The 72,089-nt window shown below is 38.4% G+C and overlaps 3 protein-coding genes across 3 annotated transcripts; 2 read left to right on the top strand and 1 right to left on the bottom strand.

The window, feature by feature from the left end:
* Nucleotides 1-20,493: 20,493 nt before the first annotated feature.
* On the bottom strand, nt 20,494-42,781 carry LOC104215565 (cycloartenol Synthase-like). Its single transcript, XM_009765715.2, is given in 20 exon segments — nt 20,494-20,960; nt 22,048-22,131; nt 32,506-32,586; nt 33,555-33,732; nt 33,841-33,984; nt 34,082-34,128; nt 36,056-36,112; nt 36,297-36,395; nt 36,472-36,594; nt 36,689-36,811; nt 37,020-37,133; nt 39,338-39,422; nt 39,424-39,524; nt 39,842-40,008; nt 40,415-40,499; nt 40,614-40,808; nt 40,935-41,024; nt 41,233-41,418; nt 42,366-42,567; nt 42,666-42,781. Coding segments are annotated over 19 exon segments (2,271 nt in total). The 5' UTR covers nt 42,564-42,567; nt 42,666-42,781; the 3' UTR covers nt 20,494-20,846.
* Nucleotides 42,782-45,697: 2,916 nt separating this feature from the next.
* Nucleotides 45,698-46,775, top strand: LOC104217096 (uncharacterized). The gene is made up of 2 exons (XM_009767553.1): nt 45,698-46,070; nt 46,279-46,775. Exons 1-2 carry the CDS (start codon nt 45,698-45,700, stop codon nt 46,773-46,775), a joined length of 870 nt encoding a protein of 289 aa, XP_009765855.1.
* A 15,107-nt stretch (nt 46,776-61,882) lies between these two features.
* LOC138869213 (uncharacterized) lies at nt 61,883-62,824 on the top strand. Its single transcript, XM_070146814.1, has 2 exons — nt 61,883-62,368; nt 62,525-62,824. The coding sequence occupies exons 1-2, from the start codon at nt 61,883-61,885 to the stop codon at nt 62,822-62,824; spliced, it is 786 nt and encodes a 261-aa protein (XP_070002915.1).
* Nucleotides 62,825-72,089: the final 9,265 nt, after the last annotated feature.

The following is a 72,089-nucleotide window of genomic DNA, read 5'->3' as shown; positions in this document are numbered from 1 at the left end:
TTAAAGGCAAATTTCCATATTTTTCTTAAATTTCACATAAAAGCTTTCTGAAAATGTGCCCGAACTGTGCACGCAAATCGAGGAGGAAGAAAATAAGGTTTTCAAGGCCTCGGAACCCAGATTCTGATTTAAAACAAAAGATGACCCTTTGGGTCATCACAACTAGGGAGTGGGAATCCTATATTGGCATCAACTAAGGAGTGGTGACCCTATGTTGGCATCAAGTTATGTTGGCATCAACTAGGGAGTGGAGACTCTATGTTGGCATCAACTAGGGAATGGAGATCATATGTTGGAAAAACCGAAGCTAGGGATTGGAGACCCCATACTACCATAATTTTGAATTTTTTTTGTTTTCTTTCTTTTCATTTCAATTTTTTAATCATTTTTTATTTAAGAGAATGAGTAAAAATGCAGAAAAAAATTGGAAGAGACTTCCCTTTTGGATTGATTATTGCTGCAGAACTATTTTAGTCTTTGAATTACACATGTTCCTGTTTTTCAAACAAAGAACAATTTGTCAGTTTGTAACAGTGGTTGGTTTTGTGGCCTTGAGCTTTTCAGTCACTTGATCTCGGTTTGACTTCTTTGATAAAGATCACAACTGCAACTGCTTGTTCCCTGATAACCGATTTCATTTCTAGCCCTGGAGAAACTTGGCTTTTCCAGCACTTTACCATGATGGTTAATCATGTGGGACTTAACCTTTTCAACTTTTTTTTGCCTTTGTGGGAATTTGACCTTGATTTTCTTTTTTCAGGAGTTTCTGATTTAAGAGCATCGGCCATCATGGCTAGTCAAAGTCGACTTGATGCACCTGCCGAGGCTGGGTGCCTTCTTGAATATTGGCTCATGTCAAACAAAAGTCATGTAAACCAATCTTGTCATCCTTTCTTTGTCTTAGTTTCGGAACAGAATTACACCGAAAGGGATTCAAAGAAAAACAAGCAATGGAATGGACAAATAAATTTAAACGAGAGGTATCCCTTTTGGGGAAAAGAAAGAAAGACTTATCTAGAGCGCATGCGGACTTTAATGAACATGACATGCCTCTTGGACTGGATGCCTGATTTGTGTAAATCATCCAACTCTCAGAAATTCATCACAACTTATACCTCAAAATTGAGAAACCTTGCCAAGACTTTGTCGATGTTGATGGTTGGGAGGATCTCCTTTCCGATCAGTGGAACCCTTTGCTGGTTTTCACCAGTTAACCTCGCTCACTTCTCTTCTCATCGCTACCTTGTAGTGCTCTCCGTGAGTATTCACTAACAAGACTCTCTCATTTTCATTTCTCTACTTACAATCGCCTTACGGTGCCCGTGAGGGTTTTAATCCATAAGACTCTCTCATTTTATTTCTCTCATTTTGATTGTACCAGATCTATACCTGTTAATCGGGCTGGGCTGACCCGTTTTCAATCCGGGTTAGCCCGGTTCAGCCCGGTAATATAGCATATAGGGTGGCCATGGATGGGTTGGTAGGGGGATCGGGTTTTGGACGAACACGTTTAGCCTAACGGTGCACCGAACCCGCGTAGCCCGTGACCCGTCAACGGGTTATTAATGGGTTGCAGCCCGTTAGGAGCCCGGTTACCGTTGCCTATTTTTTTTTAAATTAATTGGACCGTTGCCAACAATCAAATTGAGAAATGACCATTGGGGAATGGCCAGAATTTGCAAAAATAGCCATTTCGCCCCCCTCCCCATTAAAAATATAGCCTCCCACCCCTAATAATTGAAAAATTACATTTTTTACCTTTTAAAATCTATAAATAGCCCCCCTTCTTCTTCTTCATTTTTTCTCACAATTCACTCTCCTACTACTCTAATTCTCTCTCAAGTCTCTCTTGATATTATAGTTCTTAAATTTTCAAATCTCAAATTCTCAATTATTTATTATTTCAAGTTTCATCAATTATTTAGTTTAGCCATTACAAAATTATTATTATCAAATATCAAGTATTCAAGTGAAGTGTGGTATCAAGTATTCAAGTATCAAGTATCAACTATCAAGTTTTGGTCTATCAATTGAAGTTTGATTTTTTATATCAAAAATTCAAAATTAGTGCGGCATCCGAAGTACACTCGTTCCATCTCTTTCTCTTATTTGGTGTACACTTATTTTATTACTTAGAATTATTAATTTGATTTACATAATGGATTTACTTAGAGCGGCAAAAAAAGCGCGCACTAGTAGAGGTGGTAGTAAGAAAACTTTCAAAAGAACAAGAGGTGGTATTGGTTCTTCTAGTAGCTTTACACATATTTCTGAAAGTTCACTTGAAAATTTAAATGTAGATTATGAGCGAATGCAAGAAATTTTTGGTGTAGATGATGATTTAGATGATATTCAATCACCCGCTAATTTTGAAACACCACCACCTACACCTGGTAATGTTAGTCAAACTCAAAATGTTAGGGGTGCAACAAGTAGGCCTCCTCTCCCTATTAAGAAGAATCGACGGTTAAGAAGTAAGGGTTAGATGTTTTTTGAAAGACTAAAAGATCAAACAAATTATGTAAAATGTAAAATTTGTAGTGAACATTATAAACATGAGCCCAGTAAAGGAGGGGAACGGGTCAACTTCATAGGCATATGGAAGAGAAACACCCCTTTGATTGGGGAGTAGATGAGTCATCTGGGCAACAAAAACTTAACCCGAGTACTGAGGGTTATTTGAGAAATACGATATTAAGAAAGATCGGGAAGAATTAGCTAAAATGATTGTTTTAGGTTGTTTACCTTTTAGTTTTGCTTCTTCACCGTATCTTGTTACTTATATTCAAAGAATTTATAACCCTATGTTTAAAGGTATTCCTAGAAGTACTTGTAGAGCAGATATCTTTAGGTTTTTTGGACAATATCAGACATATATACGTTATTTGTTCGCAAGTCTTCTGTAGAGTTTCTCTTACTTCTGATATTGGTCGTGCTGTAAATAGAAATGATTATTTGATTGTTACATGTCATGGGATAGATGATAATTTTTGTATGCAAAAACGTATTATTGCGTTTAAATATGATGAATATCAAAGTCATACTGGTGCATTTATAAATAATACTATCCATGAAGTTGCTATATTTTATAATCTTGCATAAAAAGTTTTGTGTATGTCATTTGATAATGCTTCTAACAACAATGCTGCTATTACAATATTAAAATTGCATCTACACCCACCACTTCCTGAAATATTTCATGTTAGATGTGCATGTCATATTTATAACTTGATTGTGAAGAGTTGCCTTGAATTATTTAGAGATGAAATTACTTTAGTTAGGAGAGTTTTTGGTGTAATTCAAGAAAATAATAGAAGTGCTAGATTAAATGTATTTAAGGAAAAATGTGTACACTATGGACTAAAACAAAGACTCATGCCTAAAGAAATAGTTACTAGGTGGAATAATACTTATTTGTTCTTAAGATGTTGTTATAAATATAGAATGCCTATAACTGAAGTTGCTAATTCTCGTTGTACCGATCCTAGGCGTTTGTTAACATCTAAAACTTGGGATGTCATTCATGATGTTGTGCAATTTTTACAAAAATTTTATGTGGCTACACTTGAGTTTTCTGGAGCTTATTATCCTACTATTGCAAATGTTTTAGTTCATATTACTGTAATTTCTCTTTTACTACATAATTTGAAGTAGAAAGAAGTATATGCTACTGTTGTTGAATCTATGCTAGATAAGTTTAAAACATATTTCTACCAAATTCCTTATATTTACCTAATTGGTGCTATTTTAAACCCTACTATCAAAATGATAAAGTGTCGCCAATTAATTGGAGCTTTATATACTTATATGGATATTGGACCAACTGAAACTCCTGATATTGACACTTGTATTTCTGAGCTATACACACATTTACAAACTTTATATAATTATTATGCTAATATTGTTGATGCTTCTTCGGTTGTAGATGCAAATATTCCTTCAACTAATCCTTCAACATCTGGAACAACTATAGATGATGATGATTGTGTTCAAGATTATCTTATTTGGTCTACACTAGGAGAGCATCAACAAACAAGTAGCAGGAATATTGACGAAGAGGAGGTCTAAGAAATTGGAGAAATAATGGTTTATGGTTCCGATTCAACTAATGCCGGAAACCTAGAACCTCATGTTGACATGGAAGAACTTACAAAAATGATGCAACATATGTGATGTACTATTTCTTATTTTTTATAGTTGTTGTAAATTTTTAATTTGCAAGTTCAAAAATCAAAAAATCAAAAAAGAACTTGCAAATTAATTTGAAGTATTAAGAATATAAAATGAAAGCCTTCGGAGTTTGTTCCTTACATATTGCCTATTGGTCTTATTAAATAATTTTTTGTAGCCACTTACTTTCTAATTTTAATTTTATAATTTTAAAATACAAATTTCAAATTTAAAACTTTAAACTTTAAACTTCAAAGTTTAATTCTAAGCCTTAAAAGTTTGCAAATACTTAAGTATCAATAACATTGAATAAGAAAAATAAAATTTAATTAAAAATATATATATATATATTAGCCCGGCCTGCCCGAACCCGAACGGGCCATAAAAAACCCGAAATTACCCCAGCCCGTTACCCCAGCCCGCCCGATAAATAGGTATAATCAGATCCAAGCGATTGTATCCTTCAATTCTTTAAACATTCTCGTCGATTGATCAGAAGGACTTGAAAAGGATTTGGGTAAAAAGAATTTGGACTGAACCTTTCAGGCAAAACCATTGTCTAAACATTATAACATCTGCCCCAGTTTCACTTTTTTGGGGAAATTTGGATTTTTGTTTTGGTGTGGCTGAACCCCAGAGAGAGGCTACTTACGTATCCTTTCGGAATCAAGTCGAACATAATTCAAGGAACTTTGTTTTTGATTTTCTTGTTTTTTCTCTTTTTCTTTTGTTTAGTTTTCTTTTTTCTTTTTTTTTCTTTTTTTACTTTTCATAACAACTTCCTGGTTCCAAAGAGGGTAATCAAAGAAAAAGGGAACTGGCTCAAAGAGTTTGCAAGGTTGGTAGTGTTTGAGTAGCGGGAAAGAAAGCCTTCGTCATCCCAATCAGAGAGCATTAAAATTGCGTAAAAAGTCAAATATAATACCCTTTGATCGCATCTGTATTGATAGTTGTTTCGGATCATTTCCTTCGATTTCTCCCAAATACAGCACTCCTTTTGGCAATAGTTTTCTTACAATGTACGGACCTTTCCAATTTGGAGCAAATTTTCCTTTTGCTTCCTCATGATGCGGGAGAATACGCCTCAGAATGAGTTGCCCCACTTCAAAATTTCTAGGCCGCACTTTCTTGTTGTAGGCACGGGCCATTCTTTGTTGGTACAACTGCCCGTGGAAGACTGCGGCCATCCGCTTTTCATCAATCATAGTTAATTGTTCCAACCGGATCTTGACTCATTCCTCATCCTTGATCTCAGCTTCAATAATGATTCGAAGAGAGGGAATTTCAACTTTTGCATGTATTATGGCTTCAGTGCTATAAACCAATAAATAGGGCGTGGCCCCAACTGATTCGCGCACAGTTGTGCGATATCCCAATAATGCAAAAGGCAGCTTTTCATGCCATTGTCTAGAACTTTGAATCATTTTCTTGAGGATCTTCTTGATATTCTTGTTTGCAGCCTCGACAACGCAATTAGCTTTGGGCTGATAAGGGGTAGAGTTACGATGCGTAATCTTAAATTGTTCGCATATCTCCCTCATCAAGTGGCTATTCAAATTTGTAGCATTGTCTATAATGATAATTTTAGGAATACCAAAACGACAAATAATGTTAGAATGCACAAAGTCCACCACTTCTTTCTTAGTAATAGATTTGAAAGTGACTACTTCAACCCACTTTGTGAAATAATCAATGTCAACCAAGATGAATCTATGCCCATTTGAAGCTTTTGGCTCGATTGGTCCAATGACATCCATACCCCAGGCAACGAACGTCCAAAGGTGCTGACATAGGATGCAATTCAGAAGGCGGTGCATGAATCAAGTCACCGAGTATCTGAGGTTGATGGCACTTGTAGACAAAACTAAAGCAATCATTTTCCATGGTCATCCAGTAATAACCTGCTCGAAGGATTTTCCTTGCAAGGACATATCCATTCATGTGGGGTCCACATACTCCCGAATGCACTTCGTTCATGATATTCCCAGCTTCTTGAGCATCTACACACCTCAAAAGATTCAAATCTTGAGTTCTTTTGCATAAGACCTCTCCACTCAAAAACAAACTGCTGACAAGCCTTCTAATGGTTCTCTTTTGGTCTCCACTGGCTTGCTCGGGATATTCCTTTGTTTTCAAAAAACTTTTGATGTCATGATACCATGGATGAACATCTGGTTCTATTTCAATTACATTACAATAACCATGTCTTTCTCGAATTTGAATTTCCAGCGGGTCAATATGGATATTGCCCGGATAAGGCAGTATTGAGGCCAAAATAGCTAGTGCATCAGCTAACTCATTGTGAAATCGAGGAATATACCTAAACTCAACAGACTTGAACCGTTTGCTAAGATCTTCCACATATTTCCTGTATGGAATAAAGTTGATGTCTCAGTTTCCCATTCACTTTGAGCTTGCCGGATAATCAAATCAGAATCTCCCATGATTAACAGTTCTTGCACATCCATGTCAACTACCATATTCATACCCATAATGCAGGCTTCATATTTAGTGGTGTTGTTTGTACAGAAGAACCGAAGTTGGGTTGTGGCTGGATAGTGCTGACGGGTGGGTGAAATCAAAATTGTCCCAATCCCGACACTTTTTGCATTTACAGCTCCATCAAAGAACATTTTCCAAGCATTGGTGTTCTCTGTAATTACTTCAACTGAATTTACTTCCTCGTCCAAAAAGTAAGTACTCAGGGGTTGGTATTCATCATCAACCGGGTTCTCGGCTAGGTGATCCGCCAAGGCTGAGCTTTCATCGCCGTGCGGGTGACATAGACAATGTCAAACTCAGTGAGCAGGATTTTCCATTTTGCTAACCTTCCCATGGGCATTGGTTTTGGAATATGTACTTTAGAGGATCCATTCTGGTTATGAGATATGTGGTGTAGGCCAACAGATAATGTCTAAGATTTTGGGCGACCCAAGTTAGGGCGCAACAAGTTCTTTCCAACAAAGTGTACTTGGCTTCATAACTAGTGAACTTCTTGCTCAAATAGTATATGGCTTGCTCTCTCTTCCCAATCACATCATGTTGTCCTAGGACACAGTCGAAAGAATTTTCCATAACTGTAAGGTACTAGAACAAAGGTCTCCCTAGCTCGGGTGGAACCAATACTGGCAAATTCGACAGATATTCTTTGATTTTGTCAAAAGTTTTTTGACACTCATCCGTCCATCTGATTGACGCATCTTTCTTCAACAGCTTGAATATGGGTTCATACGTGGTAGTCAGCTGAGGAATGAATCTGCTAATATAATTCAATCTTCCTAGCAGATTTATGACCTCATTTTTGGTTCTTGGAGGTGGCAAATCCCCAAAATAGACTTTATCTTTGTTGGATCTAACTCGATACCCCTCTGACTAACTATAAACCCCAAAAGATTCCCAGATGGAACTCCGAATGCACATTTAGCAGGATTCAATTTCAAGTCGTACTTGCGCAGATGCTCAAAGAACTTTCTCAAATCCCGTACATGGTCTTCTTGCGTTCTGGATTTAATGATCGCATCATCCACATACACCTCAATTTCCTGGTGCATTATGTCGTGGAAGATGGCAGTCATAGCTCTCATGTAAGTTGGCCCGACGTTCTTTAAACCAAACGTCATGACCCTGTAATAGTAAGTGCCCCAAGGTGTGGTGAAAACCGTCTTTTTTGCGTCTTCTTCATCCATCAGAACCTGGTGGCACCCAGCATAACAATCCACGAAAGACTGTATCTCGTGTTTGGCACAGTTGTCAACAAGAATCTGGAAGTTTGGCAATGGAAAGTTGTCCTTTGGGCTTGCTTTGTTCAAATACCGATAATCAATTTCGGGTTTTCCCATCTTTCTTCGGCACTGGGACCACATTAGCCAACCATTTGGTGTATCGGACTACTTGGATCACACCAGCTTTCAACTATTTGGTGACTTCTTCTTTGATCTTATCACTGATGTCCGTTTTAAACTATATCTGCTTTTGTTAGACAGGTGGATAACCGGGATAAGTTGGCAATTTATGTACTACCAAATCAACACTCAGTCCTGGCATATCATCATAAGACCATGCAAACACGGCTTTGAATTCGAACAAAAGTTGGATCAATGCATCTCCAGTTCTTTCATCGGTGTGAATGCTTATCATGGTTTCCCGGACCTCTTCTGGACTACCCAAATTGACTGGCTTGGTTTTATTTAAGTTTGGCTTAGGCTTATTCTCAAATTGTTCCAATTCTCGATTTATTTCCCTAAAAGCCTCATCTTTGTCATATTCCGGTTCTTGATTCATTATTTTACAGTTAGATAGTATTTTAGGATCTGGGCATACAGTCCGCAAGCATGTCATGTTATTTAAGTCCGCGTTATTAGAACTGAAAAGAAAAAGATAAGAAAAATAGCAAAATTAGAATAAAGGAAAAAGAAGACATCTATTGGCGATGAAATATTGATTTCATTTCATTGAATTAGAATATAGGAGGGTTTACATCGAAATCAAAAGACAAGAAAATAAAAACATTCGAATTACACCCTGAAATAACTTGTAATGTAGAAAAAGATGGCAAGACTGGACTACCGAGATTCCCCCCGACAGGAAATGGGGTAGTCTTCCAGTTCTGAAGCTTGGCATTTGGTCCCATGTACAGCACCTCAGTAGTGCTTGTGACTTCCCCCGGTTGGACTATGTGGGACTCATACAACATCTGTTTCATTACTTCACAAATATCCTCAATTTCCTCGGCCGTGAAGGCCTCTTCCTCTTCTTCTTCATACTTGGGTTTAACAAACGACTTGGAGAGATGAGTAATAGGCTGAGGTAGGGCCCACCCATTTTTCTTGCGCTCATCAGCCCATTTTACATCGACATTTATAGCTTGGAAACCTACGCCGAAGAACTTCTTACTGGCGGTCAAAGTGATGGGCTCTATGATGCCTTGTAGAGATACCCTGAGCCCTTTCCCGGGCGTGTACCCATGTTTAATTTTTTCACTAGCTATCATGACCGATGCATTTGATAAGCAAGGTTGAGGAAATAGGGCCCCTTCTTCACATTGGTCTGCTACCACAATTTCGAAGGCTTGATAGACAATGCGCTCACTTTCTTCTCTAGCTTTGAGACACGGGACTGATGGATCCCTATAAATGGACTGTTCATCCCCCTCGTGGACAACAATTTCTTAGTTTTCATGTTCGAACTTGACCATTTGGTGGAGAGTGGAGGGCACAGCCCCTGCAGCGTGAATCCATGGTCTTCCTAGGAGAAAGTTATACGAAGTATCCATATCCAGAACCTAGAAAGTCACTTCGAAATCCACAGGGTCAATGGTCAGAATCAAGTCAATTTCCCCTATTGTATCGTGCTTGACACCATCAAAAGCGCGCACACAGACATTGTTCAGTCTAATCCTTTCTGTCCCGATTTCCATCCTCTATACCGTTGAAAGAGGGCAAATGTCGACTTCGGACCCACCGTCTAGCATAACCCTCTTCACATTTGACAGTCAAGTGAAGGGCTTTGTTGTGGGAGGCTCCCTCTCTAGGCAAGTCATCGTGGCTGAAGGAAATCCAGTTGACTTCGAAAAATCACTCAGCCATTCTTTCCAATTGTTCGACTGAAGTTTCAATCGGGACATACGCCTCATTCAATGTTTTTAGAAACACCTTCTGATGTTCATTTGAGCTCATCAGCAAGGACAAAAGTGAAACCTGGGAAGGAGTCTTCTTGAGTTGATCAATTATGGCATATTTCGAAGTTTTCATTTTTCGGAAGAACTCTTCTGCCTCTTTAGCACTCACAGACTTCTTGGGTGGAAACCGTTTCTCCTTGTTTAGCTTTGATTTGTTCAGCTCTTCAAGGTTGTGGTATCTCCTAGATTGGTTCATTTTATTTACTTCTCCCATAAACTCTTTCCTCTTATAAGTAACCACTGTTTTGCTGTAATTCCAGGGGACTTCAGTGGGGTCTCTCATAGGGCTCTATGGTGTGCGGCTGATAACCACGGGCTTCGTCAGTCTTGGTGAAATTACCGGTCCCCGCGCCACATAGGTCCCTTTTGGTACACACAATTTTGGCACATTCAGCACGACTTTCTTTTGCGCAAATCTTTTGGGAGCGTTCAACATGAACTGCTCTTTCCTTGGGGCCCTGGGAACATAAAGAATTGCATCCTTAGTAGGTGTTGCCCCAGCTTTTGTTTCCATAGCTTTTTCTGCAACTTGAGGAGTTAGAGTGATTTTCTTCTTCTCATTTCTGGCCTGTTTCGCTGCTGCTTTAGGTCTTACCTCTGAATCAGCAATGGCAATGATGGCTTTCAAAGCCAGATCAAACTCTTTATTATAACAAATCATTCCAATGACCGGCCCATTGTTGTGAGCCGATAATGGGTTGTTAGTCACATTGGGGACTTCCTCGTCCCTCAGCACCACTCGCTTTTGTTCTATCAAATTCTCAACAACCATCTTGATAGTCCAACATTTCTCTGTATCATGTCCCTCTGCCCCTGAATGATACGCACACCTGGTGCCGGGTCAGTATGATGGAGATTCTGGATTTTGTCGGTTTAGAGGCACAGGTTGCAATAGACCCATTTGGACTAACTTCGGAAACAGGATAGAGTAAGACTCACCAATATGGGTGAAATCGCTTTTCCCGGTAGGCTCACGGGGGCATGTATTATGTTGGTAGTTGTTCTGTGGTGGACGGGGGTTATATGGAGCTTAATCAGGATGGTTATTTCTGGGAGGTGGAGCTTGATTTTGGTTGTAGTGCTGCTATGGCCGTGTGTAGGGTTGGCATTCATCACCGTATAAGGAGGCGGTGCCACGGCGTATGCTGCATCTTGGCGAGGGTAGTAGTGTTGCGGGGTTCTGGAAGGGGGGCAAGAATATTCACGAGATAGATGAGAGCTTCTCAAACTTGAAGACATCATGGCTCCTTCTTCCCTCTTCTTCCGATTTTCTAAACCTCCCGAGCTGTTCTGGATAGCTTGGTAAGTTGCTCTTTAAGCAGATTGACTTATGATGTAGACAGTTTCAAGCCATTTTCTACCATTTCTCCGATCTTTATGGCTTCGTCAAAAGGTTTGCCCATGGCAGACATCATGTTTTGGAAGTAATCGACCTCTTGGGCTTGCAAGAAAACATTTACCATTTATGCCTCATCCATTGGTCGTTTCACTCGAGCTGCTTGCTCACGCCACTTGATAGTGTATTCACGGAAACTTTCCATTGTTTTCTTAAAATTGGTCAAAATATCGTCATTATATTGAAATTTCCTGACGAAATCTCGGGCCAGGTCGTCCCATATATGCCAATGGGAGATGTCTTGGTCCATGTACCATTCTGACGCAATTCCTGTTAAGCTCTCCCCTAAATAGCCCATCAAAAGTTCTTCTTTTTCACCTGCCCCTCTCAACTGATTACAATATTTATTCAAAAGAGCGATCGGGTCTCCATGCCCATCGTATTTCTCGAATTTTGGCATTTTAAAGTCAACGAGTTAATGGACATGAGGAAACATGTACAAATCGGAGTAAGAAACACCACTCAGGCCTTGCATGTTCTTAAGACTTTGTTCAAGACTTTTCATTTTCCGAGCCATTTCTTCTTGCTCGGGGTTTCTTGCCATTCTTTCCTGTTCTACTAAGAGACTCGTATCGTGGGTGTTGAGGGTAGGAGTTTGGGGTGACATGAGCTATGTCTAACTGAAATTGTGATACTTGAAAAGTGAAGGCTGGTGGTTCGAAACATGGCCTAGGCACTATTGGTTGTGTTGTGGTATAGACTGGTGGTGCAGTGAATATTGTAGAAGATACTCCTGGAAATGGTGTCTGGGGACGAACCTCTGAAGGCATACCAGTGAAATTAGCTGACATAGTGGGGTACCCAAACGGGATGAATGGGTTGGTTATGGGAATAGGGACGTTGGAGGTTCCGCTTGCCTTGGGAAGCAGTTCGAGAAATCCGGGGATTGTACTGGGCATTTCTTTACCATTAGACCAAGCGTCCCACATCTCTAACATACAGCAATGCAACATTCTGTTTTCTTCAGCTGCTGGTGATTCTGACATTGGGAAAATCGATATCGGGCTATCCTCTGAAGGATTAATAATTGGTAGATGACCTTCGGAATCCATAGGGATACTACCTTTGGATCTTGTGAAGTAAGGATGGAAAGTCAGACTACCACAAAACCAACCACCTGAAACAGAACCTGTCTTAGTTGCCACATAACAAATCGGTTAGTTAAAGAAATTTAACGGATAGAGAATCGCATATTGGGGATGCAATACTCCTAAACAGTTAAACGTTTCTAAATATTTTGCAATGGTTGTGTGTTTCATCCCGTCTTTGCTATTTCTTTTCTCAAATTTCAAAAACCCTGATTCTTTTTCTTCCTCTTTTGCTATTTTTGCTCTTTTATTTCTTCACTATTTTCCTTCTTTTTTCATTCAATTTTTCCTTTGTCTTTCTCTCTCTATCTCTCTCTCTCTCTCTCTTTATTCTCTTTTTTTGGTTTATTTTCACTCAGATTGCCTACAGCTATAATCGAATCTGATGGGGATTGCCTACATATCACGGCGCCGCATGAATCAGATCATTACGTAGTTCGGGGAATAAATGCGAAATAAAAGAAAGAAAAATTTTGGTTTTTCAATATTTCATTAAATAATTTTTTTTTGGATTTTTCTATTACAAAGACTCTGACATAGAAACTTAAAAATAGAAAAACAAAACAAACTTGGAAAAGACTAACAGACTCGAAAAAGTGAAATACAAACTCAAAGCCAAAAGAAAATCAGGAATACATAAGAGCCTCCAATGCTACTCCGGGGGCCCGCGGGACATCAGTCGGTCTCGACGCGGACCTGCTTGCAATCTCTTCTTGGAGGTACTCTAAATTAGCTATCACCTGACGAACAAAGGTCATCACAGCAGCGAAGAACATGAACCCGGTCATATCTTCGCATTCATGGCACTTCATTACGATATAATCAGCAATTTCTTTAACCCTCATTCTAATGTCACCCTTTTCTTGGAGTAGGCATCCAATTTGCTGAGACCGAGCCTACAACACTTGCGTGGTTGTACGGTTTTGGTCTTGCAATTGTTGTATGTCTTCTCTCAATCGGGAAATCAATGTATAGCAATAATCTCTCTCTGTTTTGAAATCCTTTGCTTGCTGGACCATTTCATTCTCGAGATTAGTCAGTTTTTTCTTTAAGATTGTAACCCTTTCATTATACCTTTGCTTTAACTGTTGAGCAAACCTTGTCCGTTCTTCTACATTTTTTGCCAGCTTTTCCCGGGCTTTTGCCAATTCATCCTCGGCCTTTGCCAGATCAAACCCATAATCGTGCACTTTTTGCCTTAGATTGCTTATGAGTTTTTCATCTTTTTTGCTTCTTGCCGGGTTTTTCATCTTCTGAATCCGAGCTCGGAGGGCTTCATTTTCTCGGACCAACCTTTTCTTTTCTCCTTCATCCACAGAGGCCTGCAAACCACTATCAAATTTGATGTTTCTGATTGATCTTCTAGTTTGCTTATGGTAGTCCGGTAGTCATTCTCTTTGGCTAACAAAGCTCACTATTCTTGCTATGCGTCAACAAACTCTTGGATATGAGGCCTTTTAGTCGGCCTTTCAAATTCATCATTTGTTGCGACTACCAAGCAAGATAACCCGGTAAAACCTTGCCCCAGGACAAATCGCGTACTCGGGTGTTTGCCCTCAATTATTGGCATTCACTCCAAATTTGGCGAACCACTTCTTCAAGAAATTGAGCCTCAGAGCGGATTTCAACCACATGAGTACTAAGATACTCATCTTTGGGAACTATCTGGCATCTTCCAAGTTGTCTCAACACCCGGTACGGGGCATAAGGCTGAATGCTTCAGAGACCCATTAGTAGGAAGTAAGGACCAGTGACGGGCATGTAAACAATCTCTTCAAAGGGAAGCCAACCCAATGTCCACTCTATCTGATCCACAGTTATAGAACGAAGGCGGAATATCCAATCTTTGACCCCTTCTGGCATTCGAATACGGTCACTCGTGTATCAAACTCCTCGATGCAATTTTTCCCCGTAGACTCGTAGTTCATGTATTGGGGACGGTGACAAAAGTGTTCGATCATCCACATTTGCAATAACAGATTACAACCCTCAAAAAACCTAACTCCGGCCTTACAGGATGTGAGAGCTCGGAATATATCTGATACGATTATGGTTGCAAGGGTACTCTTGGCCTGGGTAGTCAAGACATGGACAACGCCAGCTACATGTAAATCAATGTGCATGTCCTCCCTTGGAAACACTAAGAGGCCTAATAATGCCACCATGTAGGCAAAACATCTATGTGTTTACCACTTTGATCGGTTACCTTTACTGCAGAGTCCACTTTCTGGGTCCTCAAATCCTCTTAAATGCCCATACTGCTGGTATAGAAAGTGAAAAATGAAAGCTCCACCTGCTAGATTTTTAATCTTGATCTGCCTGTTTATTTTCAGTAAGTCTAGAAACTTGTGTGGAGTAACGGTCCTTGGAGATATCAGGTACTTGTATCTTAAACCCTCTGTACTCCCGGCGTAACCCGCCATTTCTTCCAAGGTAGGTGTAAGCTCAAAATCTGAGAAGTGCAAAACATTGTGAGCATGGTCCCAGAATAACACTAACGCCTCTATCACATCACTTCTAGGTTTAATCTTCAATAATTTAGTGAGTGTCACCAGGTGTCAGTTGACCTTGTCTTGCCCTTGTTTTCCCAAATCCTCCACCACATGTGGAGTGCCAGTGGAATCTGATTCATAATCTTTATCGTTAAATTCTGAACTGTGATCATTCTGCACATTTTTAAATTAGAGTGACTGGGATAAAATATGTGAGTTTTGTTTGCAAAACTGATCAGAAAAGTTAATTTTTTTTGCAAAATTCAAATTAAAACAAATCATGGCTACTTTTGCAAAGACGACCCTTCAGCACTTCAGAAGGGAAGATTTTAGAGATGTGTTTGCTAAGTGGACAAATATTAGAAAAAGGACTATAGGTGGCTATTCTTGCAAAAAGGGCCTTTCGGTATCCCGCCGGGATATTTTCGGCTATTTGGACAAAAACGGCATCATCTAACTTTATTTATGACAAAAATGATGATATTTTCATATTTTTGGTTATTTTTGCAAAAATGGGGCTGGACCCGATGAGGGGTGCCTATGTATCCCACATCTGATGAGAATCAAACCTGCGTAGTTCGGTCAGTTTTGTCGCAACAGGAAAATATGACTTATTTTGAAATGACTTTTTCTCATCTTCTTTATTTTTTAAAATTTCTGCAGAGTTTCGGGATATTTTGAACACCGAAATTTTCAGAAACGGATGATTTTCTCTCTCCTACCTCAATCTTGGTTTTTCTTGATTTTCCTTCCCTATTCTAGAAGCCGATCAACATGCAAGCCGAAGCAAATAAATGCACAAGTAGCATGTAAAATGCATTAGGATAGTCTTTTTATTTTGGGTACACCTGTCCTAGACGGACCCAACCCTTGTGTTGAGTCCCCAAAGTCAAATGTACGTGATGAAAACAAGCGTTCCTACTAGGGATCCGGCATTAGGTTATGTTATTCTAGGTTTAAAACTTGGGTGTATTGTTCTAGACCTAGCTTAATCGAGCGGACAACTCGAGCCGGGGGGGCAACGTACCAGTAACCAAAAGGCCATCCAGCTTTGTAACTGATCCGATCCTCGTTCTAAATTAGGGTATGACACTAACAGGAAAGAAGTCACGCCAGCGTGCACTTCCCAGAATATTTAGAAGACTCAGAGAGAAGAAGGGTTGCGTAAAAGTTTTATATACATTTCACAAAATATCAAAGCGGTAAAAAGTGCCAATTAGCACATTAGGCCCAAACAAGTAATATCAAGTAATAAATAAAAGCCAAGTATAATAGTTATTCTAAGCTCGAATTCTTGAACCCTGAACCAGAGATTCTGGGTTCGTCTCCCCAGCAGAGTCGCCAGAGCTGTCACACCTCCTTTTTTCGAGGAGGATAGGGAGTTTTTTTCAATTAAATTGACATTAATCAAAATGGGATTATTTATTTATTTTCAGAGTCACCACTTGAAATAATTTATGGTGTTCCAAATCACCGGTCAATTTTAAAATCCCAAATCGAGGAAATTGACTATTATTTATGATCCGCGAACACAGAAGAGGGTAAGGAATTCTGTTAACCCGGGAGAAGGTGTTAGGCATTCCTGGGTTCCGCGGTTTTAGCACGATCGCTCAACTATTAATAATTGGCCTAATTATCTGATTAATTACATATTTAGAACCTATTGTGCATTTTTAACTTTCTACCTGCTTTTAATTATTTATGAAATTTATTTGAACAAGTCGCGATGTCGCGTACTCGTTTGTTTTGTACACATTGCGAATCGCGTCACGGGAACTGTACCCACGATCTACAATAAGTTTAATTTTATTATTATTTGAAGTTATGGTCGGGTAACATGAAATGCGCACCCGAATTGGAGATTACGTATCATAACTACGCAACGGGAGTCGTACCCATAGTTGCAATAATTTATTATTAATCGCGCCTAAAGCAAGCTACGATGTTTGTGATTTGTTTACTATTCTAATTCAAAATCATGTAATATGGTAACGAACTGTTGGAGCTAAGAACTTAGTTCTTTTTATACGACCTAAGCTTTTGATTACCAGGGATTCGAAACCAAAACTTTGAGATGATTTTCATTCGTTGGCTATTTGGAAATTTGCGTGACACCCATGTACTTGAATTACAAGGAGATGAATCAAAACATGAGACCATTAAAAAACATATCAATACAGATTTCTATAAGTTTAATGTCAAAAATAGGATAGCTCATTCTATTATTATCCCATGCCATAGTGGGTGAGCCGGTCAGTTATGGGTACTAACGTTATTGGGTTGTATTCATTGATAGACTGGAATAGACCTCTATTTGACTAAGGTCGAGGTCCAAACTCATAAATCAGTAACTGTGGAAAACAAAGTAATCCTTCCACAAAGTTCAACACGCGACTAAACTACACAAAGGCAGGGAGAATTATTTTCCTGCTTAACCACCACAACCAAGGCATTTCGAAGGATTCAATAAATTTATATCATATTGCTAAATGACAACATTCATAGATTGAAATTCATACTCCTGAACAATAGCTATCAAGCTACTTGAATGTACGCAACTGTATTTCACTAGTAATGAAACAAATTATTACATTTTTGTACTAGAAAACTATACCAAACTAGAATTAAGCCATTATACAAATGACTATTTTCAAGTGATGAAACTTTTAAAAATCAGGCCAAGCACTGGTCAGATTTCTAAACTCGTCACTAATCCTTTTGGCGTGTTACTTCTTAAACCACAGACCTTCAGGGAATTTCAGAACTTCATGCGTAAGAAATCCATCAATAGCGGCTCAAACCTTGACAATCAAAGGTTAAGAAAACTGAATTGGTTTCATGCTTGTTTCTTATTATTACTCAAATTTCATTAAGGTTTAAGATATTCATCACATCAGATACTTTAAACCAAACTCAAACTTGCATTCAAACATGAAAAAAAAAAGCATTCAGTATACATGAAATGAGCAAACAACTGAAATTTCAGAGCAATATGATATTCAAATAACAACTACATTATTTGAGGCTATCAGCACACACCTTAACAGCAGCAAAGAAAGAGAAGAAGAAAATAAGTCTCTGAAAAAACTAGGAAGAAGCAGCAGCAAGAAGAATAGCAGTAGCAACGGAGCAACAACAAAACAAGAGGAGATTGAGCTAAATCAACCTCTTAATAGCAGAAATAGTAAACCAGCAAGAACAGAGAACTATTTTTTGTTTTTAAATACACTTTGAGACTCAAGAAAAGGAAAGAAATTAGTGTGAGATGGAGAAATATTTGCCCAAAATTCCTTTTGTAAGGATCTGTATTCAGAGATGCCTTTTAGAGTGAGTATGCTGATGATAATGTGTGTGAAATGAGGGAGTGTGTGTCCTTTATATAGAGTGTAGGAGTGAGTGTCTATGACGGGAATATTCTAGCCTAAAATTAAGGAGTGTCAGTTGTAGAAAAGGATAAAAAGCGTCTTTTTTTAATAGATTTTCGTGCAGCAGTCTGTTTTATCCAATTTCAGCATATTTTTTTAAAAAAAAAAACTAAAAATGGCAACTGTCCAATACTAGAAGCTTCTGATATTTTTATCTGAAATTCCCCCATTTTTACTTCTCAAATGACCCCTTTAAGTTCTGCTTAATACAAATAGCCACACCAATTTTGACCTAATTCCTGATTTTCAATGCCCTAAGTTTCCAATGTTCCTTTAGACCCCTCCCCCCTCAAGTTTCAATTAAGGCAAAAAGAAAAACAAATAAACCTACTAATATGAAATCCGTCCAGAATAGAAAACCAAACAAAAATGATAAACAAAAAGATATTAATCCTAAAATCATGCAATTAACCCACATAATCCTAATTTTAATGAACTTAATCAAATAAATAACCAAGCTTATTCAAAATTAACACCTAATTAATAATGCAACACTAAAAATAAAAACGGAGGGAATAAAAGAAGCGATATACTGATTTTTGCTGAGAAATGAGTCGACGAACGAAGCGAATTGACGAATGATGAAGGCGACGAAGCTTGGCCGGTCAGTGTTGACTTGGCCGGAATCGGGCGAGTTTCGAAATGATCTAAAACCAATATTAACCAATTGTTCTTGTTAAGAACAATTGACCAATGTAAGTCTTTAGTCAAAACGGGCGAATTTGCTCACAAAAATCAAAAAAGCGAAAAATTTGGGTTTTAGGGTTTCTGAGATTTGAAATTGGTGAATATGGGTGGGGATTTTGGGGAAATTAATGGTAGGATGACGTTTAGGAGAATATGGGGAGTATAGGGTGTAATTTTGGGCGGGTTTGGAGCAGTGCCGCCGCCGTGGGCGATTTCCGACGAGCAGCAGACGGTGGTGAGAAAGGGGTGAGAGAGGGACGAGTTATGTGGGGGGGTTTTTTTTGGGGGGGGGGGAGGGGTTCTGGTCTCAGGCAATTATATTAGAAGAAGTTGGTGAGTTTAGGGCCATTAGATTAGGAATATCAAGGGCTGAGATTTTCGTTATAAAAACGACATCGTTTTGATTATTTAGGGGATTGGACCGGAATGAGGAAGTTGGGCTAGGGCGAACTTGGGCATTTTTGGGTCATTGAAGCTTTGGCCCAGTGACAACATATTTCTTTAATTCCTCTTCTTTGTATTTTCTTCTTTCTTCTTTTTTTCTAATTTATTTTAAATTCTAAACTAATTAATTAAAACCCTAGATTAGGTCCTAAATCAAATCTAAATTGTGAAATAAATCTAATTAACTATTTCTAACATTCGAACAATTCATTAACTTTAAAACTAAAGGAACTTACTAATTTAAAACTAGAAACTAAAAATATGAAAATGAACAATATTTTTTGTGATTTTTGTTTTAATAGTGCAATTAATTAACAAATTAATCCTAAAAATGCACACACAAAACCTAAAATGCAATGCATGAAATTCTGAACATTTTAATGGTATTTTTCATGATTTTTTTTTTTTTGAAAATAAATGTGCAACTAAATGCAAACAACAATTAACAAGAAATTCTTAAGAATTCTATAAAACTAAAAAAGAAATAATAGAAATCGATTTTTGGGAAAATTTAGGAGTAATTTGTATTAGGCAAAAATTACATGCTCACAAGAAGCATTACTATTGGTTTAACCCGAAAAAATTAGAGGTCCTATTGCGCAAACATATTGAGCAAGGTGATAATCAACCTTTAAGACCGTAACGATCAAACTCGTTTCAGTTTCTAGTTTCTACGTTACATGTGTATTTGACAAGAAACAATGTACATAGACGATCAAAGTGGAATGATTAATTCAGATTTTCAATTCAAGCCTCTATAAGACGTAAGTTACTACGATAATACTTCGATAAGTTAGTAGTACTCTTGCTTTAAAACCTTGGCTTATTTATCTAGCAGTTCGTATTATCTCTTGACCATAATTTATGAATTCAGTTATCATGGGCACTGATGTAAATTACAAATTAATAAACTGTAAGTTTAGATTATATATATATATATACCCTGACTTCTAAACATGGCTTGATCTGTATACATAGACTAAACTTCTTAATTACACTGAGTTTGAGTTTATCATAAACACAAATTGCGTGGAAACAGAAACAGAGAAGGGCCAACACTTCAAAGCATAATTTGAAGTTTAAGTTTTAGTGGGGTGCAGAACAAGAAACAGAATGGAAGAATCAACCCCTTAAACAATTTCCTCTAATATGTATAACTGATGCAATAAACAAATAAAAATAATGGTTATAGAAACAAATATTTAAAACTAAAACCAAAAGAATAAACAGAAGATTTCCTGTTGTCGATTCAAGGCCACGAGGCCTGTTTCTGATCAATAAGAAATGCCCACTGCTTGTTCAATTTCACAGATTGCTCATAGCTAAAGCAACTCTCAACAAGAAAACTCATACAAAAGCTGTGAAATGGCTCACTGACAACTTCAGGGCATGTATTGAGGGCAGGATGAGAAGTAAGATAGATAATCACTAAAACTGGGACTTCCATAGTTCATCTAGAAATGCCACTCATTGAGCTTTAAGTACCTGAGATTGGTATTCTCCTAGAGCCCAAATTGGGAAGCTGTTCCTATATGCCGAATATGAAATCATGCAATTCTTGTTGAAGACCCCGATTATCTCCTGGGAAATTTAAGATTTGGCAAACATATACAAGTTAAAGCACATAATTTGTTTTGGCACGATTCTTGAAGAGAAGATAGTAAATAAGATGTCATTACAACTAAAATGGGTGAGATATTTTCTTGATTCATCGCATGTATTACCCCAACCAAGACTACACTTGTACATGCAAGGTGGAAAATCTTATGATTATAGTTCGATGCACGGTGAAAGAACTGATTTTTGCTATATTTAAGATTCGTGCATGCCCTTCTAGAGGAAGTTGTTAGTTCGTAAATACAAATAGAAGATTTTATCCAATCAGTTTCTGGTGCTCCAGTAAACTTAAATTTATAGTGACTGAGATTAATTCAGGCATTATATTTGAAGTCTAATAAGTCAACAATTAGGCTTATTGGCTGAAGGCATATCTTTGAGATTAACTAGGAACACAATGAAAGAATGAAATAAAGTACTCCCTCTGCCCCATAAAATGGCACTTTCTGCTCCTCGAGATTCAAACTACGTGAACTTTGACCAATATTTAAAATGTATTTATTTTATCAAATTAACATAAGAAGAATTGCAATTTATAGTACTTCTTATATAGTTTTTGAATATTCAGGTTTTACTTTTTAAAGTTTTTGAGTTGATCCAGTCCAGTTTAGCTTCAAAGATTAGTCAAATTGACTCTCGAAAAGCGAAAAGTTCCACATAAACTGGAAAAATCACAACAACCATCTAAACTTGTGAATCATCTGCAACTCCCATTATTTATTCGAGGAGGAACACTTCTATCAGGATTCAAAGGCTACAGGAAAAATATAAAAAGGATCAACCTTTCCAATACTTCACCCCTTTTGAAAGTCAAGCTGTCACCTGCTTTATAACTACCAATTTAAATTTTAGAATGGATCTCGTCGTTCAAGTTTAGCCTGACAATTATTTCAGTATGTAACTCGAGATTTTTGACCAATTGAAAATTGTATCGGAAGAACTTGGATGACTGGTACGTTTGAATCTAACAAACTGGGTTAATTCTTATAATGGTTAGCATTCTAAATATATATATGTTGCGACCTACAAATCTTAGTGGCCACAGAATTACCTGCTGAGGAAAATCTCCATTTTCAAGCTGAGAATTTATCAATACTTTCGCTGCACGGTGTAATGGGGCCGGATCTCTCTTGCCCTGCAGAAAGGAAAGCTAACACTTTAGTGGTGATCAGAAAGCAGAAGATTTCATCGATTTTATACAAAGCACAAAGTAAAGCAGCGACGAGTGTTTACACGTCAAGAAGTTGATAGCCAAAATCTAGAAGTGCATCAATTTTAGGCCTGAAGACACATAACTTAGCTAGACTCTTTTTTATCATTTTTTTAAACTTTTATAAGTGACAATTTGGTACAAGTTGAAGAGCCTCCATCTCTGTGATTATTTCTTGCAATCAACATCTCAGTTTAGGAATGGCAGGTATTAGTGTGTTACTTCAACCACTGATCATAGAATGCCAAAAGCTTTCCGTTTGGATGTCATCTCGGTAAATCATAACATGTTGAACCAATAAAAGCAAAAGAAATAATACATGGGATGTCATCATTTTGAAGGTTAACCTAATTTTCATGAAAAGATGCTTCCCAAGATCATCAGTACGTTGACTTCTTCCCTTTATCCACCCCTTCGATTTCTCCCCCATCCAAAGGAAAAAGAAAAAGAAAAAGTTAAAAGCAATAGTATTAATACTGCGGTAATTTCACCAAAATGCTCCGTGCAATACCTGTTTAACCAAAAATAGAGATTTCGGTCGAAGCTTATTTTTAGAAGAACTCGGGTTACTGATAATCAAATAGAAATAGGAATAATTGATGTAAATAATGACTGAATAGAAAGCAAAGTAAATTATTATATTCCAATAGTATTTCGTGTCCTTACAAATGTTCAGTCCTCACCTTTTATAGCTATTTCTAAGAAATACGTTTTTCTCCTTTCATAATGGAGTCATTATGGACAATTAATGACATTTAATGTAATGCTATAATTGGTAATCATAACTGATTCAATACAGATTCCATAACATTTTCCGTAATTAATGCCTATTAATTACCAATAATACGTATCTATATCCATTTTGCTATTTAGGTTCATTCTTTTGATGTGACCCCTGAATATCAAGAGGTTCGAGCACCTATCCTTTCTGATTTCCTTGGATCTCTGCCCGTACTTGCTGAAGCTCGTGCCTCTTCAACTATTCTTTACCAATTGTCATTCTTTTACCAGTCCATGTGTCATGATATGTCACCTCATAATTAATTCTATAGATGAACTTAATTTTTCCCAATACAGCTAGTCCCTCCACTTGCCATTTATTCATCAATAGAATATTTGGGAAGTGGATCTTATTAAAGCGGGAATATTTGCCGCCATTATCTCTTCTTTGGAACTGACGCTTCATATGTCACTTCCATTTAATGTTTGTGACACGTGGCATCCCCCGATTGGTTCTGCAACTTTTCAGCGTCTTTTAGGACTTTTTTAAGGCTTCATCAATTACGAAGCGACAGCTTCCATCATGACGTTTCCATCATTACACCTTTTCCCTTGACGGTTGCTTCTGAGTATAAATACAATTTTTCGTCTTTGTCTTTATCATAAAAAGTTTAGAATATTCAGTTCTTGTTTTCTTCTTCCTCGTACTACTATGTCTTCTTCAAACCCTAACCCTCGAAGAGTCTCCATTATTGATGACCTTCCTCTTGCCCCTGTTAGAAGTAGGAGAGGAGGAAGACTTCGTAGTTTAGGGTCTTCATCGATACGAGGTCTATTCCTCCAGTAAGTTCTACTCCACCTTCTAGAACTAGGGGTTATCTCTCCCAGAGGTCTTCGTCTAGAAATAAAGACTCTAATGAGCCTCTTCGTGAGTCTTTGGTAGATGAAATTGTTCCTGCTGAACTATCTTTTTATAGTGATAGAGAATAAATCAGAAACCAAGTTTCTTCTATGTCTTCTTTAGATCGTGCAGATATTTACCCATCTCAAATTACTGAAGGTCTGATCTCTGTTGTTCGTAGGGATTGCCCTGGAGACATGATTTCCCCATTATAATTCCCAATGCTAACCAAAGGATTACATCTTACTTGACTGGGTTTTCTTTTGTGCATACATACCCTTTTACATTGAATTTCAAACCCCCCATTGATCCTGTTATCATCGAATTCTGTCGTTTTTTCGATGTTTGTTTAGGACAGATTGGCCCCATTGTGTGGAGGGTTGTTGCATGCTTACGGCATTTAACCAATATGGTTGGTTTGCCTTTTACTTTCTTTCATTTGATTCATCTCTACTCTCCTAAACTTTTCCGCCATGGGATTTTCACTTTAGTAGCGAGAAGTAAGAGAGTGCTAGTTAGTCCAGAGGATGATAAGGACCGTGGCTGGTATGCCAGATTTGTTGTTGCCCCCACTGTTGGTTTAGTGGGTCAAGAAAATGTTCCATTTCCCGAGAAGTGGAATTTTGCACGTAAGTTTTCTTTTTACAACTTTTTCTATCTTTTCTCTCTATTTTGCTCGCTACCATTTAACTTTTCCCTCTTTTTCAGCAACCATGGGAACTGTTGATGAGATTCCCAATTTTCATGGTTGGGTAGGAAAGTTATTGAATGTTGCTCCTATGGAAGGTAGATCTTGGAAAAACCTGTCGCATGGGAACTCATGGTAAAGGCTTTTCTCATATCTTCTTCATATTTTTATTCATCCCTTTTTCAGAACTTGTTTTGATCCTTTTTTTATCAGGATTTCTCATTCGAGGTATTAGTGGCAATGCAGTCGTAGCTTCCGGAGTTTCCTTGGAAAGAGCTCAAGAGATAATCTTGGGTTCTTCATCGAAAAGGAAGGCTGATACGACTCAAGATTCTGAAGAAGAAGAAGAAGAAGAAGAAGAACAGGACGGAAGTTCCATGATTAAAAGGCAACGGGCCAGAAGGCGCGTCTTTTCAGATGATGAAGCAACCCCTCCCCGTTCTGCTCCCATTACCGAGCCTATTAAAGCCACCATGGTAATCTCTGATGATGACACTCCTGTGGCAGCTCGTGACTCTGATGATCAACTTTTTGCTCGTGGGTTTGGTGGTGACAATTTGGGTTTAGTTTCTGATAAAGTACTCCTTGCCTCATTTACCATGCATGTTCCTGTGACGTCTTCTTTACCAGTTGCAACTGCTGCCGTTGTTGCTCCGTCCCAAGCTGTTTTGACCTCTTCCACAGTTCCCCCTACTACTGTCCTTCATACCTAGGTTGGTTCCTCAATTGGAAGTGGAGCTATGAAGCAAATTATCATCGAGGTTCCTGCCGAGGGTAACCTTTTGAGAAAATCAAGTCGGGCTGACGTGTGGTTGAAACCTCTGATCGGTCCAGTTGAGAAATCCAAGCTTGAGAGTCACAACTCTTTGACTTGGATGAATAACATAGTGCAGTCATCTTTAAAGGTATTTGTTTCTTTTCACACTTTATTACATCTTTCTTCTATTAAAGTTCTTACCCCCCCCCTTTTTTTAGATCAATCTTAGAGCAGCAATTGAAGGTTTTAACTTCAGAGTTAGCAGTTGAGAAGGCTTCCTCAAATCAAGCTGGCAAGGATAAAAATCTCCTCGAGACATCGTTTTCTGAGCAACTCTCCAAAGCCAGTGAAGAGATTAGATAATTGAAGGCTTTGCTGAATGAAAAAGAAGTTTACGCCGGTGAACTTGTTCAATCACTTACTCATACCCAAGAAGATCTCCGTGAGTCTTCTAATAAGGTCAGTTTTCTAGAAAGTTCACTTGCTCCTCTACAAGCTTCTTATGATTCGGCCTTGGCTGAGAATGAAAAGCTCAAAAATGAGATTGATCAATGGGAGAAAGATTATGAGATTCTTGAGGACAAGACTGCCATTGAAGTGAGTTGGGCAATTTTAAACACACGCCACGATACCTTTGTGGAGGCTAGCCAAGAGGGTTTCAACTTGGATGCTGAGTTAGCCAAGATAAAGGAGACTATTGAAAAAACTCAGCAAGGCCAAGACTTCCATTATCCTATGGCTGATACTCCCGAGCATGTTGAAGATGATATGGGTACAGTGAATGCCCCAACTCCTGCAAGCCAACTCGAACCTTCTGCTCTAGTGACACTGCTTTAGATCCTTCTTCAGCCCCTCAGTGAAAGCTTATGAAGTGTGACTTCTTTTATTTACTTTCTTGGTGGAATGTGGTTTTAACCCTCGGTCCCATTTGAGGGTTTAGTTTTTTGAAAATGACAAGTCCCCAGACCTTTTCGGGGCATTTTGTATAAATGACAAATAGTTTACGACTAGGTTCATACTTAGTCTGAACCTTAATATTAAGAAGTTTTTGTTTTTACTTAATTGTCTTGAGCCTTTGTTTTGCTCGTTCTTGCCTTTATATTCAAGGACTTGTTAGTTAATTTGTGGGTTTAAGTTTTACCCTTTTTGCATTTTTTGTTTTATAAAATGCTTTATTAACTCCATGGATGTCTGAATCAAACATGAATTTTATAAAAGAGGACCTTTTTATACTCGACACTTAATGAGGAAGACGTCTCAACTTCATAATGGTGTAAATATACGAAAATGAAATAGGAACATACATGTTTCTTGAAATAACTTTGATAAAGTTTTCATCGGAACTTTGTCAAGTTTAAGTAACATCTTACATATATTTAAATATCTTCTATGACTTTTCGTAACTGTTTTTATTACAACAGATTTGCAAAAAAGGAAATAAAATCCAAGTTGCCTTTAACCTAGACATCATAAGATTTTGAAATCTATATGAAGGTTTTTTTTGACTGGCTTGTGTTATTGGCTCGTGACTTTGCTCTGCACTTGACATATTTGATGAGTAGACTTTTGGGCTTGACTTGAATTTAACTTTCATTCAATCTTCTTTGCCTTCTTTATACATATGTCCTATGTATATTATATAGTCCCCCAAGTGTTTGAGCTTTGAAGTATGAAATCTCGAGCACTTGATTACTCCTACCATGTGGTCCTTTTCCTGAAAAGGAAAAACATACGGGACTCGGAGGTACGATTGTAGATGAAGACTGCTTAACCCACTTAAATTTCTATCAGAATAGTTGTAACCGTAGACCGGGAATTTATATTTTTCCACGTGTCTTGCAGGTCGTGATTCATCACTTAGTACGGGTTAGCTTTTTGCCTATCATCTAAAATCGTTAGTAAAATTTTAACAATTCAAAAATAAAATTTTAAAATGAGGGTACCTGCCCGTGGATATTTCCTTTCCTTAGAAATAGTATCTCTTCAGATGAACGACATTCCAATGTGAAGGTAAAATCTTGTCATCCATTGTTTCCAGCTCGTATGCTCCTTTTCTTGCGATACCGTGAATCTTATAAAGTCCTGCCTAAGTTGGACTTAACTTTCCCGCACTAGCTGCTCTCGTGGATTGGAAAACCTTCTTGAGTACAAAGTCCCCAATCTTGAAGTATCTTAAACGAGCTTTCCGGTTATAGTATCGTTTCATAACTTATTTTTGCGCTGCCATCCTTATTAGTGCAGCTTCCCTTCTTTCTTCAAGTAAATCTAGTTTTATTCGCATTTCTTCTTCATTAGACTCCTCAGTTGCTTGTGTATATCTCGTGCTTGGCTCCCCTATCTCGACTGGGATCAAGGCTTCAGCTCCATATACAAGTGAGAACGGTGTTTCACCCATACTTGTTTTCGTTGTTGTGCGGTAAACCCACAAAACACCAGGTAACACCTCTGGCCAATTGCCTTTGGATTCCTTCAATCTTTTCTTCAAATTGTTGATAATGACTTCATTCGTCGATTCAGCTTGTCCATTACCCACCGGATGGTAAGGCGTTGAAGTAATCCTTTTAATTTGCCAACTTTGAAAAAATTCTGTGATTTGTGCGCCTATAAATTGCGGGCCGTTATCACATACGATTTCCTTTGGTACGCCGAATCGGCATATGATATTTCGCCAAATGAAATCTCTGACCTCTTTTTCTCGTACATGTTTAAAAGCACATACTTCTACCCACTTAGTAAAGTAATCAGTGAGTACTAGCAAAAATCTTACCTTGCCTTTTGCTTGTGGTAGTGGACCCACGATATCCATCCCCCACTTCATAAAAGGCCACGGTTAGAAACAAGAAATCCCAAAAACTTCCCTGACGAAACGCCAAATGCACATTTCTCGGGATTTAGCTTCATGTTAAATTTACGGAGAATCTGAAATGTATCAGACATGTGCTGAATATGATCCCCTGCTTGTTGAGATTTGACCAGCATATCATCTATGTAGACTTCCATGGTTTTCCTTAAATGTTCTTGGAACATTTTGGTCACCAACCTTTGATATGTGGCCCCAGCGTTTTTGAGGCCAAATGGCATTACTTTGTCACAGTAAGTCCCCCTGTCTGTTATAAATGAAGTTTTTTCCTCATCTAGGGGATCCATTTTGATTTGATTATACCCTGAATATGCATCTAAAAAGCTTAACAATTCATGTCTTGCAGTAGCATCAATTAGTTGATCTATATGCGGTAATGGAAAAGAATCTTTAGGACAAGCTTTGTTTAGGTCAATGTGATCTATACAGACTCGCCATTTACCATTCTTTTTTGGTACTACTACAGTATTAGCTAACCAATTTGGATACTTTACCTCGCGGATAGACCCAATTTTTAAAAAATTTTGCACCTCATCTTGAATCACCTGATTTTTTAAAGATCCCTGCTTTCTTTTCTTTTGTTTGACCGGTGGATATGATGGATCTTCATTTAACTTGTGAGTCATTACTTCCGGAGGTATTCCTGTCATATCAGAATGGGACCAGGCAAAACAATCCATGCTAGTTTTCAAAAATTCAGTCAACTTATCTTTCATTTCGTGGCTTAAGTTAGCCCCAATGTAGACTTTCCTTTCAGGCCATTGTATGAATGGTTCTACAGCCTCCAACTCTTCAATCGTTGTTTTGATGATTTCATTTTCTTCCGGTTCTTGGATGGAATCGGGCATCGAGTCTACATCTGTCCGCCCGTGTTCAGCTGAGGCTTGTGTTGCAGCATCCTCAACTAAATTCTGTAATTGCTATTTTTCTTCGTTTTTTGCGCTTGAATCTGCTATGGAGTTGATGCTCCTAGATGTCTGTTGATCACCACGGATTTGACGTATTCCCCATTGTGAAGGGAATTTAATAACTTGATGTAGAGTAGATGGCACAACATCCATTTCGTGAATCCATGGTCTACCGAGAATCATATTATAAGCCATGTCCATCTCTACCACCTGAAATTTCGTATCTTTAACAACTCCCTCTGCGAATGTTACGAGTATTACCTCCCCTTTTGTTACGACGCTTAAATTGTCAAAGCCGGATAAAGTATGCGCCTTAGGTACCAGCTTATCTTCAGCTTGCATTTCGTTTAATACTCTTAGCAAAATGATGTTCACAGAGCTACCTGGATCAATCAAAACTCGTTTCACATTAGTATCATGTACAAGTAGAGATATTACCAGTGCATCGTTGTGTGGAGTTAGTACGCCATCTGCATCTGCATCATCAAATGTAATACTTTCTTCTTCTAAAACATGTCGAACCCCCTTCCCGTGTGTGACTGTAACCTTTGAAGCTTTCTTGGCTGTCGTATATGTTACGCCATTGATTTCTTCTCTCCCGCTTATAACGTTAATGGTCCTTTTTGGAGAAGGAGGTTTAGGGGGCTCCTGCCTGTTCTTCATGTATGCTTGTTTACCTTTTTCACTAAACAATTCGGTAAGATATCCTTGCTTTAATAAATGGTCAACTTCACCTCGCAGCAATCTACAATCTGCCATTTTGTGACCATGATCATTATGAAACTCGCACCAGAAATCAGGATTTCGCCTATTCGGATTTGATCTCATTTCCTTTGGCCACCGCACCTTATCACCTATGCTTCTTAATACTGCTACTAATTCTGATGTGCTAACATTGAAATTGTAACCGCCGAATTTTGCCTTCGAGCTTCTACCATCATCTCTCGTCTCTCGTGTGTTTCGCTCTTTCCCAAACCTTGACGATGAGCCCGACTCTCTATCTCTCGATTTGTGATTGTACCTTGTATTGTCCTGCTTTGAACGTGAGTCTCTTCCTACTGGTCCCATGTAAGGCTCGTATCTATTTTTTCCGGACCTTTTTTCAGTTTCACCACGTCTCGAACTTACCCTCTCTTCTTTTTGAGACCGAGAGATGGTATCTTCTTCTGTCCTCAACTTCGTGTTGTATCTATTGTAAACATCATTCCAAGTTGTTGCTGGAAATTCACGTAGACTTTCCTTGAGTCGTCTCGTGGCTTTTGAACTTTCCTCGTTTAAATTACTAGCAAAAGCCATAACTGCCCAGTTATCAGGTACGCGCGATAACATCATCCTTTCACGCTGGAATCTGTCTACGAATTCTCTAAGCAGCTCTGAATTCTCTAAGCAGCTCCGAATCTCCTTGCTTTATTTTGAAAATATCCTCCATTCTTTTTTCGACTTTTTGAGCTCCCGAATGGGCTTTGATAAATGAATCTACAAGCTCAGCAAAAGAATTTATAGAATTTTCGGGTAAAAGAGAATACCATGTTAATGCTCCCTTGGTAAGTGTTTCACCGAATTTTTTGACCAATACTGATTCAATTTCTTGTTTGGTCAAGTCGTTGCCCTTCACACCAGTTGTGAATGCAGTCATGTGGTTTCGTGGATCAGTTGTGCCATCGTATTTTGGAATTATCGGGCATCTTGAATTTCTTCGGAATTGGCAGAGGAGCAGCACTGGGCTTCCAAAGTTGTTGTGAATATTTATCCATATCTATTCCCTTGATTACAGGCGGTACTCCAGGTATTTGCTCTATGCGATCGCTTTGCTCCTTGAGCTGTTTCTGCAAAGTTAATACTAAATTTTGTAAATCAGAATTGACTATGTTACCTGGTTCTCCATCACGAGACTCGCTGGGAGTTCTAACACTGCCTGAATTAACGAGTCCAGAACGTGAGTTTTCCAAAGTGTTATTATTCGGAGTTGGTGTTGGCGGTGCAACCGGCAACTGACTGGTAAAAGCCTGGAGAGCGTTATTGACTTGTTGAGCAATTAATTTCTTAAGAGCGTCATCGAGTGCTTGTTCATTCATAACTCCGTCATTTTGATTTGCTTCAGATTCGTCTGGAGTCCCCTCTCATGACTATCGCTGAGAATGTTGTGGCGAAGGAGGTTGGGTTCTGTCATCTGCATCGTTCACTTGATGTTGTGGATCTTGAGGTGGTAAATTGTGTTGATTATTGTCGTTGACATTCGACATGATCGTTTTTGATAAAAGAATCGATTTGGAAAGCAGACGATTATGAGATTCCCGGTAACGGAACCAATTTGTTTAGCCAAAAATAGGGATTTCGGTCAAAGCCTATTTTTAGAAGAACTCGGGTTACTGATAATCAAATAGAAATAGGAATAATTGATATAAATAACGACCGAATAGAAAGTAAAGTAAATTAGTATATTCCAATAGTATTTCGTGTCCTTACAAATGTTCAGTCCTCACCTTTTATAGTTATATCTAAGTAATATGTTTTTCTCCTTTCATAATGGAGTCATTATGGACAATTAATGACATTTAATGTAACGTTATAATTGTAATCATAACTGATTTAATACAGATTCCATAACTTTTTCCGTAATTAATGCCTATTAATTACCAATAATACGTATCTATACCCTTTTTGCTATTTAGGTTCATTCTTCTGATGTGACCCCTGAATATCAAGAGGTTCGAGCACCTATCCTTTCTGATTTCCTTGGATCTCTGCCCGTGCCTGCTGAAGCTCATGCCTCTTCAACTATTTTTTGCCAACTGTCATTCTTTTACCAGTCCATGTGTCATGATATGTCACCTCATAATTAATTCGATACATGAACTTAATTTTTCCCAATACAATACCATCATTACCCAGATCAATCAAAGTAACAGGGCATCAAGTCACCTTAGGCCTCAACTAGTTTCCATCCCATCTTGACATCTTGTTACCAAGCACATTATATGAGTAGAGAACCATTAAGAAAGCAAGAGAAATGAAATATGAATGCAATTCACATGACCGACACATAAACATGTATCCTTAGAAAAGAAATCCTCCACCATTGACCTCCATGGGAAAATTAAATAAAAAGATGTAATAATCATACTGTAGACGTGGTTAGACCACATCCTCACCTAAATCACTTGAAATTTTCCAGCAACACTGCCAGCAACCATTTTGAAATTTTCATCCATGAGAATCCAGGGCAACTGACATGAAGTCTATAGCTGACTCCAGAAATTTTCCATAACACTCAGCAGTAATAAACTAATCTTTCAAATTAATGGCAAACCATCAATTAATTAGCTTTGAAAAATTAGTTTTGGTCCAAAAGATCAAATCATAATTTGTATAACAGATTCTGGTCCTCAAAGCTCTGACAAGACAAGGTGGTTTAACTAACATCTCCTTGGAATGAGCCATGTTTGAGGTGGAAACTAGTCATACCTGTCCAGCTTCAATAAGAGCCAGCATAGCCCATGCTGTATTAACAATGTGAGATCTGTTGCCCTCAAGATTTGTATACACCTATAAAAGTAAGAAAGTGAAAATAAAAGACACAAATTTTGAAAATTAGTTTCTAGAACTGAGAGGCAAATAATTCCAGTAATTGCAAATAAGTTAGAGTTATGGCCAGCACTTGAGTGGAAATACAGCAGCTAATAGCTGCGGACATAGTTATCGAATTGACTGTAACATTTTTCTATTGAACTGCATTACCAAACTAGTTAATTATACTTGTAACTCAGTGGTTCATTAATGATTTCAATGATACCTCTAACAGACAAGTTCTAAATCAAAGAGTTTTTTTTTCCTATTCATATATGGTTGATATTAAGGACTTCATCTCTCATTTTATCCAGCTGAAGAAAGTGAAGAAAGTCAAGGACATGGCCCTTGACAGGGAATTGTGGAGGTCGAGCATTAAGGTTGTAGGTTAGGGGGAAGTTGTGAATATTTGTACAGCGCACTAGAGTGAGACTAACCAGTTAGGAGTTAGTCTTAGGATACTACTGGTCATCTATTGATGCAGGGCTTTATCTGCTTGTTATTATTATACGATCCATCTATTTCGTATTTCTTATATTGTTATTATTTTATTATGAGTCTATTGATGGTACTAATATATCGTCTCTTATTGCTTTCTTGAGCCGAGGGTCTCCTGGAAACAGCCTCTCTGTCCCTCGGGGTAGGGGTAAGGTCTGCGTACATATTACCCTCCCCAGACCCCACTTGTGGGATTATACTGGGTCGTTGTTGTTGTTGTGAAGAAAGTGAGGTACTAAAAACCTAGAAGCAAGTTTGAAGAACTTAATCATTCTAGCATGGTTACTAAAGATTCATAGCTTTATTAGTAGAGAACATCTCTATACATGTTTTGATGTTAAACATTTACATGAGATTAGTGCTTTATACCATGCATAGCAAGATTACAAGGTACACAGAGAACCATGATAGCTCTTACATGAACTGACAAGGTATGAAATGGCATTTACCTTATTCTGACAAGACAGATAACTCTCTCCCCAGCCACCAGACAATACTTGTTTGGACAACAGAAAATCACAGGCCTTGCGGATGCTAGAAGAATTGTTGAAGCTCCTCCAAGCAGCCAGCAGGCCCTTCACCCCAAACCATGTGCCGTACGTAAAGCAAACTCCCCAAGATCCGTACCTAACCAGAAACCTCAGAGATTAAGTGAATTCTAATGGTTTTACTAGCCAAAGAGGGGAAAAAGAACAGTAAACAAGAAACAGGCTATAACTGGAAACAAGAACTAACCAGGAGCCATCTGCTGCTTGAATCTTTTCAATGTATGAGGCACCTTTTCTTATACAATGGTCCACTTCTTCTTTCCGATACCCGGGGTATAATTTCTTAAATGCTGCTAAAGCTTGAATTACAGCTGAGGTACACTCTACATAACTGCAAATAATTTTGGCTAATCTTAAGTTCCAAACCTTTTTGCACACACCTCAAGTAGTCTGATAGATGAAACAAGGTACAGGTGCAGATGCCTTACGGATAATCAATAACAATATCACCGAAAGTCTCAGCAGGGTTGACTATCTGAAGGAGGAAAACATGATTCCACATTAACAATGGACTTGCATAATAGAAGTCTAAGAAGCAGAAGAATGACAAAACATGTAAGTAGTGTCTTATCTATATTATCAGTAATGAGAAAGATAGCAGTTCCTTTGCCGAGAACTCATGTTTTCTCTTGCATTTAATTAACTTTATTCTATTTTATATTTTCCATGAGAATCCTTTCAATTGTATAGTTTATTAGTCAATACATCTATATCTTAAATTTTTAGCAATTGCGTTTGCAGTCTCTCAATTGCATGTGTTATAGGGAGTTAGATGTTTTACTCATGACTCATGAGTAGCTATGCGAATATAAGCTAGGAGCAAGGATTCCATTGAATTCAAACCATAAAGCATGAAAGTCTTTTTCCTCCCATTAGAATAAAAGAATAAATGAAGGAATCCAATTGCCTCTTCTCTGAAAAGCCCAAACAGAATTACACGGACCCAAGAAAAAGGCATGAACTCAATCTTCGGCCCTTACCCTGAGTTTATCAAATAAAGGAGATAAATATCTCCCTAAGGAGACCCTCCAAACAATCTCGGGAGAAATCTATGAAATAAGTGAGAAATATTCTAGGAATTAACAAAGAGAAAAAAAAAAGGAAAGAAAAGAAATGCCGAAAATGGGTGAAACAGAAGAGATGGTAAAAGGTTCTGAATCCAACATAATACACTGGTACAGTATTCCCTCCTAGCATATGCATTGTCTAGTTACATAACACAACTAGTATTCTTTATAAATAAAATTTTAAAATGTATTACGGTAAAATAATATGTTGCGCGGACTCTCCAAAATGTAGCCGCACCCGTGTTGGGTCCTTCAAAAATGCACTACTTTTGGAGGATCCAACACATATCCGGCCACATTTTCGGAGAGTCCGAGCAACATAGGTAAAATGCTTGTGATATGTAAATGGCTTGGCCCCAACTATATCAGACAAGCTGTAAATGATTAAACAGGCATGCAGCATAAGCAAATACCCTAGGTTTTCATCACAGTGTAGTTCACCAGTAGAGCAGATGTTGAAGTCGTAGAAGTAACTTTAGAAACTAACAGGGGGCATAAACGTAAAACAGATCTGTAATGAAGCCTTTCATGTAAAAATTTGGCAAGGCTCTCAGCTTTCCAAAGGCGAAAAAGAGTGGAGAATCCCCCGTTTTCCATCTGAAAGCAGGGAACCACTTCAAAAAGGAGAACAATGTACTAGCTTCTAAGATGACTATCAAACCCTCAAAAAAGGCAGTATCACAGTTTGCCTCCTATTAAACATCTGAAAAATGATTAACTAACAAAAACAACTACTACATCTAAATGAATCCAGGGATCTAATGACATCAAAGAACTTTTTACAAAACCAACTTTTCTCGTACCCTGTTTGGACTTCAGACACCTAGAGTCCTATACTAACATTTTTCATTTTGCTAAGACGTGATAATCCAGTTGCCACAACAGCCCTGGGTATCTGCACTCCTAGGCGTTCAAGTGCCTAGCACTTATACAACCAGGTAGTCTGAAACTGTTGGACTCATCAGCCATTATACTGTTCTAACATATCTGCATACCCTAACCTTAGAGGAGATAACCATCCTGTTGTCCTGGAGAATTGTGATAGCTGATAAAAATGTAGAGATCACGAGCAACTACTTGCTTTAGGTCATAGAAGTAGAGGATGGCATATAAGGAAAATATAAAATTTGGTGAAACGGGAACATTATTTGAAACTTCAAATGCTATAAAAAGGCAAATTAGTGCATAGAAATCCAAAACTCAGGGTGGTGCGATTGGGTTACACAAGTGAACAGCTATTACAAGATAAGTAGATTATTAATATCAGTATGCTCCTTGCTGTAAAAGCTAAAAAAACATTGATATGGAACTAATGTTATTTGCCAAACTGAATACCTCCAACCATGGATATGACCTTGACAGTTCATACGTCGCAATGCCACCATCAGGATTCTGCATATTACATCCTAGAAAAGGCTTCATCAATAATTCAAAGCAATGTGCAGTTTCAAGATATTACAATAACTATATGTTGGATATGTAACTACCAAGAATCCAGTTGCAAGAAATCATCAAAAGGCTGATCTAATGAGGAAAAAAACCATATTTTCCAATTACATAAAGAAAATGCTTTTACCAGTAATGATAGCATAACATTTACAGCATCGTACAAACGCTTTGCCTCCAATGGTTCACCAACAATCTCCATGGGAAGTTTGGAGAGTTGAAGACATACCTGATAGACATGGCACAAAGGGATTACTACAAATGAAAACGTCTCAACAAATGAAGGTTTTAAAAAAAATGCCTACTTTAAGCCCCTCCGCTGTACAATCTGAAATAGGCCAACCATGATCTGCAGTAGAGAAAGGCCAAGCTCCTTTTGAAATATGACGATACCAGAAATCAAGATTGCCTGGGCAATCCTCTAACACCTTTACAAAAAATAAGAATTTAGCACACCAGAGATGAAAAACAAGATAAATAAGGACAAAACGCCACATATATATTAAAGAGCAGAGGTATTACCTGCGTGTCTTTCATGTACGTGTGTGCTTTTCTCAAAGTTGGACCATAGTCTTCACCAAGGTTTGTCGAAATGATTGCTTGAATAGCAAAAGAAGTATCCCATGATTGACTTCCATTATATCCCTGCAATTTGGCATCATATCATCTTTAGACTACTAGAAATAAGGAAAATGATGTTAACAATTAATATCATAGCAACTATAGCGGGGAACTTGAGAAACTCTGCCAATTCAATCATCTATAAAGTTAAACTGTCTTACTTTCCAGAGAAAAATAAAATAGAACTAATTACTATAGGACTTATGAATATTATCAAGTAATATTTCTAGACCTGCATTTTCATGCCATCTTCAGCAATCCATAGATAATCATATAATCGTGGAATATGTAATTTGAAAGCTTCCGAATTAGGATCTTCCGCCCAGCAACAAAGCATATTTAAGACCTGCACATGATGGATCAGTTTACCATAAAAAGGGATGAATATATGATGTAGCACCAGAATGGAGAAGGGACACTGGTAGAAAAATAGAGAGAGAAAGATAAATCAATTCATAAAGTGTTATACATGAAGTGAATACCAAACAAAGCACTCCAGATTCCTATTAATAGGAAAATGAGTTCTGAACAAGTTATGACTCTTAAAACTATTATAACTCTATCTTTAACATAAGACTAGACAAAATCTTACTTATAATTAGAAAACAAAATATTGTCTCTAACTAAAGATAAAACCTTATCTAATTAAACGAAGTAGGATGGTCTATACTTTATTCCAACAAAAAGAAAAAGGTAAAATTAAAACTAGAGATGACAATAATGCAATGTCTTATTGAACTACATCATGTTCCCACAGTTGGGAAATAACATGAAAATGATGAGTGCAAAATCAGGTCAAACTCCAAAAGTTCCAGATTTATGGAATAAAATTCACACTTATTGAATTCATGCAGCATGAAGCAATGATCCTTTTATTAAATATAGTTTTGCTTCAAACCACCAATTAAAGTAAACAAAATTTCCACTTGTAATGGCGTCTTGCAAAACCTAATAACCATCTCCAAAATTCAAGAAAGATTTGAAAAGAAGGTCCATTGAATGTTGAGGTATGGGTTACATTGCAGAGGATAGGATGATGGGTGTTTTATTATGTACATGGTGCAAATGAGTGCAACAGCCTGTGATGAATCAAAACCTAAACTCTAATACCAAGTTGATGCAAGACTAGAAGGATCGAGGGAGAAGGGAGAGAACATAGAGAGAAATAGGACAAGGAAAAAGAAAAATAAGATTGAAAAATCAATTAATAATGTATTACTCAGCTCATCAAACTCATCTCCTCCTACAAAGTACATCAAAATCCTATTTATACACTGATGAATTCTGAACAAGTTAGAACTCTTAAAACTACTCGAACTTTAGTAAGATAAGATGATAAAACCTTATCTTTGATTAAAGATAAGATAATATCTAACAACTTCCTTTATCCCATCTTATGTGACAATCTTTCCTTATTAATATATTCTAAAAAGAATGACACGTGTCTATATCTAGAAACAATTTAACGTATATTTCCTTTTTACCCTTCATGGGATGCTTTTATAGCCACATAATTTCAGGCCTATGTCATGGCATGTTTCCACAAGTTTCAAAAGTATATTTGTTTCTTTCTCCGTCTAGTCAAACACCACCATATAAATTGAGACAGAGGAAGTAATACATAAAATCTAATCTCTACTTTATTTCTAACTAAAAGATAAAGGTAAAATTAGACTAGAATTTAAGATAGTAAAATTCAATGTTATATGGAGCTACATCAATATATTTGACAAACTGAAGGTTAGTTTGTAGCTCATCGAGGAACAATTGACTAAGTTGCACAGACTCAAGGGCGGGTGTCTGATACGGGTGTGGATCTAGAGGTAGAATCCTTCATGATCTAAGTTTTAAGATTCGGGAATACATATTCAGGTACCTAGATATGGATGCGAAGATTCTCCTAAAAATATTTAAAATATCTAAAAATGGAGTTATAAAAATTGTCTCAATTATGAGACATTATGAGAAAAAGTTATAAGGTATTCTGAGGCGTACAAAATATTGATCAAAAGGAGAATCTGAGAAAGAGAAAAAAGGAAAATGACTAACTTAGAGGTTTCTACATACATGGTATTCCAATTTTTCTTCAATTTCACCTTAGCTTTTGTTTTTATTTCAGATACAATGGTATCTATCTCGAATTTCTACGTCGATTTTATCAAAGTACCCAAAATCGGTTGACCTCCAGACTCCATTTGTGGGCTTATACTATGTTTGTTATTGTTGATGTATTCTACCCAAAATCGGTTGACCAGTTCCGATACCGATCTCACACCCACACCCACGTCGTGTCCGACACGGGTACGGCACTGAAAGTGAAGAGTCCGAGCAACTTAGACAATTGAAGAAACTTCCCAAACATAAGTATGAAAGAAGTAGCAAAAAGATTAGTCTAAGATTTAAAGGTGAAAACAATTAACAACAAATGCTCTGGACCAGGAAGAAACATCGACAAATTCCCACAATTCTTCCACAGGTCGTGTATCATACGAGACAGGGTTTGATTTTGATTACTTTAACGTATCCACAAAAGAAGTTTAGCATTAGTACCTTGTTCACGGGCCCTATGCATATGTAGCGAGTATTTTCATCTTCATAATGTATGTGGTCCATTACAGTGCGGAGCGCTTTCTCTCAATTTTTTCCCAGGCCAATGCATAAAAATCGGCTCCACAAGCTTGTCAAGAGAGGCCCAGAGGATGTCCTGAACTAGAGGATGAGGGTAGTAGAGGTCTTCCTGCTCATTAAAACAAAATGAAAGCTATAAGGAAAAGAACAGTAAAAAAGTCGCAATCCACATAGTCTTACATCGGCTGCTTATTATACAGGATTTCTTTTGATGCAGACAGAATTAACATCAGGAGCTTTGGATAATAGTAGCTCATGAAGTAGCTTATTGGGTTGAGTTAGGATCAAGATCCATTTCTTCACAGATAGAATAAGTGAGATAGTAATTGATATAGCAGGACACTTCTAGCTCTTCTCATGATTGTCCCTAGACTAGACACAGCAAATATGCGCCTTTCAATTGCATTAATTACTATTCATACTAACCTTTGCACATTCATTGCGTGCTTTATTCCAGTTTATTTCGTGATAAGGGACTGTGAAGAGCTCATTTCTCACAGATGAAACTGTTGGTGTGATTGGTCCAACAAATCTTTTACCATATAAGTATGACATTGGCAGATAAACCATCCGGCAGTGGCACCACATCCTTCCTGGAAGATTTAACAAAATAAGTGTTTTCTTTAGAGAAGACAAGACGCAGCTGTTTCTGAAAATGAATCAGCTGGTTTGAATGCTTAGCATTTTCGGGAAACAAGAGAATAGACCGCCAATAAACAGCCTAATGGGAACATAAGCTACTTACTGAAACTTTAAGACCCATAGAAATTACATTTGGTATGAAGAAAGGTTATTTACTTGAATTGTGGCTTGCCAACCTAATCAGTTGATACGAACTTGTTACTTATTTTAAAGAAAAATGTAGAAATAAAATCAGACCTGCTTTTTCATCTGTCGCCAGACACGAATTATTACGCTGAACTTGAGATCTTCTTATAAGTACACTGGATTTGAAATTTACAAATTGAAAATAATGAACAAAAGAAACTGCAGACTGACCTGGATGAAATGGAAGGATATAGGGAAGAAGCCATATTTCTGGAGGAAGTGGATTGTTCCCAGACCACTCAAATATGCCAAGCACCTAATGAATCAGTGGGGCAAGAAAATGTAAAATTATCAAGAATACATCACCTGACACACATCTAACAAAGCACGCGCGAAGTAAATAAATAAGTAAAAGTTAAAGTTACTAAACTGAGAGCCACATTTTCCCCCACGAGGTTATTGCAGTGGCACTACCATGGTCCAAAATCCATTTGCGTCCCTTCTCCATTGCCCCTTCTCCGCCATTAGTTCCTTCACCGAGCAACCTCAGAGTAACATAACTCAAAACAGAACCAAACATGGTACTGGGGCTTTCAACATGCAAACCCCACCCACCATCACTGTTCTGCCATTTAACGATGTTAAGAAAAGTTTAGAATAAACAGAAAAGGAAGTCCATCAGGAAAACTTCAGAAAATTGACAACAGAGCAATACAAATAATAAGAAATAAGTTCAAAATGTTGTACATGCCTGATGATTGTAAAGATAACGACATATCTCTCGTTTATGCTCTTCGGATAACACTGCACTCAGTGCCCCAGTAACAGATAATGCAATAACCTATACCATTAGATTAACAACATAAAAAACAAAGAAAGCGAAGTGCTTATATTTGGTCTGTATAATGAGATCGATCGTCATTGATTACAACATAGACTAGCAGAGGAAATGTACATTACGACATAGCAAAAGTTTACAGCCTAATTTCAAGCCATGAAATAAATAGGAATGTGATTTTATAACCAATCAATGCAAGAAAAGCAATTACCAGGCCAGGCATTAGAAACATTGGCCCTCCATAATCTCCTGCCCAGTGACCATCATGAGCTTGTAGAGTAGAATAAAAACTGAGAGCCCTTTTCAATGTGGTGGCTACATTATCTTCGGTTACATCTCCAATGTCTATAACTTGGACTTGGGGCAAAATTGTACCCGAGGGGTTCTCCTTTGAAAACTGAAATTCAGAAGAGAAAACAAAGAAGAATGTGATAACGACTACTTCGTATGGGAGATACTCACAAGAATCAAATGCTGCTATCTTTTTCACCTAGAACAGCTGTTAAAAGAAATAATGAGTGTCATGCTGCCAAGTCACCTAGCAAATTGTAGACTAGGTTCTAAAACACCCCAACACATATTCCATTCTTGTCCATGTGAAAGTTACACACAGGATACAAGATAATTATGAGCTGATAGAAGCATACAATCAGTACTTCTAAGTAATTCTGGAAGAAATCAAACTAATACTGCCAGCGCATATAGCTATAGTATTATTTTGGCGAAGTGTCCACAGAAACATATACAATCTGATATCACAAACGTCTGTCATATTTATCCCAATATACAACAACAACAACAACTACTATGCCTCAGTCAGAACCAAGTTGTAGTCGGCTATATGAATCCTCACCAACCATGTTACTCCATATAAACTCATCCGAGGCCAAAATTATCCAAAATAATAATAATAATAATAATAAATAAATAAATAAAATAAAAAAAGCACTAGCAGTTCATTATATTTTTCAACTGACATATAAATATCTGATAGACTAAACAACTCTTGGAAAAGCATAGGATGTAAAGTAAAAGCGCTAACAGAGAATTTCACATCCTCTCCGATATATATGTAACACAAAAAAATCTTAGAATCTTCAATAAAGAGGAGGAATATTCATACAAAGTAGCAGAGAACTATAGAGCACAAAGTACAAATCTACATAAGAATTAAGCTTTGAAGCTGACACAAGTACATAGCAAATCACCATACATCTTTCCAGTTTCCACAGAGAGAAACAACAACAATAAGAGTAACAATAACAAACAACAACAACAACATCAAGGATCAAGAAATGTGGTAGATATTTGCGAGAAGGTAAATTTCAGTGATCATCACTCCACCTGATAACGCATAAGAAGATCAGAACTGTGTTTTGTCTCAAAACGATTGTTGCGAAACTCTTCGCGAAACTTCTCGATCTCAGCTAGGTCTTCCTCAGACCCGATGTTCGAATCAAACTCCCAGACCTGCCGTCCTACGTGATTGTTCAACGACCGAAGCCATGGATTATCTCCTTCACCAACCTTCAACTTCCACATTCTTCTACAAAAGAAAAAAAATACTACAAAATTGAATTAAACCAAACAAGAAAACTAACTAAAACTGGGAGCAGTATAATAGAGGAAAAAGGAGAAACTTACAGACGCGAGAATTCACGGGAGAAAGAGATCAACGGTGCGGGTGGAGGAGTTCGCCGGCGAGGGGAGTACGGTGGTATCAATTTGGCGAAGCGCGAGAATGCATTTGATAGTACAGAGTAATGGTGTGACGTTGAAGTGTAACTAACTATATTGAGGTAGGGTATAGTTTTTTGAGTTATGATGTGGTCCCCATGCAACTGAACACGCTTGTCATTTATTCATGGAATTTATCTATATTCTATATTTATTCTATATTTATTAGAAGAAAAAAATCTAGCCTAGGATTATGAGAAGTGGCAGCGCATAACAAAGACATATTTTAGGACAAAATTAGTTAGAATAGCTAATAATAAGTTATTTAATTATTTTAAAATTCATATTGAAATTCAAAATTTTAAATATCTATCTATATTCTTTTTAAGGAAATAATAATTTTTATATATTAGGATACGTTAACATATAAAATAAAATTTACTTAAGATATTAAATATTTGATGACTTTAAAATTACAAAATCTTCTATATTTATATATTTATCTATATTCTATATATTCTATTCTATATTCTATATCTATCTATATATTATTAAAACAAAGAGAGTCTAGCCTATGATTATGACAAGTGGCAACGTAGGAGAAAGACATGTGGTAGTTTTAGAAAAAAATTAGCTAGGTTAGTTAATAATGAGTTATTTAATTATTTTTAAATTCAAATTCAAATTTTTAAATATCTAAATTCTTTTTAAGAAAATAATAATTTTTATATATTTGATGACTTTAAAAATTTTAAAAACTTCAAGCAGCAAAATAAGATCTTAAATAAAATATCTATATTAGATAAGTAATGTGAGAGTATTTTAATAATACTCAAAATATTATTGACAAATTTAAATATTAGCTGAATATTTTTTAGCAACAAAATTAACTTGAGTAAATAAAATTTTGGGAGTAGGAATATTAAGCAAGGATATTTCATTAAATTATAAACTAATAAAACGTCACATGAAAATATAAAAATATTAAATAATAAATAATGTTGTAGGCATATAAATTTTACTTAAATTAAATCCATAAAATAATTTGGACTATATTTTAAATTCAAGATATATTGGTCTAAATAAATATTATGGGCTAATATATAAATAAATTAATTATATAGGTCCAATATAAATGGATTAAATAAATAAGTCTTAATCTATTGGGCTAAAGTGATGAGCTCACTTCATTAAGCCCAAGATGTCATCTTCCTAAAGGCCCAGTTTGGTGCCACGTGTCACATGATGTGGCGCGCCAAGTCAAGCGGAAGAGCCAATAGGACCATGTCACGTGTCAAAATGACAAGGCATGCCAAGTCATATTAAAAGGCTAATGAAATCGCGCCACGTGTGCAAGTGACATGTTCTAGCCAATCAAATGCGGCCATGTTACACTTCAATTTGATTGGTCGGAAAGAGTTTGTTCTTATCACAACTCTTCCCTTTCACAACTATAAATAGGGGTCTTCATAACTCAGAAAGGACAACAAAAGTTATAACAAGAAGCAAGAGAGAGCTCGTGGATCAAACACCGCAAATTTCTCTACAAGTTTCAAGCTTCAAGCAATCAAGTTCAAGTTCAAGAAATCAAGTTCAAACTCAAGAATGAAGAACAAATCAAGTTCAAGTTCAAGTTCAAGCAATCAAGCTCAAGCTCAAGAACGAAGAATAAATCAAGGTTCAAGGAGTACGAGTTCAAATCAAAGTTCATGCTAGTTGAATTCAAGATCATCATTAGTGGCAACAAATATAGATTCAAGATCAAGCTCAAAGGCCCTTGAATTTATTTACTATTGGAAAGAAGAATCAGAGGATTCATAGAGATTGTACACTCAAATATTTAAAATAAAATACTACGATTGTTGCGATATTTTCGGTCTTGATTTTATTTTCTCGACGCAATTTATTGTCTACAAATGCAATAATGACAAGTAATAATAAATAAAAAAGATAAAATAAAAAATATAGAAGGATGAGACTTATTTAAATTTGAGATGATAAAGTGTCTTTCCAATTATGATGAAAAAGGCCATATAATAGATAATACCACATAATTGAATTCTTAATAAAATTAAAACAAAAAAATATTGAACAATGAAAGAATTTCAAGTAACGAGTAAATAAGCTTACTCACAACAATAAACTAAAAGAAATTATTATAAAAATAGAGAGATAAGATTTATTTGAATTTGAGATGAGAAAGTATCATTTGAATTATGATGAAAAAATTCATAAAATGGATTATATCGTTGAAATAGTAAGCATCCTGAGGGAGCAACAAAGGATCATTATGGGTCATCTCTCACGGCAAGATCAGGTTATGACGGAATTAAGGCATGCATTTTCGAGTGTTTCTAACAACGCGAATGGACGAGGTCTAGTTCCACCTGGTGCTCCCTCAAATCAAACAACGCAGAGGGTCGATAACAACACCCTGAGGGGTAAAGTCGGCTTTGATTGGGCTGGGAGGAACGGTAGCGGATCCGATAACAACAATGAGAACGATCCCTTTAAAACGGAACTCATGCGGTTCATAAAAGGAAATAAAAGTCCGAATGGATCAAATTCCTAGCGCACCACCAGTATTGAAAGGACCGGATTAAAAAAAGTACACCCAACTGCCATTCAAACCAAGCACGGCACCGAGTTAATCCCGAAGCGGTTCAAAATGCCAGACGTGTCAAAATATAATGGGACTTCAGATCCTCAGGAGCATATCACTACCTATACAATAACAGTGAATGGAAACGATTTGGCTCCCCACGAGATTGAGTTAGTCTTACTAAAGAAATTTGAAGAGATATTCAGGAAGGGGGCCCTGACATGGTATTCACTCTTGACTAAACATTCCATAGATTCCTTCAAAATGCTCGCGAATTCTTTCATTAAGGCCCATGTGGGGGCCAGAAAGATACAGGGTCGAAAGGCCGACATATTCAGGATTGCACAAGAGGGTCTGAATTGTTGCGGGAGTTCATGACCTGATTACAGAAATAAAGATGTTGCTCGCGGTCGTGCCAAATGAATGGCTAGCAGAAGCATTTACTAAAGGGTTAAATTCGAGAAGTTCCGATGCTTCCCGGAAATTGAAAGAAAGTCTGCTCGAGTTTCAGGCAACAACATGGGCGGATGTCCACAACCGATACGAGTCAAAGATAAGAATTGAAGAAGACCAGTTCGGCTTTCCGGCGTCAACCAAAGGTCGGGACCGGGAAAAGAATAAAGAGAAATTAAAGGATGATTTAGACATAGATCAGCGCCCTTCCAGGGGACAATTTTGCTTTATGAGCGGGCCGAAGGACACGACAGAAGTTTCTGTCCAACGGATAGATTCGCTACCGACAGGAGAACTGATCATGGCGAGAATAATAGGTCATTACTGGATAAGGAGACATCGGGTTCTCAGGATTTTTCCTATCCCAGACTTTCCGAATACAACTTTAACGTCAGCGTAGTGGAGCTGGTGTCGGTTATGAGGAGCATTAAAGAAGCACAGTTCCTGAAGCCAATAAGGTCTGATCCTAGCCAAAGAGATCCTAATTTTTGGTGTGAATACCATGAACCAATGGTCATCGGATAGGGGACTCTCAACATCTGCGCGAGGAGGTGGAGACATTGCTGAAAAACGGCCATCTAAGAGAATTTTTAAGAGATCAGGCTAAAAACAACTATGGCCGCAATCATGATAATGCAGAATCTTCGAAAGCTGGAGACGATCCCTCACGTTTGACAATCAACATGATTTCCATAGGGAACAAGATTAATGGTATAACATTTTCGGCAGCAAAAAAGACGAAGGTGTCGGTGACCCACAGTAAGAGACTCCAGGAAGTCACTGAGGACGACATTACTTTCATGGAGGAAGACACAGATAGACTACTGCTGTCGCACAACGATGCATTGGTAATCTCTTTAAATGTCTTAGATTTTAAGATTAAACGTGTTTTGGTGGACCCAGGAAGTTCGGCCAATATCATCCAATGGAGAGTGTTTGAGCAAGCCAAGCTCACCGGAAGTATCATTCCGGCCATAAAACTCCTCGTCGGGTTCAACCTAGCAAGTGTGACAACCCAATGAGAGATCTTGCTTCCTACGAATGATGAGGGGGTGATGAAGATAACCCTTTTTTGAGGCGGTGGACATTGATATAGGCTATAATATTATCCTAGGGAAGCCGTGGTTGCACGAGATGAAGGTTGTACCATCAACATATCATCATTTGCTAAAATTCCCAACTCTCGAGTGAATTAAACAAATAAGAGGCGACCAACCAGCAGCAAGGGAGATGAATGCAATCTCAGTTTCCAGTAGCACAGGGAAGGAGCATGTGGCATAGTAGTTACAGGAACCGAGCGCATGCTCCCGAGCCGAGCAAAGTCAACCAGGGGGAGGAGTCATCGGAATCCTATTAGATACCGAGATATTTCCAGGTACAGAAGAGATAGACGCAACAAAATCCATAATAGAAGAACTTGAACAAATCGCATTGTTCGAAAAGTTCTCGGAGACGAACTTCCACTTAGGGATAGGACTACACCCTGAGCTCAGGTCTGGATTTATCGAATTTATTAAATTCAATGTCGATTGTTTTGTGTGGTCGCATGTGGGTATGACAATTATCCCGCCGGAAGTGGCCATGCATAGACTAAGCCTGGATCCCAACATCCCACCGGTAAGACAGAAAAAATCCTATTGCCGAGGTCAAGAACAAATTTATCAAAGAAGAGGTAACTCGCTTACTTGATATTGGTTCAATCAGAGAGGTAAAGTATTATGACTGGCTAGCTAACTTAGTAATAGTTCCAAAGAACAATAATAAATTTTGCATGTTAGCAAACTATAAGAATTTAAATAAGGCGTGCCTAAAAGACTCATTCACATTGCCAAACATTAATCAAATGATTGATGTGACGGCCGGGAACAAGTTAACGAGCTTCCTCGATGCTTACTTTAAGTACAACCAAATCAAAATGAACTAGGAGGATCAGGAGAAAACTCTGTCCATAACAAATTTCTGCACATATTGTTATATTGTGATGCTTTTCGGGGCTAAAAACGCTAGAGCCACTTACTAACGGTTTGTAAAAAAAATGTGTGAGAAATAGATAGGGAAGACTATGGAGGTTTACATAAATGATATGATGGCTAAGTCTTTGAACGCAGGTGATCATCTTAAACACCTGCAAGAAACCTTTGACATATTAAGGAAGCACAACATGAAGCTTAACCCCGAGAAATGTGCATTCAGGGTTAGCTCTGGTAAGTTCCTGGGATTCCTTGTGTCGCAAAGGGGGATCGAGGTTAACCCCGACAATATTAAAGCCATCGAAGACATCCCGGACCAACTATCAAGCATGAAAGAGGTTCAAAGGTTGATAGGGAGACTGACCACTTTGAGCAGATTCATTTCAAGGTCTTCGGAGAAATGCCATCGTTTCTTTTCACTACTCAAAAAGAAGAAGAACTTCGAATAGACTCTGGAATATCAACAGGCTTTGAGGGATTTGAAAAGGTATTTGTCAAGTCCTCCATTACTGTCGAAACCGGAGGAAGGCGAACAACTGTTGATCTACTTAGCGATCTTGGAGGTAGAGTTAAGTTCTCTTTTAGTTCATGAGGATGAAGTGACGCAATCTCCCATTTATTATGTTAGTAAAATTTTAACGGAAGCAGAAACTCATTATCCACATTTGAAAATATTGGCCTTAGCCTCGTAGTCGAAAGCTAATACCTTATTTCCAATGTCACACGATAGTTATGGTGACCACTTTTCCCCTGCGGAATATTCTTCATAAACCTAAACTCTTAAGTAGGATGGCCAAGTGGGCCATCGAAATGAGTGAATTTGACATAGAATATAAACCCAGTACTGCAATTAAGTCGCAAGTTTTGGCCGACTTTGTGGCCGATTTCAGTCCGGGACTGTTGCCTTTGGCTACCAAAGAAGCAGTTATGGTGTCAGAATCAACATTAGGATTTTGAACCTTGTTCACGGACGTAGCTTCCAACATGAATGGGTCTGGGCTCGGCATAGAGCTAACCATGCTTTTGGGAGAAACCCTAAGGCAAGCCAAAAAAATTGTTCCTCTGAATAACAATGAAGCAGAGTATGAAACTTTGACTGCAGGACTCGAGATGGCCCGGGGACTGGACTCTGAGGTCTTTAAAATTAAATGTGACTCCCAATTGGTAGTAAATCAGGTCTACAGGATCTTCAAAGCCAAAGATGAATGCATGCAACAACGTAATAAAAGTCCAGGCTCTACTCGCTCAGTTCAGGGAATGGTCAATTACTCACATCTCGAGGGAAGAGAATGCGGAAGTAGATGCACTAGCCAATCTTGGATCATCCACAAAAATGAAGGGATCGAACTCCGACACGGTCGTGCAGCTTATGAATTTGGTATTGGATGCAGATAGCTACTACGAGGTAAATGCGGTCAATTTGGTCTAGGACTGGAGAAATGAGATCATTGACTACCTTTGAACACAGAAAATTGCCTGAAGATCCTAAGGCATCTCGGTTACTGCGCACTAAAGCAGCTCGATATAGTTTCAAGGGAGGTCAATTATATAGAAGATCTTTCCAAGGCCCGCTGGCCCGATGTTTGGGAGCTTCCGAAGCTAATTACGTTATGCGAGAAGTCCATGAAAGGATCTGCAAAAACCACTCAGGCACAGATTCCCTGGTGTTAAAATTAATCAGGGCGGGATACTACTGGCCCCGGATGGAACAAGATGCCTAGACTTATGTTAAAAAATGTGATAAGTGTCAACGCTACGCACTATTGGTGCATCAACTGGCAGAGCCACTACTGTTGATACCCAATTTTTTCCTATATTATTTTTCAAAATGCATATATATCTTCAAAACTATGCATTAATATCAATTGATATTTTTCCATAATTTCTACATTTTTAAATTAATTTCAATATTTTATTTATATAAACAATTATAAAATTGCATCACAAACGATCTTACAATATTTCATGATCCAATTTTGCTATTTATAGTCATATTAAGTTCAAATTATTTCACAAATGGCTAGATTTACACTTTTTGGTTACTATTGCAATAACTTTGCAATTATAGCCCATGTGTACATTATTGCATTATTTTACCAGAAAATGGTTCATTGTATTTTTAAAATATTGAGTAATTATTTTTAAAACATTTCTACGCATGAAAATTATTTCTATAATCAGTTAATTATTTTATAAATATTTTTTATAATTTTTTTGGGCATTTAATAAATAGCCCCTTTATTTTCAGACCTGACCTCTTTTAAACCAGCCCAAAACCCTTTTTAAAATTAGCCCAAACCCCTTTTGGCCTAATCTGCCTACCCCGGACCCACTAGCCCGTTCAATCGTGGTCGTTGATTATTTTGATCAACGGTCCACGATTATCCTTACCTTAATTAACCCCCCTAATCTACCCAAACCCTTCTCATTCTTTCCCTCACCCGCTGTCATCATCTCCCTCGTCTCAAACTCCCTCTCAACCTAACCCTAACCCTAAAACCCCGTCACCGGCGTGAACCCCTCCTATGGTGCTTCTATGTCTTCTCCGACCAGACCTGGTCTTCTATACGCCATGGCTCTTCGATTTCTTGGGTCCTTTAGAAGATCTCAAGGGAACCCCAACTGGTTCCGGTTTGAAACTTTGTTTATCAGCCTGTCTCAGGCCATTTTTTATTTGTTAGTAAGAACTTCTTGTTTTATTACAGATCTATGGGTTCTTGACCTATTCTCTCATCTCTACTACTTTTCTGAAAACCCTAGCTCGATAGTGTCGATTCTTCTCAGATCTTTACAGATCTCAGATGATTCGAATGTTATTAAGTGATTTCCCTAAAAAATCTTTGTTTGATTATTCCGATTTTTAATCACTCTTCCTAAACTAGGGTTCATTTCAAGTTGTTTTTCAAAGGTTTTTCTCACTTCTAAGTGTTTGATAATTATTCTTTCGTATTCGTGACTAATTTGTGCAAGGATATGTAAACCCTAGTTGATTCTATGTGGTTCCTTCAATCTTTGCTTCGATTTTGGGTATTTTTGTGATACTAGTCGTGTTAGTTTACTCTATCTTTTGGACTTAAATATTTTTCCTTTTTTAAATCCAGTAATTTTGTAGTTTTGTCCTAATTAATCTTTGTTAGGGTTCGAACTTGCTTTACCGGCTAAGTTCTATATTTTCTGTGAGGTCTTACTTAATTTAATCTCTATTTATGGAATTTGAGTAATTCTTTCCGGAAATCAGTATTCTTTTGAAGGTTTTGCTGATTACTTTACTCTATTAAGATTCAGGTGCATAAGTTTTATTTATTTCCTTGTTTATGACTTTAATTGATCATCTTTGCCTTAATTGATTGCCCGTATAATTTTAGGATTCTTACTGATTCCTTATTTGGTATGATTTGGACTCCTTGCCTTAATTAAACCCCTATTGTTACCGTCAATCAATTACCCCTAATTAAGGGGGTCTATTCCAAACCCCTTTATGTGATTTGATTCTGTAATTCTGTGATTGCCCCTAATTGACGGGCTTCTGATTCTTTTACCTTATTTGTTCTACTCCTAAAATGCTATATATACACTCTTGTTTTACCTCTCAACACAAGAACAATTAGTTCAAAACACACACACACACACATACAAAAATTCTATCTTCTCTCTCTGCTACTTGTGCTAACTACTTGTCTAGCCGGCTGAAAGCCAAGGCTAGACTGTGGAACTCTACTTGCTTTACTTTCTGCACTTTGCTTCCTTAACTGGTATGTTCCTAGTTCAATTCTGAAACTCAACTCTATGTGCTCCATGTATGTTAATTTATGTCTCCTTCTGCACTAATTTAATGGCTTATGTATTTAATTGCCCTTCTTGTTTATTGCTTTATTCAACATGCTTAAGTTTTGCCCTCTCTTGTTCAAGTGTGTAATCAACATGTCTGGGTATCACTTGTCTTGACTGATACTTGGCCAACATGTTTACTTGAGTTCTTGTTTATTTCTCTTAACTAGTATGCTCATGTTAGTATCATAGACTCCTAATGTACTTGATTAACACTAAGCGGCTTGACTAATTCAGTGTAATAGACCCATGTCCTCAGCATGACTACTCTCATACCTTGTCTCTATGTCTTACTGCCTATTACTATTCCAATTTCGAGCATGATTCCCTTGTTATCACTTTGAAGTAGTAGTTTTGTGTTCTGGATGTCAATCAGTTCCTACTTGTTCTTTGTACTTGTTGGTCTATATGCTTCTCCTCTTATCCATGATTATATGTTTCTGATTTGACCTCTCTATGTCCCCAACCCCCCTAATCCTTGTCTGTAAAGCTGTTTGTCTACACTTAGAATCAAGTAATAAATGGCTCTGAATCTGGGCGCTCTAAGTTATTTTTTGTGATTGTGTGTTTTCTCAGAATTGCTTCCAAAATTGTTTTCACTCTTAGCATTTTTTTCTAAAACTGTGTCTATTCCTGAAAACCTTTTTCACTCCTGAAAGTTTTACTTCAACACTGTTTTACTAAGTTCTTCCAAACTATGTCAAACACTCTCACTTCTACTCTAAGATTATTTAAGCTCTGCCCCTCTGGTGTGTGCACTGTTTAGGAATCTTTGAGATTCCTCTGAACTCTGGCACATCAGGGCTGGCCCTTCCACACTGCACATAACCAGTTCTCTATTTTAAGAAAGGGTCTTGGTGTGAGCACTACCTGGGATCCCAGAGGTCCTTAGGGAACTTTGACACACCAGGACATACCATTGGCTATGAGACTCTTGGAATTTGATACTGTTCTGAAGGCCTGGTAACCCCAGGTTTACATTGGACCTAATTCAGGCTCCTTATAGATAGTTTATATTTATTTATGTAATTCATTTACTATTGGTCTGTAATAATAATTTCTTGTAAATAGATATTGAGGAAATTAGTAAAAGGGAGGGACTTTTATATCTCTTTTCTGGGAATTGGGTAGAAACCATGCTCCTACAACCGTTATGATTGTCTAAATGCACTAGAAACCTTGCTCATAGGATTGTTAGGACTATTTGTACGAGTTAGAAACCATGCCTACTGAATTGTTATGTGCATTAGAAAACATGTTTATAGGATCACTATACTATCTGCTCTAAACTTCCATTCTGCATTCACTTAGTTGCATTAAAATCTGGTTCTTAGGTCATTTATCAATTCTGCTTTAATAATCACGTTCAACAACTGCTCTATGTGCATTAGAGACCATGTTCCTATGATTTTTACTACATTTACTTAAAACCATGCCTATAGTTTGAACGCGTAAAAATCAGTTGTCACCTAGCCTATAAGGAATATGCATAAAAATAATCTCAATACCTAGACATCATACTCTTAGAGATGAAAGTGTGAAATCAATTCTGTAATGCATGTGATCCTTCTTCAGTGCCTAGACAACATATAGGTTTAAATAAAAACAAAAATTTGTCTGTCAGTTTTTGATTTAGAATTATGGTCTTTCATTAATGTCTAGATGACATGTTACTGCTAATCCACGCCAAGGCAAGCCTATAGGTAATCAAGGTTTAATAAACTATGAAACTGCTTTACTTATTGTGACTGCCCAGATTTAACAGGTTCTAAATTCAGTAGGCAAACTGAATAGGTCTTCAACACTTTTGCCTTAACTCAGCATTGCATATTCTCTGCTTATCATGCTTACCTAGATATCCTGTTCTAGGGCTCTTTCTCAAATATTTGAAATTTGTTGTTTGAGACATGCCCTTACTTGCTCTATTTGTGGAGGTAAAATGTGAGCATTTTGATTGTTCTATCTTTGGTCCAGTCTTATATGTTTTGTATGTCGCCTAGAGTTTCTCCTTTTAATCACTGTAGGAGAGTCTAGACCCCACCTTAACTAGAAGTCCCAAATACCTTCGGACTATATAAGTAAAGGGACGAGTAGTGCACGCGTAGGATACATCTTAAGATTGTTAGGACACCTTAGGCTATGACCAAGGGGAGGGTAACTAGGTAGTAGAGGATATGATGACTTGTGCGCTAATGCCATGTGTAACCCCTCTATTTGAGGAAGGCTTACCGGTTATTGTACAGATGTGATCTTATAGGCTAACAAACCTAGGTCTTCCCTTCCTTTATTTACATATGTGTGCTCAGACTACCTAAACTTCATTTATTTGCAAATGTGTGCTTAGACTGCTTATGACTAATTCACATAACTGAGTTCGGTCGGGACCCACCGTTGTGGACTACAAGGGATTCCTAACACCTTCCCTTCAAGATTATTTCAAGCCCTTACCCTGATCTCTGGTAATGCAAACTAGTTATATGAGTTAATTGCTCTAGGTGACCTAACACACCTTAATCTGTTAGGTGGCGACTCTTCAAATTCAAATACCCAATTCCCCAAAAGGAAATGAGTTATTCCCAATGAATGTCGAAACCCGGACTCCACGATGGAAAAAGGGGGCACGACAGCATGGCAACTCCGCTAGAAATATTTTAGGATCTTACCATAACGAACTTATTTCTATGAATTATTCTTAAGCATGCTTTATTCTATGCACCTTATCCCTTATTTGGATTTAACTGCTTATTTTCAAGCATTTATGATTTCCTTTGCTTCCTGAAACTGACTTGTCTCTTTATTTTCTTTTTTGTAACTGTCTTTTAATTATTTAAATATCGCATTTATCGTTTTTAAAACGTGCAATACTTGACAACATGCTATTTATTGTTGCATAAATCATGCTCAACACCATATTCCACTCGTGTGTAATCAATATTATAGCAACGCTTGATGAGTGTTTGCGCTCTTCCTATATATCACCCTTTAAATTTGAAAAGACGTATTTGCAGTAAAACTAGTCGATCAGCGGTGTGTTCGACGGTTCCGTGCCTTTCCCCCTCAAGTTGTCCGCTTGAGGGTCCCAGTCTAGACCTCTATAGTAGCCTTACTCTGATCAATTGTGCATGCATCATGGTCAACCCTAGCCGGGTTAATATGTTGTCCACATAATAACCTTTTAAGACAAGCCTCACCCAAAAGTCCATCGGGTTTTCCATAATCCCAACGGATGCAACCACAATTGTGTGCATTAATCATTGTTGTATAAATAGACGAACCTGGAGGGGGGAATGACCTAACCATCTTTTGTTTTGCAGAAAATGAGGCACGAAGTCCCTAGATTCGGTATGGTCAGTAGCATACCTTCACTTTTGCTGGATTGGTGGAGGGATCATCCCTTAAGTGACCAAAATCATGTGAAATGAGTCTTAGGAAATTTGCCTTCTCTGTTGGATCTTCAGCCGAACAAAATGTTGACTGAGGCTGCCACTATGTTTTGGGACAAGGAAAGAGCTGTATTCTACTTTGGGGACATAGAAATGACTCCTCTTCTAGAAGAAGTATGGGGATTTGCTGGGTTGCCTTGGGATAGCCCTGGTCTATTAGCGCCTAAAAATCGCACCATTAGAGGATTCCTTAAGATGATGGGGCTGAAGAAAAATGATGACTTGGAGTGCCTAAAAAACTCCTACATACCTTTCAACTTCCTCTATGAACGATACGGTCACTGTACCTCTTACCGTATTTTTTATGATGAGTTCTCAATCACCTCCTTGGGCTGGGTTCATTGCAGGGTCTTCGTATTCATTGTATGTTTCTTGGGCATGCTGGTATTCCCGATTCAAGGGAATAGAATCCTTACCAAGCTGGCCATGGTGGCCAAAACTTTAATGGACGGGATCGAGGGGAAGACATATACCATTGTCCCTATATCATTGCAAATATGTACCGAGCCTTAGAGCGCTATTAGAAGGGGCACAAATTCTTCGAGGGTTGCAATTTTGCTGCTACATGTTTGGTTGTTAGAGCATCTCAAAAGGGGTCAATACCACCAAGAAAGGCCTTGGAATGATCATATAACTTTCCATCACCCTAAGAGAATGAATTATATTTCGGACATGTTTGCTCAACCTAAGGATGTTGTAGGATGTGTGCAATTTTTCAACAAGTTAACTGAGGACCAGGTTCAGTGGATGTTCGAGTAGTTCCCCACCGGCGAGTTCATCATCAGATCCAGGGATGTTCCATACTTGGTGTTGATTGGGTTAAGGGGCATATACCTTTATGCTCCCCTCAGGGTTATGAGACAGCCAGGCAGGAGATAGGTCATACCACAAGTCGCTAAAATGAGTCACTTCATAGCTGATTTTTAGGATGACGCCATCCCATAAAATAATGAAGCACAACATATGTGGACTATGAAGATTATCGTGGAAAAGGATACCATCGATCCGGACCGATATCATGCGAGTCACTTATACTTTTACCCCTCATGGTTGGATGATAACATAGCAGGGATCTTCGAACCAAGGGTTGGTCCAGGAAACAGTGTCATAGACGAATTTGTTGAAGCAGAGATGAAGTATAACAAGCTGCGCAAAAGAGTTCGTGAGTCTGAAGCTGAGCATATGGAGTAGCATAAGGCCGACATGGAAATGATCAATGAGTGGAAAGAGAGAGCTGTTAAATCCAGTGAAAGGTTGGCATATTTGGAGTACAACTTAATGGAATTGGAAGGGAAAATAAGAAAGAGGGTCACCAATTGCCAGAATGCTGAGGGAAACAAAGGAAGACATTTTGCAAGGGCATTCTTACTGCTGAACCTGCACGAACTGGGGAATTGATCGACAATAGCATCCGGTCTGGAAAGGGTCCTTCTGGGACCAAGTAGATTAGGTTTACTTGCTTTTCTTTTAAATGTAATAAGGCCAAGTTCCACTAGTAACATTATCTTATTTAGTGTCGGTTGGGTCATCTATTTTGAACATTAATGAAATGAGGCAATTATTGGCACTGAATTTCTCCAAATCTATTTGTCGCTAGGCTTACCTCGGGCACAATGAGGCTCCCAAATTAGGACATGAATTTACATTTTCGCAATATTTGTTTAAATACTGCAAACATTTCAGAACCCTTACTGACTTGTTTACCTTTTATTTTTTATTCTTTATTATTCCCATCCCCTAAGGTTGGTTCGCACTACTGGCATCATCAACATATCACACCAGATCTAGAGGCCCTCCACCTCCTCCTCCTCCAAGTAATATAAAGAGCATAGGGAAAGCTAAAATAGATGACTTAAGTGTTATTTAAAAGGAGAATGGCAGAAACTTCAGACGGTTGGAGTACTCCGGCACCAAATGATATGGTTTTACAGTTGGAACAAAAGATATTGGAGTTATAGGGAGAGCTTGAGCAGGTCCGAAACTTAGCAAACCTATCCCTCACCCTGAACATCCCTGATATCAACCAACAAAAGACCAAAAACCCAGCACCTCCCTGAAATACACCAAACTAGCATCCACAAAACCCGCCAGCACCTCATCACTATGCAACTCTGCCTCAAAATCTCAATCCTTTGACGATACCAACCCCACCACAACACCATCATCAAACAATCCAATACCTGCCAACCACTACCTATCACACTCCTCAGAACACACCACAGCTCATTCTTGATCCTCAAAACTCGACCAACGACCACCACTACACCCAAATCCCTGGCACTCATCAAACAACCCTATATATGGAAACCATACCTCACTATACTCAATCAATCTCCTATACACCAAAATCCGCTGAGAAGGACCTGCTCATCAAGAACATGGCTGAAGAACTCAAGAAATTGACAAATCGAGTTCAGGGTGTCGAAGGAGGCAAAGGGATAGAAGATTTGAATTATAAGGACCTATGCATACAACCGGACGTGGAACTACTGGAGGGTTACAAACCTCCCAAGTTAGAGATGTTTGACAGAACAGGCGATCCCAAGGTTCATTTGAGAACTTACTGTGACAAGCTCGTAGGGGTCGGAAAGGATGAAAGGATCCGAATGAAGCTCTTCATGAGAAGTCTTACTGGAGATGTTTTGTCCTGGTACATCAGCCAGGATCCTAAGAAGTGGGCCAATTGGGTGAGTATGGCATCATAATTTATGGACCGGTTCAGGTTTAACACGGAGAATGCACCAAATGTCTTCTACATCCAGAATTTAAAGAAGAAGCCAACTGAGACTTTCTGTGAGTATGCTACCCGGTGGAGGTCAGAAGCAGCCAAGGTCAGACCAGCACTAGAAGAAGAACAAATGAACAAGTTCTTTGTCAAGGCACATGACCCACAGTATTATGAAAGGTTAATGGTCATTGAGAATCACAAATTCTCTGATATTATCAAACTTAGAGAAAGTATTGAAGAAGGTATCAAAAGCAGAATGGTGACAAATTTCGAGGCATTACAGGCCACAAAAAAAACATTATAATCAGGAGGTATATCAAAGAAGAGAGACGTGGGGGCAGTAATGGTGGCTCAAGGCCCAAAATCTCCACTCACATACCAAACGCTTCTACTCACATACCAAACACCTCCACCCATATATGAAACACCTCCACCCACATACCAACCCTCATCTCCCAGATATTCCCAACCAGCTACTGCCTATCACACATATAACTCCCAACCATCTCATTTTCAGTCACCTCCAACTCACCAAAACTACCCAAGACCCCGACCTAACTTTGATCGCAAACCACCCAGACAATACACCGCTATTGCTGAACCATCAACCAGCTGCATGAAAGGTTGAAGGCTACTGGTTATGTCACTCTTATTCCCGCTGTGGCTGTAGAGAACTCATCTCAATGGGTCAACCCAAACAAAACTTGTGCATATCACTCCGGTATGAAGGGGCACACCATCGACGAGTGCCGAACATTGAAAGATAAATCCAGACATTGATTAACAACAAGGTCATACAGGAAAAAGAAGTTGCACCCAACGTCCGCAACAATCCTCTCCCAGATCATAGGGGCGGTGGAGTATATGTGATAGAGATGGATGAAGAATGGGATCCTGAGGGGTCAATCAAGCATATTCGAGAGGGCGATGACTTTAAACCTACAGTCACACTCACTCCTATTGCAGTACAGATGTAGTCGCCGATCAAGGTTGAGGTAGCCGCATCGGTTCCATTTGAGGTAGAGGTAGCTCCACCTGTAACCACACCGGTTCCATTTGAGGTAGAAGTGGCTACACCTTTCACAGTGATAGTATCAACCACACCTCCTTTCGATTCCAAAGCCATACCTTGGGATTATGTCGCTGAAGCTAGGCAAAAAGGAAATGCAAAGATGGAAGAATCTCATGCCGCACAAGGGATGACCAGAACGGGAAGGATCTATACACCTGAACACTTGGGAGGATTGAGAAATTAGGCTTCTTCTAAGCAACCCGTCATTGAAATTGGACCAGATGACCTTTGGAAGAAAGTACAAGCAAAAGAATACTCTGTCATCGATCATTTGAACAAAAACCCTGCCCATATCTCCATCCTATCACTATTGCAAAATTCAGAGGCGCACAAGAATTCTTTGATGAAGGTGTTGAATAAAGCTTATGTGCCTAATAACATCACCTACGGAGAAATGGCCAACATGGTAGGGTAGGTGCTGGAAAGTCATAAGATCACTTTCCACGAGGTTGAATTACCGCCTGAAGTGTTGAATCATAACCGAGCATTGCATGTCACAGTACAATTTGAAGACAAATTCATTGCCAGAGTCCTGATCGATGGAGGTTCAAGCCTCAATATTTGTCCGTTGGATACTCTGAAAAAATTGACAAAGGTTTCCATGAGATAGGGGCAGGAAGTATGAACGCGAAAGCCTTTGATGGGTCTCAAAGGACCATAATTGGGGAGATTAATCTTTGTCTGCAAATGGGATCAACTTGGTTCGACGTTGAATTCAAAGTACTGGATATATAACCTTCATAAAATTTTCTATGGGGTCGACCTTGGATACATGCTGCGGGGGATGTGGCTTCCACACTACACCAGGCCGTGAAATTCGAATGGAACCATCAGGAGTTGATCATTCACGGAGATGGAAGCAAACCTATCTGCACCAGTCAAACCATCTCGGTTATCGAGAACAGAAGAAGGCTAGGAGGGGAAACTTATCACCACATTGAACATATCAACGCAGTTGAGAAGGACAAATGGTGGAGTAACAAAATAGTAAGCACACTGGTATGGACTGGGTATGAACCCGGCAAAGGGCTTGGTAAGAACCTCTAAAGCATTACTAAACCAATACAACTGAAATGTCATGGTACAATCTTCAGGCTTGGATACCAGTATACATGGAAAGAGTATGATGATTGGTCACCTTCATGGCGTGGTCCTTATTACCCTCTCGAGCAACCAGTGCCACATCTGAGTCAGACTTTTCACTAGGCTAATACAATATGGGGAACTGCAGAGGAACAAGCCTTAGCTGAGCTAAGGAATTTGTTTTTAGAAGATGAGGATATGGACTGCAGTGCGATAATTGAGGAGGAGGGGGAAGAAGGCCTCACTATTCGGACTATGGAGAAGGAAGCCGTTCTTAGTAATTGGACCACCACACCATCCCGAGCCCGCCGAGTCCCTAGGTAGCTTGGCACTTAGCCTAATTTATAGCCATGCTAGGCATTTCAGATGTTTTCTGTAATTTTATTTTAAAGACACTTTTGCTTCAAAATAATTGCTCGATTCATCGAGCCGTATTCATTTTGGATATTTTTGAATTTAATCAATGCATTGCTACCTATTATTCATTATTGTCTTTCACATTTTCTTTCTACAGTATTATTATTACTTTTCCTGATGAACCGGTGACTATGACATGTAATGAGACAACGCAACATAAGGATAGTGACTTAGAAGAAGAGGATGAAATACCTAAGGGAGTTGTTAGAGAGGTTGAGAACTTTGAGAATAAGTCTAAGTCCAACCTGGACGAAACCGAAGCAATATATTTGGGAGACGTCGAAACCGTCAAGGAGACTCACATAAGCATCCAGTTATCACCGACAGAGAAGGAGGAGTACATTAGTTTCTTGAAGGAGTATGAGGACATCTTTGCATGTTCATATGATGACATGACCGGTTTGAGCACATCCATAGTGGCTCACAAGTTGTCTACCAATCCAATGTGTCCGCCGGTGAAGCAGAAACTCAGAAAATTCAAACCAGATATAAGCCTGAAAATCAAGGAGGAAGTTACTAAGCAGATCAAAGCCAAAGTCCTCAGGGTAGTTGAGTACCTAACCTGGTTGGCCAACATTGTACCAATTCCAAAGAAAGATGGGAAAGTCAGAATATATGTTGACTATCGAGACTTAAACAGAGCAAGTCCCAAGGACGACTTCCCACTACCAAACATACACATCCTGATCGACAATTGTGCCAAGCATGAGCTCCAATACTTTGTAGATTGTTTCGCGGGTTATCATCAGATCTGGATGGATGAAGAAGACGCAGAGAAAACAACTTTTATTACACCATGGAGGGTGTACTACTACAAGATGATGCCCTTTGGTCTAAAGAATGCTAGGGCCACTTACATGAGAGCTATGACAACCATCTTCTATGATATGATACACAAAGAAATAGAGGTGTATGTTGACGATGTCATTATCAAATTCAAGAGGGTCGCAGATGCAGACTTGGGAAAGTTCTTTGACAGGTTAAGGAGGAACAACTTAAAATTGAACCCTATAAAACGCACATTTGGGGTTCCCGTAGGAAAGTTATTGGAATTCATTGTCAGCCATCGGGGAATTGAGTTGGACCCGTCCAAAGTTAAGGCTATTCAAGAGTTACCGCCACCAAGGAGCAAGGACATTATGAGCTTTCTAGGACGTCTTAACTATATCAGTCGCTTCATAGCACAGTCCATAGTCATATGTGAACCCATCTTCAAGATGTTGAGGAAAGATGCTGAAACAAGTTGGACCAAAGATTGTTAGAGGGCTTTCGACAAAATCAAGGAGTACCTGTCCACACCACCAGTCCTAGTCCCTCCAGAACCTGGGAGACATTTGCTACTCTATCTATCTGTGTTAGATGGAGCTTTTGGATGTGTTTTGGGACAACATGATGAGACATGGAGAAAGGAGCAATCCATATACTACTTGAGTAAGAAGTTCACACCTTACGAAGCATGATATTCTTTATTGGAACGCACTTGTTGTACTTTGACTTGGAAGACTCAAAAATTGAGGCATTACTTCTGTGCCAATACCACATATCTCATATCCAGGATGGACCCTCTAAAGTACATCTTTCAGAAGCCATGCAGACAATAAAATTAGCCAAACGACAAATACTGTTAAGTGAGTTCGATATCGTCTATGTAACTCAGAAGGCGGTCAAAGGGCAGGCATTGGCAAACCATCTTGCTGAAAATCCTGTGGGAGGAGAATATGAACCCTTAAAAATGTATTTTTCTGATGAAAAAGTGTCATTCGTAGGAGAGGACATTACTGAAGCATACTACGGTTGGAGGATGTTCTTTGATGGAGCTGCAAATTTCAAAGGAGTGGGCGTTGGAGCGGTTTTGGTATCAGAAATAGGTCAACACTACACTGTATCTACGAAGCTCAGGTTTCCATGCACCAACAATATGGCAGAATATGAGGCTTGTATTATGGGGCTCAATCTGGCTATCGATATGAATATATATGAGTTACTGGTGATTGGGCATTCAGATCTTCTGGTACATCAGGTTCAAGGAGAATGGGCTGCAAAGAACACTAAAATGCCACCATACTTGCACCACGTACAAGAATTGATGAAAAGAATCACAAAAATAGAGTTCAAACATGTGCCCAGAATTTAAAATGAGTTCGCAGATGCACTGGCCACTTTGTCATCAATGATACAACATCCAGACAAGAATTTCATTGACCCCATCCTAGTGAGAATTCATAATCAGTTGGCGTATTGTGCCCATGTTGAAGAAGAAGCAGACGGGCGACCTTGGTTTCACAATATCAAAGAATATTTGGCAAAAGGAGAATATCCAGAGCATGCGAACCATACTCAGAAATGCACACTTCGGAGGTTGTCCAATCACTTCTTCCACAGCGGAGGAAACCTATATAGAAGAACCCCTGATTTGGTATTGCTAAGGTGTGTCGACGCAAAAGAAGCTTCTAAGCTACTTGAGGAGATACATGCGGGGATCTGTGGCCCGCATATGAATGATTTTTGTCCTGGACAAGAAGATTATTAGGGCCGGTTATTTTTGGATGACCATGGAGACAGATTGCGTCCGGTATGTCCGAAAATGCTACCAATGCCAAGTACATGCCGATATGATAAAGGTGCCACCAAATAATCTCAATGCAACAAGCTCACCTTAGCCATTTGTCGCCTGGGGAATGGATGTTATCGGTCCGATTGAGCCCACTACTTCAAACGGGCACGAGTTTATCTTGGTAGCTATTGATTACTTCACCAAATGGGCTGAAGCAGCATCTTACAAGGCAGTAACCAAGAAAGTCGTGGCAGATTTTGTCCGTGACTGGATTGTTTGCCGGTATGGAGTTCCAGAATCAATCATCACTAACAATGCCTCCAATCTCAACAGTGATCTGATGAAATTCAAGTGTGAGACTTTCAAAATCAAGCACAAGAACTCCACAACATACAAACCTCAAATGAATGGAGCCGTAGAAGCCGCCAATAAGAATATCAAGAAGATATTAAGGAAGATGGTAGAAAACCACAAACAATGGCACGAGAAGTTACCCTTTGCCTTGTTAGGGTACCGCACTATAGTCCACACATCAACTGGGGCAACTCCCTACTTACTAGTTTATGGTACCGAAGCTGTCATCCCAGTCGAGGTCGAGATTCCTTCTTTAAGGATCATACAGGAAGCCGAACTCAGCGATGCATAATGGATAAGGAGCCGTTATAAGCAATTGGACCTTATATATGGGAAAAGAATGAACGCAGTATGTCACAGACAGCTTTATCAGAACAGAATGTCCAAAGATTTCAACAAAAGGGTAAAACCAAGACAGTTTGCACCAGGACAGATAGTGCTGAAGAAGATCTTCCCATACCAAGATGAAGCCAAAGGGAAATTCTCTTCCAATTGGCAAGGTCCCTACATGGTTCACAGGGTGATAATAGGAGCAACACTCATACTTGCAGAAATGGACGGAGAAGTCTGGCCAAAACCAATCAATTCAGACGCAGTCAAAAGATACTATGCTTAGATGTTTCTCATTCACATGATGTAATTAAACTACGCTTGACCTAATTCCCATATAAGAGGGGATACGTAGGCAGCCTTGTGGGTTCGGTCATATCATAATAAAATTTTCATTTCCCCCAGAACCCAAAACTAGGGCAGAATTTTGAGGAGGACCCTCAAAATTCTGGAGCAAGTCCAGCCGACACCATCACATGCCAGAAAGTCAGAAATTGGTTAAGAAACTGGGGCAAAATTTTGAGAAAGATTCTCAAAATTCTGAAGAAGGTCCAACAAGTTTCGTCACTCGCAAACGGCCGAAAGATCATTTACCAAACTGGGGCAGAATTTTGAGGAGGATCCTCAAAATTCTAATACAAGAAAGTTTTAATGTCTCTTAAATATGTTACACTCATCAGTTCATCTAAACTACTTGATATTTCACTATGATTCTTGAAAATAACTCTATTTTCATCAATAATTGCATATTTTTGAAAACTCTATTTCTGTAATAGCCAGGTGTTACCTAGGGAAACTCAAACAAGGCCTCCAAAACGGAGCAGAGCAAAGCCAGTAGATGAAGGCACGAACCAACTTCCCCTTACAAAACTTACAAATTTTTCTTTGAGCGCAGGCACATCTGACGTAAGAGTAGCATTCGCAAATAAATACACGCAGCAAAATCACTATCAATCGGGCCACCAGACATCGAATATATCTCTAGCTAAGAAATACTCTACTCCTATTTGCCAATTGTTCACTGCATAAGGCTAAGCATTGCCTTCTATTTGCATGGGACTAAGCCCTGTCCCGAACCTTGCATGATGCTAAGCCCTGCCTCCATATCTGCATAAGGCTAAGTTTTGCCTCCCATCTGCATAGGACTAAGCCCTATCCCGCATCTTGCATGAGACTAAGCTCTGTCTCCAATCTTGCATGAGGCTAAGCCCTGCCTCCATATCTGCATAAGGCTAAGCTCTGCCTCCCATCTGCATGAGACTAAGCCTTGTCCCGCATCTTGCATGAAACTAAGCTCTATCTCCAATCTTGCATGAGGCTAAGCCCTGCCTCTATAGTTGCATAAGGCTGAGCACTGCCTTCCCTTTGCATGGGACTAAGACCTGTCCGAACCTTGCATGAGGTTAAACCCTACCTCCATATCTACATAAGGCTAAGCATTGCCTTCCCTTTGCATGGGACTAAGCCATGTCCCAAATCTTGTATGAGGTTAAGCCTTGCCTCCATTTTGCATAAGGCTAAGCATTGCCTTACGTTTGCGCAGGACTAAGCCATGTCCCGAATTGTGCATGAGGCTAAGCCTTTCCTCCATATCTGCATAAGGCTAAGTACTGCCTTCTCTCTGCATGAGACTAAGCTCTGTCTCCAATCTTGCATGAGGCTAAAACCTACCTATATATTTGCATAAGTCTAAGCAATGCCTTCCCTTTGCATGAGATTAAGCCCTGTCCTGAACCTTGCATGAGGCTAAGCCCTCTCTCCATATCTGCATAAGGCTAAGCACTGCCTTCCGTTTGCATGGGATTAAGTCCTGTCCCGAATTGTGCATGAGGCTAAGCCCTGCCTCAATATATGCATAAGGCTAAGCACTGCCTTCTCTATGCGTGAGACTAAGCTCTGTCTCCATCTGCATGAGGCTAAACCCTGCCTCCGTATTCGCATAAGGCTAAGCACTGCCTTCTCATGAGACTAAGCATTGTCCCTCCTTGCATAAATGTTTCTCTATTCCGACACTATCTATTTGCTCCTCTTTCGGGCTAAGCTTTACCCTCAACCTCACAAGACTAAGCCTTGTCTTGTTGATTTTAGCATCATATTATTGCATCTCATTGGCTGAAACATCGCCAACTTGTCCAAAGGTGTCATTGTCTAAAGGCATCATCCTCATAGCCGGAAGACAGCATGCCATGGCCTGAGGATCTCTCAAATTTACATATCATTATTCAAAGGTATCATGGTTCAAAGGCACCATCCTCATGGCCCGAGAACATAATTTCATGGCCTGCAAATCTCCTATATCACAATTCATGGCCGAGGACATCATAGTCTAAGGACGTCATCTGCACCGTCCGAAGACAATTCTCATGGTCTGAAGGGAATCTACATCATGTTTAAATTCCTGCACAAATATATGTTTGTAGTATTTTTTATATGCAGCTGACTCGATAAGCAACTGTTATCCCAATAGGAGCAATCCCGCTCTGATCCCTTTGACTATCTCAAACTTGATCGCTCACCGTAACCATCCTTTTACCTATCCCGAAATCTCGCGTTCGATCGTGTGATGACTTCATCGGTATATTCCGCCAATGAATTCGGAACTACATACGACATGATTCCTGCAAAACCAGGGATATGTAGGCAGCTCAGAAACCAGAGTGCGGCCTAAATCTCTCAAACCATCCCGCTCGGTCAAAATTGGCCATCATATCTTTACCCTACAACTCTTTCATCCTTTCCGGGTAAAGAGGGGTAGCTATTGATACTCAATTATTCCCTATATTATTTTTCAAAATGCATATATATATATATATATATATATATATATATTCAAAACTATGCATTAACATCAATTGATATTTTTCCATAATTTCTATATTTTTAAATTAATTCCAGTATTTTATTTATATAAACAATTACAAAATTGCATCACAAACGCTCGTACTACATTTCATGATCCAATTTTGCTATTTATAGTCATATTAAGTTCAAATTATTTAACAAATGGCCAGATTTACACTTTTTGGTTACAATTGCAATAACTTTAAAATTATAGCCCATGTGTACATTATTGCATTATTTTACTAGAAAATGGTTCGTTGTATTTTTAAAATATTGAGTAATTATTTTTAAAACATTTCTACGCATGAAAAATATTTTTATAATTAGTTAATTATTTTATAAAATATTTTTTATAAATTTTTTGGGCATTTAATAAATAGCCCCTTTATTTTCAGACCTGACCATTTTAAAACCAGCCTAAAACCCTTTTTAAAATTAGCCCAAAACCCTTTTGGCCTAATTTGCCTATCCCCGACCAACTAGCTCGTTCAATCATGGCCGTTGATCATTTTGATCAACGGTCTACGATTATCCTTACCTTAATTAACCCCCAAAACTACCCAAACCCTTCTCATTCTTTCCCTTACCCGCCGTCATCATCTCCCTTGTCTCAAACTCCCTCTCAACCTAACCCTAAAACGTCGTCACCGGTGTGAACCCCTCCTATGGTGATTCTATGTCTTCTCCGACCAGACCTGGTCTTCTACACGCCATGGCTCTTCGATTTCTTGGGTCCTTGAGAAGATCTCAAGGGAACCCCAACTGATTCCGGTTTGAAACTTTGTTTATCATCCTATCTCAGGCCATTTTTCGTCTGTGAGTAAGAACTTCTTCTTGTTTTATTACGGATCTATGGGTTCTTGACCTATTCTCTCATCTCTACTACTTTTGTGAAAACCCTAGCTCGATAGTGTCGATTCTTCTCAGATCTTTACAGATCTCAGATGATTCGAATGTTATTATGTGATTTCCCTCAAAAAATCTTTGTTTGATTATTCCGATTTTTAATCACTCTTCCTAAACTAGGGTTCATCCCAAGTTGTTTTTCAAAGGTTTTTCTGACTTCTAAGTATTTGATTAATTATTCATTCATCTCCGTGACTGATTTGTGCAAGAATATGTAAACCCTAGTTGATTCTATGTGGTTCCTTTAATCTTTGCTTCGATTTTGGGTATTTTTGTGATACCAGTCGTGTTAGTTTACTCTATCTTTTGGACTTAAACATTTTTCCTTGTTAAATCCAATATTTTTGAGGTTTTGCCCTAATTAATCTTTGTTAGGGTTTGAACCTGCTTTTCTGGCTAAGTTCTATATTTTATGTGAAGTCTTACTTAGTTTAATCTCTATTTATGGAATTTGAGTAATTCTTTCCGGAAATCAGTATTCTTTAGAAGGTTTTGCTGATTACTTTACTCTATTAAGATTCGGGTGCATAGGTTTTATTTATTTCCTTGTTTATGACTTTAATTGGTCATCTCTGCCTTAATTGATTGCCCGTATAATTTTAGGATTCTTACTGATTCTTTATTTGGTATGATTTGGACTCCTTGCCTTAATTAAACCCATGTTGTTACCGTTAATCAATTACCCCTAATTAAGGGGGTCTATTCCGAACCCATTTATGTGATTTGATTCTGTAATTCTGTGATTGTCCCTAATTGACAGGCTTTTGATTCTTTTTCCTTATTTGTTCTACTCCTAAAGTGCTATATATACGCTCTTGTTTTACTTCTTAATACACGATTTAGTTCAAAACAAACACACACACATACACACACACAAATTATCTCTTCTCTCTCTGCTACTTGTGCTAACTGCTTGTCTAGCCGGCTGAAGGCCAAAGCTAGACTGTGGAACTCTACTTGCTTTACTTTCTGCACTTTGCTTCCTTAACTGGTATGTTCCTAGTTCAATTCTGAAACTCAACTCTATGTGCTCCATGTCTGTTAATCTGTGTCTCCTTCTGCACTAATTTAATGGCTTGTGTATTTAATTGGTCTTCTTGTTTACTGCTTTATTCAGCATGCTTAAGTTTTGCCCTCTCTTGTTCAAGGGTGTAATCAGCATGTCTGGGTATCACTTGTCTTGTTTGATACTTGGCCAGCATGTTTACTTGAGTTCCTGTTTTATTCCCTCAACTAATATGCTCATGTTAGTATCATAGACTCTTAATGTACTTGATTAATACTAAGCGGCATGACTAATTCTGTGTAATAGACCCCTGTCCTCAGCATGACTACTCCCATACCATGTCTCTATGTCTTACTGCCTATTACTATTCTAATTTCGAGCGTAATTCCCATGTTAACACTTTGAAGTAGTTGTTTTGTGTTTTGGATGTCAATCAGTTCCTACTTGTTCTTTGTACTTGCTAATCTATATGTTTCTCCTCTTATCCATGATTATGTGTTTCTGATTTGAGCTCTCTATGTCCCCAACCCCCCTAATCCTTGTCTGTAAAGCTGTTTGTCTACACTTAGAATCAAGTAATAAATGGCTCTGAATCTGGGCGCTCTAAGTTATTTTTTTGTGATTGTGTGTTTTCTCAGAATTGCTTCCAAAACTGTTTTCACTCTTAGCATTTTTTCTAAAATTGTGTCTATTCCTGAAAACCTTTTTCACTCCTCAAAGTTTTACTTCAACACTGTTTTACTAAGTTCTTCCAAACTATGTCAAGCATTCTCACTTCTACTCTTAGATTATTTAAGTTCTGCCCTTCTGGTGTGTGTACTGTTTAGGAATCCTTGAGATTCCTCTGAACTCTGGTACACCAAGGCTGGCCCTTCCACACTGCACATAACCAGTTCTCTATTTTAAGAAAGGGTCTTGGTGTGAGCACTGCCCGCGATCCTCGAGGTCCGTAGGGAACTTTGACACACCAGGACATGCCATTGGCTATGAGACTCTTGGCATTTGAGACTATTCTGAAGTCCTGGCAACCCCAGGTTTACTTTAGGCCAAATTCAGGCTCCCTATAGATAGTTTATATTTATTTATGTAATTCATTCACTATTGGCTGTAATAATAATTTCTTGTAAACAAATATTGAGGAAATTAGTAAAAGGGAGGGACTTTTATATCTCTTTTGTGGGAATCAGGTAGAAACCATGCTCTTAGGACCGTTATGATTGTCTACATGCACTAGAAACCATGCTCATAGGACTGTTATGACTATTTGTACGAGTTAGAAGCCATGCCTACTGAATGTTATGTGCATTAGAAAACATGTTTATATGATCACTACACTATCTGCTCTAAACTTCCATTCTGCATTCTCTTACTTGCATTAAAATATGGTTCTTAGGTCATTTATCAATTCTGCTTTAATAATCACATTCAGCAATTGCTCTATGTTCATTAGAGACCATGTTCCTACGATTTTTACTGCATTTATTTAAAACCATGCCTATAGTTTGAACACGTAAAAATTAGTTGTCACCTAGCCTATAAGGAATATGCATAAAAATAATCTCAATACCTAGACATCATACTCTTAGATATGAAAGTGTGAAATTAATTCTGTAATGCATGTGATCCTTCTTCAACACCTAGACAACATATAGGTTTAAATAAAAACAAAAATCTGTCTGTCAATTATTGATTTAGAATTATGGTCTTTCATTAATGTCTAGATGACATGTTACTGCTAATTCACGCCAAGGCAAGCCTATAGGTAATAAAGGTTTAATAAACTATGAAACTGCTTTACTTATTGTGACTGCCCAGATTTAACAGGTTCTAAATTCAGTAGGCAAACTGAATAGGTCTTCAACACTTTTGCCTTAACTCAGCATTGCATATTCTCTACTTATCATGCTCACCTAGATATCCTGTTCTAGGGCTCTTTCTCAAATATTTGAAATTTGTTGTTTAAGACGTGCCCTTACTTGCTCTATTTGTGGTGGTAAAATGCAAGCATTTTAATTCTTCTATCGTTGGTCCAGTCTTATATGTTTTGTGTGTCACCTAGAGTTTCTCCTTTTAATTACTGTAGTTGAGTCTAGACCCCACCTTAACTAGAAGTCCCAAATACCTCAGGACTATATAAGTAAAGGGACGGGTAGTGCACGCATATGATACTTCTTAAGATTATTAGGACGCTTTAGGCTATGACCAAGGGGAGGGTAACTGGATAGTAGAGGATTTGATGACCTGTGCGCTAATGCCATGTGTAACCCCTCTATTTGAGGAAGGCTTACCGGGTATTGTACAGATGTGATCCTATAGGCTAACAAACCTAGGACTTCCCTTCCTTTATTTACATATGTGTGCTCAGACTACCTAAACTTCCTTTATTTGCAAATGTGTACTTAGACTGCTTATGACTAATTCACATAACTGAGTTCGGTCGGGACCCACTGTTGTGGACCATGAGGGGTGCCTAACACTTTCCTCTCAAGGTTATTTCGAGCTCTTACCCTAATCTCTAGTAAAGCAAACTAGTTATATGAGTTAATTGCTCTAGGTGCCCTAACGCACCTTAATCTGTTAGGTGGCAACTCTTCAAATTCAAATACCCAATTCCCAAAAGGAAATAAGTTGTTCCTAATGAATGTCAAAACCCAGACTCCGCGATGGAAAAAGGGGGCACGACAGCATGGAGACTCTACTAGGGATATTTTAGGCTCTTACCATAATGAACTTATTTCATTGAATTAGTCTTAAGCATGCTTTATTCTATGCACCTTCTCCCTTATTTGCATTTAACTGCTTATTTTCGAGCATTTATGATTTCCTTTGCTTCCTGAAACTAACTTGTCTCTTTATTTTCTTTTTCGTAACTATCTTTCAATTATTTAAATATCGCATTTATCATTTTTAAAACGTGCAAATACTTGACAACATGCTATTTATTGTTGCATAAATCATGCTCAACATCATATTCCACTCATGCGTAATCAATATTATAGCAACGCTTGATGAGTCTTTACGCTCTTCCTATATATCACCCTTTAAATTTGGAAAGGCGTATTTGCGGTAAAACTAGTCGATCAGCGGTGTGTTCGATGGTTCCGTGCCTTTCCTCCTCAAGTTGTTAACTTGAGGGTCCCAGTCTAGACCTCTATGGTAACCTTACTCTGATCAATTGTGCATGTATCATGGTCAACCCTAGTCGGGTTAATATGTTGTCCACATAATAACCTTTTAAGACAAGCCTCACCCAAAAGTCCATTGGGTTTTCCATAATCCCAACGGACGCAACCACGATTGTGTGCATTAATTTTGGAGAAATAAGTACCAATACGCTAATTATTGTTGTATAAATAGACGAAGCTGGAGGGGGAAAAGGGCCTAACCATCTTTTGTTTTGCAGAAAATGAGGCATGAAGTCCCCAGATTCGGTATGGTCGGTAGCATACCTTCACTTTTGTTGGATTGGTGGAGGGATCTTCCCTCAAGTGACCAAAATCATGTGAAACAAGTCTAGGAAATTTGCCTTCTCTGTTGAATCTTAGGCCGAACAAAATGTTGATTGAGGCTGCCACTATGTTTTGGGACTAGGAAAGGGGCGTGTTCCGCTTTGGGGACATAGAAATGACTCATCTTCTAGAAGAAATAGGGGGATTTGCTGGGTTGCCTTGGGATAGCCCTTGTCTATTAGCGCCTGAAAATCGCACCACTAGAGGATTCCTTAAGATGATGGGACTGAAGAAAAATGATGACTTGGAGTCCTAAAAACTCTTACATACCTTTCAACTTCCTCTATGAACGATA

Source organism: Nicotiana sylvestris, chromosome 5 (assembly GCF_000393655.2).
Source record: "Nicotiana sylvestris chromosome 5, ASM39365v2, whole genome shotgun sequence".
In the NCBI taxonomy this organism is placed as follows: Eukaryota; Viridiplantae; Streptophyta; class Magnoliopsida; order Solanales; family Solanaceae; genus Nicotiana; species Nicotiana sylvestris.
Note: the sequence above shows the minus strand (reverse complement) of the source record. Positions and strands in the feature narration are given on the sequence as shown.

Excerpts from the sequence above, each read along its gene's own strand:
- LOC138869213 (XM_070146814.1), top strand. The coding sequence starts at position 61,883 with ATGCAGACAATAAAATTAGCCAAACGACAAATACTGTTAAGTGAGTTC. Across the intron at positions 62,369-62,524 it reads TGCCACCATACTTGCACCAC|TTGGCGTATTGTGCCCATGT; the intron begins GTACAAGAATTG and ends ATTCATAATCAG.
- LOC104217096 (XM_009767553.1), top strand. The coding sequence starts at position 45,698 with ATGTTGCTCGCGGTCGTGCCAAATGAATGGCTAGCAGAAGCATTTACT. Across the intron at positions 46,071-46,278 it reads GATCATGGCGAGAATAATAG|GGGACTCTCAACATCTGCGC; the intron begins GTCATTACTGGA and ends GTCATCGGATAG.